General features: G+C 33.7%; 1 protein-coding gene, 4 long non-coding RNA genes and 1 pseudogene across 7 annotated transcripts in view; 5 read left to right on the top strand and 1 right to left on the bottom strand.

Annotated features, from left to right (window-relative positions):
- Positions 1 to 3,654, bottom strand: part of LOC133788445 (uncharacterized) — a 4,149-nt gene extending 495 nt beyond the window's left edge. Inside the window, exons 1-3 of one of the 2 annotated variants that reach the window (XR_009873223.1) lie at positions 2,969 to 3,654; positions 926 to 2,847; positions 1 to 838 (exon numbers count right to left, since the gene is read on the bottom strand). The exon at positions 1 to 838 is cut by the window's left edge and continues 495 nt beyond it. This is a non-coding gene — a long non-coding RNA (uncharacterized LOC133788445). The remainder of the gene's footprint in view (positions 839 to 925; positions 2,848 to 2,968) is intronic. The other variant, XR_009873224.1, reaches the window with a different exon arrangement.
- A 30,340-nt stretch (positions 3,655 to 33,994) lies between these two features.
- LOC133791962 (receptor protein kinase-like protein ZAR1) lies at positions 33,995 to 36,986 on the top strand (annotated as a pseudogene).
- A 53-nt stretch (positions 36,987 to 37,039) lies between these two features.
- LOC133789773 (uncharacterized) lies at positions 37,040 to 38,490 on the top strand. The gene is made up of 3 exons (XR_009873696.1): positions 37,040 to 37,204; positions 37,338 to 37,388; positions 38,082 to 38,490. It is a non-coding gene; the product is annotated as an uncharacterized LOC133789773 (long non-coding RNA).
- A 10,942-nt stretch (positions 38,491 to 49,432) lies between these two features.
- LOC133791961 (uncharacterized) lies at positions 49,433 to 49,849 on the top strand. Its single transcript, XM_062229871.1, has one exon. The coding sequence runs from the start codon at positions 49,433 to 49,435 to the stop codon at positions 49,847 to 49,849; it is 417 nt and encodes a 138-aa protein (XP_062085855.1).
- A 10,987-nt stretch (positions 49,850 to 60,836) lies between these two features.
- On the top strand, positions 60,837 to 61,355 carry LOC133789772 (uncharacterized). Of its 2 annotated transcripts, none has more exons than XR_009873695.1 (3): positions 60,837 to 60,927; positions 61,097 to 61,162; positions 61,268 to 61,355. It is a non-coding gene; the product is annotated as an uncharacterized LOC133789772 (long non-coding RNA). The 2 variants fall into 2 exon arrangements; XR_009873694.1 differs by having other exon boundaries at positions 61,245 to 61,321.
- A 1,728-nt stretch (positions 61,356 to 63,083) lies between these two features.
- Positions 63,084 to 70,317, top strand: LOC133789771 (uncharacterized). Its single transcript, XR_009873693.1, has 3 exons — positions 63,084 to 63,133; positions 69,938 to 70,032; positions 70,118 to 70,317. It is a non-coding gene; the product is annotated as an uncharacterized LOC133789771 (long non-coding RNA).
- The last annotated feature ends 1,772 nt before the right edge of the window (positions 70,318 to 72,089 follow it).

The raw sequence follows: 72,089 nt of genomic DNA, 5'->3' as shown, positions 1-72,089 counted from the left end.
TTTTTGATATTTCGCAGAGCCTTGTACATATATTTTTCCATATCCACCTCAACAATACAGATAAATTTACGCTCTGTGATCTCTCGATATTTAATATGCTGCTTAAGCGTCTCCACCTTAATATAGACAATCTCCTTCAATACAATAACATTATATTAAAACAACACTCCCAGGACGTGACGGTAACAACACATTAGAAGGCGTGATATTTAAGCTTACAACACACATCACAATCTTCACTAATTACCTTTATTAACTCTTCCACGCATCATTCGCTTTGCAACAGCTTCTCTTCGGTACTACCAAGGCTCGTGTGAAGGTTCTCAGCTTCCTTGTTACTGCAATCTAACGCCATCTCTGCTTCCAGCTTCTGTTTATGTGAGTTTTCCAAATCAAACTTTAGCTTCCCTACCTCCTTCTCCATCACATTTCTTGCTTTCTCTGCCTCATTCTTCTCCATCTCAAGAAAAACAACTTCGTCATTCTGGTCTTTAATCTCCTTTAGCAATTTCTACACCTGCTCTACATGCTTTTCATAGAGATGTTGTTTTTCCATCCAATTGTTGATCATGGCTAGCAAATCCCTTTTCAAATTGTCCTGCAACTCTAGTTTCACAGACGATGCTAATTTAGCATCAATGGCGACAACTTTTGCTTTTGCCTCTGCTAATTCCTTTTCTAACTTATTTATCGTCTCTGATAAAGCAACACACCTCTCATTCATAATTTTCTATTCCCTTTTTTCCCTCTCCAACACCACAATATGTTCGGCCAGTGTCACATTATTTTCCACTGCTATAACATACTCTTGTCTGGCTGCAAATGCACACAAGTAGCTCTGTAACAAACATTATACAATATCATTATAAAGTCAATACCAACACAGTACTGACAATATAGCAAAGACACTAAGAGTTATACTCACCATCCAAATATGGTCTGATGCTTGTTGCAACAAATCTCCCTAAGTACTCAACGCACCAAATGCCTCTACAAGCAAATGAGGTTGACTGATACGTAGCATTTCTTCCAATAACTTCACTGATGATGCTTCCCCGGCTTCAAATGTCTCTATCATGTCTGACATACTCATGTGTAGTGGTGACACTTTGCTACCTACTATTGCATCCATGCCACTAATCCTTACCACAAATGCAACGAAGGCGGACATTACTGGCATTTCAGGCACTGATGAGGCAACAATTGCACTATCAATCACCATTGCAGCAAGCCTCAAATTGGGTAAGTGTGGAATGGAAGGGCGAAAAGTGGGTAATTCATCTCTATCTTCACCAAGATCACTTGAAATGAAAGAAGGCGCCTTGATGGCCGAGGACCCAAGCTTGTCAGAAAAATGTATTCGGGGAGACATATCCAGAAATGAACAACATAATCAATGGGTCAGGTTGCAACAGAGGCTTCTGCAATAGGGGCACACCCCCTCTGATCCCCCCCAGTTTGGCTTATGGGGGCAGCACAAGAGCATTATCTACAATAGGACATCAAATTTGAATTTGGGATACCTCTACTTGGTTATCTCGACGTTGGGAAGATTTGGAGGAAGAAACCAGTCTAGACTCAACAACCGAAGTTTGAGTAGGATTTGTGCTTCGAGGCTCATTACTTTTTGTCACGCCAAAGCCTCCAGAGTTAAAGTCATGGAGTACAGTGGCAATGGCCTGGCTTTTGTTAATTAAGATAGGAGCATAACTCATTGTGGTTTCATCATCACCGAAGGCATCATCCAAAAGACGCCTCTTATGTGAAGTAGAAGCATAGTGCTTCCCGGTAGAACCTATTGAAGTGACCTGAGGCGTACTTGCATTTTTTGCCGCATAGGGAGCAAAACATATTGTCTCAACAGAACTTTGAGGCACCGCCTCTGAAGTTTTAATACTCTGAGGTATCTCGTCTGATGTTTTGACACTAAGGACACCCCCTCTAATTTTTTAGCATTCAAGGGAAAGGCCTTTAATGCCTTGGCACTCAAAGACATGGCCTCTGATGTCACAACACTTTGGGGACAAGCTTCTGACAACTTCCCTACATTGGAAGTTACTTTTTACAAAGGCTTCTAAGAAGTTTATGATGAAGAAGACTTTTTTTTTTTAAATTAGAAGACGATTGTCTCGTCGAAGTAGCATGAGATTTTACTAACTTGCCAGGTGATTCCTTTGAAAGCATCGAGGCAGAAAATTTTGATAGTAACTTTGAAAACTCGAAAACAAAATCCTTAGACATTTTGAACTTGACGACCAGTGTTTTTCCCATCATCTGAATCATAATCAGGAGAATCCTCGAGATGCTTTCGCTTCCTCTGACCCTCCTCAGGCAATGGCACATGTTGAAGAGGCTACACAGCTAGAGGCTCGACAAACGATGATGACCCCTTCTTCAAGCGAGTCGACCTACGCGCAAAAGAAAAAGATGACTTCTTAGGAGAGGCATTTCAAGTGTACGATGGCTCAAAACTTCCTTTAGTTCTGAGCTAAGGAGTGGGTTGGTGCCTAGCACATGCTTTGTAACTATCAGAGCACGCCCTGTCGAATTCTGCCTCGGTTAGTTCGAGTGCACAAGAGGCAGGAGGCTGCTTGGAAAAATCTCTCAAGGACCTCACACGCAGCGCTAGAAGTTTGGGTTCAGGCCTGTCACCCCAGAGGGATTGAATGAGAAGAACAGTTATGTCAACCTTGTTAGCAAAACAAAGACGAGCCATCACTTGCATGTAGTAAGGATTAAGGATGGCTCTGATACTAATAGTAGAGTCTTTGGATTCATGGAGAAGCCCCTTATCCACCAGGTAGGATTGCCTCTCGAGGCTCATGCCGGCGTTGGACCACACAAAGTCTGCAAGAAAGGAAGCAATCAGTACACATAGAGTCACTAATCAAGTTAATTAGGGATTTTCACAGCACCGCGATAGAGAAAGCTTAACAGCTACCTAAAAAAAAGTGAGGAAACTACGAACCTTTGATGAAAGTCCTTGCAGGAGGAAATATATCCTTGGTCAAAAACCTCGGGTACCATTCTCCCCCAATAGAAAAAAAAATATTGTTCCCAATTTTTTTTGGAACTATCAAATTCTGTAAAAAAAGGTTCTATCTTTCTTCGGAGAAAGATAGAATGTTTTCCATGGCTTATTCTCTGTGATTCTATTGTTGGACTTTGTAAAAAAGGTGTAAATATCCTATGAAAAAATATCAACGTTATGCAAGGCACTGAGCATTTGAGCCTCAACAATGGCTTGCACAACGTTTGGAAGAAATTGCAAAAGGTGAGCTCTTGATGAAGAAACAATTTAAACTATGATGGTTGGAACTGGAAAATGAATCCACTCGTTGTGCTTCGAGCTGAGTACAATTTCTCTAGGCCTCACCACAACTTCAAATCTCCAATCCCTAATCTCTGCATCAGATAGCATACAAATCGAAACGTCATTAGGAATGTCACAAGACGATTGAATGCGGAGTGATAGCCTTTTCTGTCCACCAAAGATGAAGACACTTATGAAGACATTTTTGAACTTGGCAAGAATGATTCCAATAGCAATCTCTCGAATGCTTTCAGTTTTTTTCTCTCGAGAAACTCTTAGAACAGATGAAAAAGTGAAGTGAAATGCATCTGAGATGGTTATTTCCGCTCAAATAATATGGATCGTTATGAGTAAGTGCGGCAAAAATTTACAAGGTAATTAAATTCTAGGTGACATGTGTCAAACCATCGAATGGTTACTGTGTAATTTAATTGAATTCAAATTTTTAAATTTGGGCAAAATTTATGGTTAATCGAAAAGTTGTCCCAAGACTCAACTAATCCTCTTTAGTTTTAAAAACGCAAGTCCTGGGCTGAGGGGCAATTGTTAGGCCCAAAATATTCAACTCAAAAACATTTCCTTTTGCAGATTAGTCAAACGGTATGTTTCATTTTGTAAAATGCGAAAAACATGTAGAGGCCATGGAACAGAGGCGGATCCTCTGATTTACCTTTGCAGAAGGAATCTGTGAGAAGGCCTTTTAGGCGAGAAATTATGTTGTGCAACGATCAATCAGTGAGTCTTTCTCATATTGACTTATCTTAATTTTTCCTATAAATAACGTGAGTGGAGATTCATTAGGACCCAATTTGACTTAAACATCATATTATCTTTCTTCTAGGAAACCCCAAGCGACTCGGCGATCATCGGAGATCCAAAACTTGGTCGAAGAAGATTTGTGAGTTGATGGACTGAGAGGGTGTTGAGATTAGTTAAATATAATGGTTAAAATGTTTACACGTTGAGCTACAAAACACTTTTTACTTAAAGAGAAGTGAAAACATGAGATTGGGTAGAAGGCTTTTAAATGTGACTTTTATGGGTCTAAAGTGATACAATGAGGTATCCAAACATTCCCAAAACGTTTGGTAGCATTTGGAGCAATTTTAGGACCATGAGAGTGGTCCAAAAACAGAGGGGGTGGCAATGTGTCGTCCCCTAAGTTTTATAGCATTGCCAAAATGTGAAGGGCTTCAAAAGCCCTAGCAGGCGATGCATCGCCTGCTAGTAGGCGATGTATCTCCTGTCAACCTGATAAGTGATACATCACATGGGCAGTCTTTTAGGGTCGTACAGTTTACATAAAATGCTCCAAATGATGTGTTTTAAATGCTCTAATGCTATTGTTTATGCTAATGATGATTCCTACACTATATATATGGGCTATTAGAGTTGAAAAGCCTTGATCACACTTTCCAACTATCTCTCTCTAGCTTTCTAAGACCAAAGTTTTCTCCAAGAAACTCATCAAGCTTTGCTTGACTTGCATGAATTTTAAGGCTTGTTCAATCCCAAATCTCATTCTACTTAGTTGGATCTTGATTAACACTAGGGTTTGGAATATTGTATCATTTCTATTATTAATTTTTTACTTGCAAAGTGTAAAGCTATATATTCCCAACATTCAAAATCTCTATTGCAATTACTTTCATTTTTTTTGTTTTCATAATCAACAATGAGGGAAATTGGTTCATCTTCTACAACCTTAAAATCCTTTTTTCAAGATTTTGGTTTATGTTGAGCACATAACCATGAAAGATCAAAGAAAGTTCTATTTGGATATGTTGTACATGAATGTGGATATGGATTCAAAGTCTCTATCAACAAAGGATGAGACAACTCAATGGGATTACATGCTTAAGGAGATTGGTATTATCAAATCCCTTATTTAAAAATGTGTTGATTTAAAGAATTTGAATAAAATGTGTTTGTTGCCATATTTTTGTGAGTTTGAGATTATTGGTAATATTAATAGTACAATGGTGAATATTAATAAACAATTAAAGGGTTAGTGTTATACTTGCTTTGTTTGTAAAGTTATTGATCATCATATGAGATGCGGTTATTGTAAAATTAACCATAATGAAATTACGGTTAAGGCAATTGATGTTCAGATCATTACACTTCTAAATAACTTTAATTTGGTAACTCTAATTGATGATGAGATCTTTGTGACTTTGATTATACTTAATGCATTTAATGAGAAATGCATTGCAACCCTAATTCAGAATTATGCATTCAATAAGGAATGTATGATAACCCTAAAGAGAATTGACATAGTCCATACATGTGGTGATGAGACTAATGCAACCTTAAGAGAAGGTGAACATGTCAATGCAATTGATGATGAGATCATTGCAAAAGAAAGTGGAGATACTAAGGTCAATGTATTTGATGATGAGATCATTGCAAACCTAAGTAATGATACCAAGGCCAATGCATTTGATGTTTAGATCATTGAAATCTTGAGTGAAGTTAATGCAACCCAAGGAAAGGTGAAAGGAAGGTGGTATGATACTTGTGTCACCATTCATGCAACATATGATAAAACTCTTTTCAAAACCTTTGAAAATCAAAGGTGGGACTTGAAGTCCAAATGGGAAATGAAAAGAGATCCAAGATACTTGGAAAAATTGTTGCATTGACGTGTTCTTCACTAATGGAAAGAAAGTGACCCTAATTAATGGTTTCTATGTTCCTGATATGACTAGAAACATTATGAGTGGAAGTCTATTGAGTAAATCAGGTATCAAAATGGAGTTTGAATTTGGTAAACTCACTTTGACTAAATTGGCCACTTTTATGGGAAAGGATTATACATGTGATGGAATGATCAAACTTTGTACTCTTGATAATAACAATAATGATATGGCATCTAAATCTTGAAATGTTGTTAATTCCAATTCTATTACTTTGTGGCATAATTGACTTTCTTATATAGGTTATAGCACAATTAAAAGAGTTGTTTAATGTGGATCGATTAATTATGATGTGAATGAGCATGATAAATGTGAATTATATGTTAAATCTAAAATGGTAAAGAAATATTTTCCAAGTTTTGATAGATGTTCAAACTTGCTAGATTTAATACATAGTGATTTATGTGAATTGAATGACATGTTGACTAGAGGAGGAAATAGATACTTCATGGCTTTTATAGATGACTGCTCTAGATATACTTTTGTGTATTTTCTTAAGAGTAAGGATGAAGCATTTAATGCATTTAAAATCTATAAAGTTTAATTAGAAAATCAATTGGAAAGGAAACTAAAGACTCTTAGAAGTGATAGAGGTGGTGAATACTTTTCAAATGATTTTAATGTGTTTTGTGAACAACATGGCATTAAACATGAATGCACTGCACCATAAACTCCACAACAAAATAGAATAGCTGAAAGAAATAATATGACTTATCTTGTGATGATTAACTCTATTCATAAATGGAGATCTGGATGAGGAGAAAATGGAACAACTAAATGATTTTTGATCTAAGAGAAAATCAACACAAAGTGTGTAGGCATGTTAAATGGCTTAGAACAACCACCGAAAAAATGGCATGTGAAATTTGATAAAGCCATAATTTCGGATGGGTTTAGACATAATAATGCAGACAACTACTTATTCTCTACGACTTGTGATGATTATGTCATTTTGGTGTGTCTATATGTTGATGATATTTTGATTTTGAGTTATGAGATGAAAGGCATAATAGAAATGAAGAGGTTTATATCTTTCATTTTCAAGATGAAATACCTTGGAGAAGTTGACACCACTTGGGTAGAAATAGTGAGGGTTATGCTTAAGTCAAGAACACTATGTTGAGAAAGTGCTTGATAAGTTTAGTCATCTCAAAATCAAAGAGGCAAATACATCATTTGATTCAAGCATAAAACTTGAAAAGAATAATGGTAGAGCGGTGGCTCAACTTGAGTATGCAAGTGCATTAGGAAGTATAATGTACGTCGCTCATTGTACAAGAGTGGATACATATGCGGTTAGTAAACTAAGTAGGTTTACTTGCAATTCAAGTATGGAACATTCAAAAGTGATTGAGAGAGTTCTAGGGTACCTTAAAAGGACAAAGCAACTAGGCCTCCAATATTCAAAGTTCCCAAAGATACTTGAAAGATATTCTGATGCGAGTTGGATATCAAGTGTTGGAGATAATCTCTCCACAAGTGGTTGGGTGTTTATACTCAAAGGAGGAGCGATTTCTTGGGTTCTAAGAAACAAACATGTGTTTCACACTCAACCATGGAGACAGAGTTTATAACATATATTTCACCTATGTAAACTTAGAGGTGGTCATGGGAGTTGGAGTTTCTCCTCGAAAGTTCATAAAATGGATGAGCACATGGCCATATGAGTGCTAAGCAAGAAAAGTGAGAAAATAAATGGTCAAGTTGATGTATGTGAGGTGTTACATGTTTTATCATTAAGATGTACTTGGTTCAATCTTTAAGACACCAATAACTTAGATAAGGCTTTGTAATACTTTAACTAAAGGTAAATTTAAAATCGAAAGATACTTTATTTTATGCACCAAAATTGTTAAGCTAAGAAGATGATTATATTTAACCAAGCGAGGGAATGCTGAGATTGGTTAAATATAATGGTTAATATGTTTACACGTTGAGGTGCAAAACACTTAAAAGTTTTTACTTAAAGAGAAGTGAAAACATGAGATTGTGTATAAGGCATCTAAAACTGATTTTTATTGGTCTAAAGGGATACAATGAGGTATCCAAACACTCCCAAAAAGTTTGGTAGCATTTGGAGAAATTTTAGGACCATTGGAGGGGTCCAAAGTTAGAGGGGATGGCAATGCGTCGCCCCCTAAGTGGTGTAGTATTGCCAAAATGCGAATGGCTTCAAAAGCCCTAGCAGGCGATGCATCACATACTAGGAGGTGACGTATCACCTGTCTGGGCGGTCTTTTAGGTTCGTACAGTTTATGTAAAATGATCCAAATTATGTGTTTTAAATGGTCTAATCCTATTGGTTAGACTAATGGTGATGACTACACTATATATGAGTTATTAGAATTTAAAAGCCTTGATCACATTTTCCAACTCTCATACTAACCTCTTTCTCTCTCTAGCTTTCTAAAACAAAAGTTTTCTCCAAAATACTCATCAAGCTTTGCTTGACTTGCATGATTTTTAAGGCTTGTTCAATCCCAAATCTCATTCTACTTAGTTGAAGCTTCATGCAATAAGGGAAGGCTTGGAATAGATATTTTGGACAACAATATTCTTATTGCGTATAAGCCTTTGAATTTCCCCAAGTTTGAAGTTTCAAGTTGCTCAATACAAAGGTTGTATCTCTCTAACCCTAATCTTGTATTTTGTCATTCTATTATGTTTTCATTTTTAGTATTGATGATTAAATTTATCTAAGTTCATCTTATCATCATTTAATCATTTAGTTTCTTATATTCAAGATTAACATTCTTATCATGAACATGTTTTTTTGTTAGAAAATTTATACAGGATCTTTATTTATTTTCATGTAGATCTAAGATTAAACAAATTAATAGGAGATAACCTAGAACATGTTTCTAAAATTGAATTCAAAGAGAAGCAACGATAAGAATACTTACAGTATACGCAGCGGAATGAATGACTCTTTCCTTCATTTTCTCTAACCCTTGTATCATTTCTGTCGCAGAGTATTATCAAGAAACTGAACTGATCTTCTATTTTCTTCATAGTCTTCCAAAGCTTCCATATAATCACCTAGACAAGAGTGGGAAATTCTCAACACGTGAGATAGATACAGAGAAAAAAAAAATAACAAAGAGGCTTAGAAAATGACTTGTGTTTAGAGAGAATCTAAAACTATCAGAAAACCAGTGATTAAACTTATCTGTCGTCTACCTTGACTTCTCTCTAAGCACTCCTTTTATAGACTCAATTAGGTCATTTAATTTATTTTAAAAAATCAATAAAATAAGAGCCAATTTGAAGCCCTAGGTCGAAATTATCATGGGCTTTAGGCCCGTGAAATTTCCCATTTGATTATAAGCCCATTGGACTTAAAATCAAGGCCTGTATTATTTTCTATTGATTTAATTATTTAAATCCTTTATCAAATTAATTATTTATAATTTGAACCTTGATTTAAACTTATTTATTAATTTAGATACCAATTTATCTTAATAATAAATCTGCCATAATTTCTCTTTTCTTCTCAAAATTACACTACTCTGTGAAACTATCCAAAATTGACCTGGTCAACTTTGATAATTCTAATTGATAATTAAATCAATTAATTGAGACTATCTAGATGATTTTATCCAAGGTACAATGGGGACCATGGGCCTATGAAATCAAGCTCCAATAAGTTATCATAAATCTAACAAATAAATTTACTAACTTATTAATTCCTCGTGACTCCACTATAGACTCGGAATTGCACTCTTGAATTCATAGACCACTCTATAACAAATATAGATACTCTATTAATTATCCATTGTTACAACCATAATTGTCATTCAATCCTCTATAGACAGTCTACAATGAGATAGGACTAAAATACCATTTTACCCCTCATTGTATTTTATCCTTAAAACACTTAGTTCCTTGTAAATGATATTTCAGTAAACTAATTTAATTACTAAGATGAGATCTCTATCATTTAACACCTTGAACCAAACTAAAAGGAAACCATCGTTTCACTTCTTCATCAGAAGCTGTAGATGTTCATATCTATGATTAACACTCCTACTCAATTATACTACCGAGTTCCCAAGATGTAAGTATGGGCTAGTCCGTAGGGTAAGCTGGTAATGAACAAGTCAAAGAACTCAAATAATACAATCAGTTAGAATGCTAACCACTCATAATTGACCTATGGTCAACTATATGATATGACTAGAATAGATAATAACAGTATGTTTACTTATCTAATCAACTGTCAATATCAGTCCAATCTGATGTATCAAATACATCCGATCTTATCTACTTTGCTAATGTTCTAGAAAGAACATAACACTGTAATGTGTAAGTAGACCATATCATAGATTGGCAAGTCAGTGTAAATCTTGTGCACTGACTAATCTTAGGACTAACTTATTTTGAACATATAATCATATTTATATTCCACTGTGATTATGTCACTATAAATAAGATTATCTATATGCTCGGGATTTAATAGAAGTTTATATTAAACAAATAATCATGAAAATAAAACATGTGAGAAAAGTGATTGACCAAGTCAAAAAATGATTTCTATTCTTTTATTTGTAATAAAATGAGATTACAAAGAATTTGGGTTTTAATTAGGGCATAAAACCCCAACATCTTTGATTATCAAGAATGCCCTACATACATTGAATTTGGATTTTGATTAACATCTAGGGTTTGGATTATTGTATCATTTCTATTATTAATTGTTTATTTGCAAAGAGTAAAGCCATATATTCCCAACAGAAGGAACAATTCAAGGAATAGTAAGAGCAAATTTGTGTCATCAACACATAGGTTGGTATCATGGTATATTAAAAACTACTAAACATCAATCTTCACAATTTCATATTCCTCATCATTTACTTAATATAGAAAATGTTGATTCTGCAAATGAGCTAATAGAAAAGGAATCTAAGGGTATGTTTGAAAATAATCATTTTTTTCATTTAATTTTTTACTTAAAGTAATGTTGTTTAATTTATACCTCATCTTTTTCTTTCAGTGCCAAAGAAGAAAAAGAAAAACATAGTGTCATGTCATCAATATTATTGTTATAAATTACAAATTAGATGTATTAATAAATCAATTTTGTTATATTCTGATCATCTTCTTCAACAATATATTGTTGATATGTATCTCAAATTTTAAACACAATGATTAGATTATATTAGAAATAAGTAAGATGAGATTCGTGTTGATTTATATCAAGGGATTATTGATAGTGTTGAAGGTGGAGAAAATAGAGGATGAAAAATAGGAAAAAGAATTGTTTTACCTACTAAATTTATTTGCAGTTCTAGAGATGTTCGTAAATGATATATGGATGCAATAACTTTAGTATCACAATTTGGAAAACCCGGTATTTTTTTTTAACTATTATATGTAATTCAAGTTGGTACGAAATTAAGCAAGAATTTTAAACACATGAAGATATTCAAAATAGACCTGATTTAATTTATCATATATTTAAAGCTAAATTGGAAGAGTTAAAAGATTAGATACTTAAAAAGTTTGGTAATGTTGTGGGATATGTATATGTTATTGAATTTCAAAAAAGAGGTCTTACTCATGCTCATTTTTTAATTATATGGAAATATGATTCAAAGATTATTAGTAGATCGTTTTTATAGATTTGTTATAGTTGAATTACCTGATTTAGATAAAAATAGCTATTTACATTCTATTATTGTGAAGCATATGATGCATGGCCCTTGTGGTGATTTGAATTTACGAAATATTTTCATAAAAAAAATGGTGTATGAAAAAATCATTATCCTAAATCATATTCTTCTAAAACATATCTCGAAAATAATGAATATCACAAATATAGAAGGAGAAACAATAATGAAGTAATAAAGGTAAGAGGTTATATTCTTCTAAAACATATCTTGGAAATTATGAATATCCCAAATATAGAAGGAGAAACAATAATGAAGTAATAAAGGTAAGAGGTCATATAACAATCAAATTTTTCCAGTAAATAAGGGTTATAAGGTACAACCCATCATATTCTTCTAAAACATATCTCGAAATAATGAATATCACAAATATAGAATGAGAAACAATAATGAAGTACTAAAGGTAAGAGGTCATTATTTAAATAATCAATGGGATGTACCTTATAACCCATTATTGTTTCTCATTTATTATTTGTGATATTCACTATTGTTTCTCCATCTTATTACTTCATTATTGTCTCTCTTTTATTATTTGTGATATTCATTATTGTTTCTCCTTCTTATTACTTCATTATTATTTCTTTTTCTAAATTTGTGATATTCATTATTTTCTAGATATGTTTTAGAAGAATATGATGCATTATACCTTATAACCTTTATTTGCTGGAAAATTTGATTGTCATATGAATGTAGAGATATGTTTTGCTGTTAAAGTTGTCAAATATTTATATAAATATATATAATGGACATGATCGAGTTTCATTTCATATAAGTTCAGAAGACTACACAAATAATATAGCTGAAATAAAAAAAATAAGTTGGCAAGATGGATATCTCCAACTGAGGCAACTTGCAGAATTTATAGTTTCTTCTTAAATTAAATTTATCCTCATGTAATTACATTATAGTTACATTTACAAGATAAACAACTTATAACATTTAGGAAATCAAATAATTTAAGAAAATAGTAAATAATGATTACATTTCAAGATCTATGTAACATAATATTTTTGTATGAATAAAATAAATGAAAAGGCAAAACCTCTCTTATATAAACAATTTTCTGAGTATTTTGTTTGGAGTAGTACAGACAAAATAAGGTTACCAAGAAAGAAATGTAATGTTACAGGAAGAATTGTTATTGTTAATCCAACAAAAGGAGAAAGATATTATCTTTGTCTACTATTAAATCATATTAAAGGTGCAACATCATTTGAAAGTTTATGTAATATCCACTTGCTCAGGATAGTTTTTTTAATTTTATTTTGCATATTATGAGTTTAAATATATATGAAGTTTTAATGACAATTAAAAATTTTGATTTCATGAGCATGAGTATATTGCCATGATAATCAAATCTCGGCATGAGCATATTACCTAGTAAATAATTAATTTTTGGGTTAATTTTAATTATTTATTTTTGTGAATATTATTATTGTTATGAATATAATAAAAATTAATAATGTGGTATGGATTTTGTTGACGCGGTTTTTTGCCAACAATGTATTATGAAATAAAAAAGGTAGATTAGTGCTTAGTATAAATCGTAATGAGAAATGAAATGAATTCACAAGAACACGAATTTTGTATGTGGTTCAGTGGTTAAAATCCAACTAGTCCACGAGTCTATATTATTGCTATTTCACTCTCTATTTTTTGTAGAGTTTCAATATTACAGAATAATCGGTCCCTTTCCCTGTCCAATATTCCCAGCATTTATAGAGAAATTCATTGGACAAGTTTGGGTAACCGCGTGATTCAATCACGCATTTATAGATTCATTACATTTAATACGACCAATTCCCATTTATATTGGGATATGAATTGATAATAGAATAAATAGATCCCTATTATCTCGGACAATAAATACGGCAGCCTGGTCATAAATAACTGTGTAATGGGATCCGAGTCTTTGGGGATCTGCGAGTATGCAATATGTCAGAATTATCACGAGCTGGATATCTCTCCAAGCTTGTACTTCGACAGCTGTTTGAATTTTCTGAGGATGCGCTTCATAACCTCCGTATCCCTAGCTCGTATGTCCACGATGCTAGTCGAGTTATCCACGTGGATAACAAACAGATATTACCCCTTGGTCTTTTCTCCGTGTTTTAATTTGCCAGCTATACCCGAGCTGAGTGAAGGAACTTGTGCTGAAATCAGGGTACAACAATTTCCCCCCAAGTCCCTACTCGTGTTTCATGTCATCACTTTCTGCCCTACACAGTAGGGACTTTTAGACTTCTGTTGCATAAAACCACGCCTATCCACTACTTGAGTACAGGACACTTGGCCTACCGCAATTGGCGTCTGTTTGGGTTTCAAGGACTGCAATAATTGTCTTATCACCTTTTTGCTGCTGTTTTGTCTATTTAACCTTGGCCCTTGGATTTTGAACTAACCCACACAGATGGCCCAGATTATTTTACATAATTTACGTATAAAAGGAATGGACAAGTTTCAAAACTCACCACCTTTCATTTAAAAAAAATTTCCTCTTCTGTGCTTCGGAACCTCTTCTTTTCCAGAAATCCCCAAAAATTGTTCGCCACACCCAGTTGCTCAGAAGTTTTTCAGGAACTTCCCTTTGCAAAGTCTTTATATTATCCTCAAAGAATACATTGTAAATATCTTGCTCTTCGAATTTAAGAGTTTTCTTTTTTGTTTTAGACTTTTATTCTTCACCATGTTCATCTGTAATATTCATTGTAGTCACTGTTAGGCTATTTCTAAATGTTTTTAGCAAATAGATCTCGACTTAGGTTCAACGGGTGAGTCCAAAAATATCTTTAGAAATAGGACATTCATAAAACTGGGAAATTTCTAGGTAAATCTAGGTAATTTCAATGGTGAATTAATTTAAAGAGCACCCATTCGGGATAAAGGAGAAGAAGGGTTTTTAGGGTTCAAACCAGGTTGCTTAGGGGTCACGCTTCATGGGTTGTTTTGCACTAAACCACCTCCCAAGGAAAGTAGTAGTCTGGCAGTCTAACACACGGATCCCTAAAATATCAAGGGTCTATTAGGAAATCGAGGCGCGTAACTTAGGGTATCGCGTGGCATCACGCGATGGGGCTGAGGCTAACCTCAACTCGTATAACAAAAGTAAACCTTCCCCCCTTCGTACTTTTGCATCAGTCTTTAAACCCTCTTTGGTCGCCTACTAGCTAGGTCGTTCTGCTCGTTAGGCGATCTAATGGCTCCTCTAAGAAAATTGCACCCAAGAAGAATGCATCTAGCTCACCTGCCCAACAAAAGAATAAGGGGAAGCAAATCACCCCAGAGTCTCCTATCCCCCACTTTGGTCCAGTGGTGGAGAATGAGGTGGTGGTTCACCCCAACGCCTACTTTGAGGCTGAACGCATCGTATCCAAGATTACGACCCAGGGGAGGGTGAATAAGAGCATGCTGAGCCACAATGTTGAGGTCGGGATTGAAACTCTCTTTGCCCGACCTGCATTTGAAGGGGAACAGAGCTACTCCCCTCTCCAAGATGACTTCGCAGCTTAGAGCGACGAGCACTTGAAGGCGGGGACCTTTCTTCCCCTGGATCAATATTTTGCTGACTTCTTGAACTACGTGAAGTTATCTCCATTTGAGCTCCCTCAAAATTCTTATAGGCTTTTGGCGAGGCTAAAATACTTGTTTTTGAAGCATGAGTGGGAGGTCCCCACTCCAACAGATATATTATATTTCTTTTACCTTAAATCTAGCCCAGAACAGAGGGGGCGAGGTGACAGGTTCTACCATCTAACAAGCTTTCCCAACTCTGCTCCCGTCATCGAGCTTCCTAGTCATCCCAACGACTACAAAGACATGTTATTTATGTCGAATGGGCTCTGGAATTACGAGCACAGATACTTTAATTGTCTTCGTAAGTGTCTTACTTTTGAAACCTCAGCTCGTGACATTTTTATTCCTTTCAAGGTGTTTCTTTTGTATATGTCTTAACTGAATTTATTTCTCGTGCAGCCATATTTGCGAGGACGGAGAAGTGTGTGACCCTCAGGGGTCAATACGAGAAATTTTCTGGGCTTCCACCCAACGCGAAGGACTACTTCCAGGTCATGAATGACGTCACAATGATGGCATGTAAGTTGATTGGCGAAGGTCAAACGTTGGCCTTAAGGACTAGGGCTACCCTTCTGGTGATCCAGGAGCTTCCATCCTCTGAAGAGGAGGCCTTGCCAGCCACCAAAGGCAAGGAGGAAGAAGAGGATGAGGTGCCTCTTGTGAGGAAAAGGCGGGCTCCCGAGGCTACCTGGGAACCTGACTTAGAATGAGTTGCGTCAGGGGCCGCAGCCGGCCCCTCTGGCCAAGGTAACCCATACCCCTATAGGGAATTAGATAGGGTTGTTGCCAATTTTAGGTTAGTTCGACTTAACCCAAATGAGCTCGTCCATCGCCATCCTCATAACCTAGATCATAATATAACCCTGCTCCAATGCGTAGACCACCTAGTGGTACACCATGAAAATAGTTACCCTAAGGGCATAGTAGTTGTTGACAACACTTCAAACTTTAGATCTTCCATTCTTAGGAGTATGGAACCAACCATAGGACCTAGTCTTCTCTACTCCAGGGTTCATTTTCCCCTGGATTTAGGCATTTCTAACAATGACCTAATTTTATCAGGATTCGCTTCTGTCCCCCTCATATTGACTATGAATCCCAGAAATTTTCCCGACGCTACTCTGAAAGTACACTTCAGGGGGTTCAACCTCATGTCGTACTTCCTTAAAATTTCAAAACATTCTTTCAGATTAAATACATGGTTATCGACGGTCTTGGATTTGACAAGCATATCATCGACATACACTTCCATATTTCTCTCGATCTAATTAGCGAACATTTTGTTAACTAACCGCTAATATGTAGCTCCGAAATTCTTCAGCACAAAGGGCATGACTTTATAATAATATACATTAGTTGGGGTCATGAAGCTATTATGTTTCTGGTCTGCAGGATTCATCGCGATCTGGTTATACCTAGAATACACATCCATGAAGGACATGAGCTCGTGACCTGCCGTGGCATCTACCAACTGATCAATCCTTTGTAATGGAAAGCTATCCTTGGGGCAAGCTTTGTTCAGGTTAGAGAAATCGATGTAGGTCCTCCATTTTCTGTTTGGCTTTGGGACCGACATGGGATTGGCAACCCAGATCGGGTATTTTGCTTCATGAATGAATCCGCATTTTAACAGTCGAGCTACTTCTTCCTCAAGATCTTCAGCTCAAACTATTCCCAAACGTCTCAGTTTTCAAGATTTAGCAGGCACGTTCTTATCCAATTTAAAGTGTGCATGATCACACTCGGGCTTATTCCCACCATGTCTTCATGTGACCAGGGGAAAATGTCCAAATTCTCTTGTAAGAAATTGATCAGCTCCTTCTACCTTTTATCATCAAGATTTTTTTCAATCTTAACGACTCTTGAAGCTTCTTTGGGAAATTTTTTTATTTCCTCGAGCTCCTCAATAGCTTGGAGTTTTGACCTGTCTTCGCCCATCCGTGGGTCAATGTCTTCTCGTGGGGTGACGTCACTATCCTCTGCTTGCTGAGGTTCTTCTGTCCCATAAGTACCTTCTACTCCCTGGGACTCTTCACCTCCATCACTTATGACCATAGCTTGTTGCCCGGGTTATGACTTTCCCTTCATAGAAATGTTATAGCATTCTCTGCCAGCGAGCTGATCACCTCTGACGGTGCATATTCCCACAACTGAGGGGAATTTTATTGCTAGGTGGCGGATAGAAGTTATGGCTTCAAATGCCATCAGCGCATGTCGGTCCAAAATTGCATTGTATGCGGCTGGACACCGATCACCACGAACTCAAGTAACTTGGAGACAATTCGTGAGTCTTCTCCCAATGTTACCACTAATTCGATCGTCCCGATTGCTGCTGACCCTTTGCCAGAAAATTCATACAAAGTCATTGAGGTCTCCTTCAGTTCTGTGACAGACAACCCTATTTTTTCCAAGGTGGACCTAAAAATTAGATTCACAGAACTCTCATTATCTGCTAGAGTCCTCTGTACCCTCCGGTTGGCGAGCTAAACAGTTATGACCAAGGGATCGTTATGTGGGAATTGGACGTGGCTAGCATCCACTTCTATAAAAGTGATTGGTTGTTTTTCCAATCACTGTTGGTTCGATAACTGCTGCTCTGGGATGAACTCCACTCCATTGTGGGATTTTAGTTTGTTAATATACCTCTTCTAGGCCCCTCTACTCGTGCTTGCCAGATGAGGTCCTCCCGAAATGGTGGTTATATCTCCTCCTATTATCGGAGGAGGATCATCCTGATTCAGTTGAGCTTAGGTTTGATTAACTGGAGCTTCGGGAGCTGAGAAAGGGTTTTGCCCATCGGGATGATTAGGGATCACCCGATTTCGGGTGTACTGGGCCAAAGGACCTGCTCTAATAAGAGTTTCAATCTCATCCTTCAACTATTGATAGTCATAAATGTTATGACCAATATCATTATGAAATCAGCAAAACTTTGAAGGATCTCTCTTCGCTCTTTGATATATCAACAGTTCTAGCTTTTTCCATAGGAGGTGAGTAGAATTTGCTAGGAAAATGCGCTCCCCAGTATCCATGAGGTCGGTATAAGTGGCGTAAACAGGCATGAATTTCTCCCCAGATTTATTTTTCTTTGTTCCAATATGGTCGCCCTCACCATTTCCCTTCCTTTTGTTACTCCCCCCTTGGTTATTCTGGGTAACGGTTTGAGCAATAGCTGCAACGTCCGTTACCGCTCCAAAGGGTTGAGAACGGATCTGGCTGGTTCCTGCAATGGAAGCTTGCGCCTCTTTCGGGTTAATCCATCTTTGAGCTCATACCAAGAGCTCGTCCACACTATTAACTCCTTTTCTCTATAATTCTTTCCATAGGTCGCCTCCAACAAGGATTCCCATCCTCATTGCCATGAGCTTGGAGCTGTCATCGACATCTCTAGCTCGTGCAGAGACATTGGCAAACCTACTTAAATATGCCTTCAATGTTTCGCTAGGTTGCTGCTTTACATTGGCTAATGAATCAGCCTTAACCTGAGCTGTCTAGGAAGCCCGGAATGCTTTCTTGAAGTCAGAAGAAAACTTCTTCCATGAGCTTATAGAATGTCTCTTGTATTGTTTAAACCACTGCCTAGCTGTCCTAATTAGAGTTAAAGGGAATAAAATTCACCTTAGATCGAGTCCGACATTGTGGGCCATCATCATGGTGTAAACATTCCGAGGTGATCTTATGGATCTCCATCTCCATCAAACTTTGACAAGTGTGCCATTCTGAAGCCCATCGGATGTGTTGCCGCCGCAATATTTGGAGCGAAAGGCTCGAGCTCATCCTTTGAGTCACAATCATCTTTATATTTCCATATAAAAGCTTCTTCATTTTCTCTTCCATCTGAGCTAGCCTATCGAGAGTTTGGTCTCTAGCACCTAGGTTATCTGAGGGTTGTTCAACAGCTCCCATCCTATCGTACGTGTTTAATGGGTTATTGTCCCTCCAAGCTTGAGCTTGGTTTGGTGGGGAATTCCCATTATCATGTACTATGGAAGGACCTCCCTCTCGACGAGTAAAACTAACATCCTCATCCCGAGCTGAATTTCTTCTCTCTGAATTCAGACGATCACGTAGCTCAGGCTGTGAATCGTATCTTGTGGGATTTGGGTTGAACTCGGGTGGTTTCTCAAATCGCCTTCGACCTACCACTTCAACGACTTTCATTCCAATAACTTCCATTTGTGAAGCTTACAGCTCGTGGTTGAGGCCGAGGATCTGGATTTTTGACATGTGTCTGTGGGACATAGGTATGGGCAAACGGAGGAGGATTTCTCCTGATGTCTCCATAAGCAGGAATGTCCCATCTAGGATGAGGTGGCGTCAAATTTCTTATGGGTGACGGGGGATACCTAATTGGCGAGGCAATCCTTGTCCCATCAGGGCGAACTAAATTAGCCTACCTTTATTCTGTCCAATTATTCCTAGCTCTCTGCGCCTGACGATCCAATCGTGACGTAGGAGGGTTTCCTGGAACATTCTATCTCTGTGAGCCTGTCCCAGCCCCTCCTCGTGGGTTGCCACAACCGTTTATAGGTGCTTGTGAAGGAGGCACCGAACTTGAGGTTGTGGTTCTAACTAATCAAATGATATGCTGATGACCCCTATGAGGGCCACTAGGTTGAGCATTTTGATGATCTCGCCCTGTAGGCACAGAATTTGGGGTGGCAGTTCTGACCGACCGACTTGGTTTGGATCGGTTATTCCTGTGGGACTTATGAGACCCACTTTGCTTCTTTCCGACATCAACGTCGGTTGCAAGAGAGGGTAACCGAGCCAAAACTTCCTCAATTTTCCTATTTACCTTAGCAAGATGGCTTCTTAACTGCATATTTTCCATCTCCATAGTAGTTCAATAATCTGGGTTTGGATTCGCTGGTAAAGACGCCGAACTCCCAGTGTCACCATGATCCGCCGGTTGTTTTCCCGGACGCTGCTTGACTTCAGGCCCATGCTCGTTCGAAACAGTGATATGATGGGCCTCCTGCCCACCAGGCTGTTCAATCTCATTGCCGTGCAATGAGCAAGTGAGCACCATGATGAGATTTGACTGGGATTTTTATGAAGCACTAATTTCCCTCTCAATGAAAGCACCAAACTGCTGACGCAGTTTTTCGCCAACAGTGTATTGTAAAATAAAAAGGTAGATAAGTTCTTAGCATAAACCATAATGAGAAATGAAATGAATTCACAAGAACACGAATCTTTTATGGTTCAGTGGTTAAAATCCACCTAGTCCATGAGTTTATATTATTGTTGTTTCACACTCTATTTTTTGCAGAGTTTTAGTATTACAGAAAAATCGGTCTCTTTCCCTGTCCAATCTTCCCAGCATTTATAGAGAAATTCCTTGGACAGGTTTCGGTAACTGCATGAGTCAATCATACATTTACAGATTCATTACATTTAATACGAGCAATTTCCATTTATATTGGGATATGAATTGATAATAGAATAAACAAATCCCTATTATCTCGGACAATAAATATTGCTGCCTGGTCATAAATAACCCTATAATTGGATCTGAGTCTTTGGGGATTCGCGGGTATGCGATATGTCAGAATTATCACGAGCTGGATATCTCTCAAAGCCCGTACTTCGACAGCTGTTTGAATGTTCTGAGGACACACCTCATAACCTCTGTATCCCTAGCTCGTACGTCCACGAATCAAGTTGAGTTGTCCACGTGGATAACAAACAGATATTTCCCCTTGGTCTTTTCTCCGTGTATTAATTTGTCAGCTGTACCCGAGCTGAGTGAAGGAACTCGTTCTGAAATCAGGGTACAACAAATTTTAATTCTATTTGATTTATCACATTATTATTATTATTAAAAAGAATTTAATAATAATAATATATGTGGAATTATGAAAAGACGATAATGACCCAAGAATTTAATTTTTCTTGAGGACAATTAACAAAATGTTGAGTTTGAAATTCTAAAATATCAATTCAAATTCATCGTCAAATCATAAAATAACAATTTAAATTCAAATTCAATTTAAATTTAAATTTAAATGAATAACCACTAACATATCTTTTTATATTTAAGGAAAATAGCGTATCACAATCAACTTCTTCTTTATCTCTTCTTAGATTTTGAATTTAGGTTGTTTAGAAGTGAGAAAAATAGTAGGAAATGAGAGAGAAAACGTGAGGGTCGGGTTAAGGTTTGTTCAAGAAAGGCCCTAGAGAGAGATTGTGAGATTTCGGGTTTAAGAGGCTTGGAAAATTTCTAGGTTATTTTGGGCATACTAGGAGTTATTATTAGGGTCTAAGGAAGTGTTTGGACGTGGTAAAAGTTGACAAGAACCCCAAAACCCAAAACAACTATTTTTGAGCTTCAAGGTTAAGGTTCTTGAGTGATTTTCTGATCTAAGGTGCTTGGATGAAATCTGTATTTAAAAAGCTTGTTGGTTGAGTTTGAGCTTGAGGGACTCATAGAAGAGTTTTGGACGTGAGAAAATGAAGCCAAGAGGGGTTGAACGGGAAAACACGATTTGAGCACCATTAAAACCTGTACACCTGAATTGGGGAAGAAGACCATGAAACAGCGACTGTGGTGTGTTTCTTTGGTAAGTTTTGGATGTGGTGAGGTGCTAGAGGACTTATTAAGGTTCTCCACTCAACAAAAGCATCCAAGAACATCAAAAAAGGCAATTTACAATCCACCGGTGCTGGAGACGACTAGGTTTCCAGCGAGGCGCCGGCGAAACCCAATCTGGGCACTTGCAAAGGTTGTTTTTTCATTTTTTTTTCATTTTTTTTTCTGTTTTAGATTCTATATGATTTTTAGGGCTGTTTGGTGAAGTTTCAGATTTTTTTGAAATTTTATTAAATTATTGTTAATTATTTGATGTTTTTCAAAGAATAATTATGAAAATTACTTGGACTATTGCAAAATGCTTGAAATAATTTTTGGTGGGTTACAGTGTTTTAGGAAATAGTTTTGAATGGTTGGTTTGAGATTTTGATTGTTTGTGTATTTATTTGTAATTATTTGATTTAATGCTTAGATTAATTATGAAAATTACTTAGAATATGTTTTAGTCACTGTTTGTATTTTTGTGATGTAAATAATTTATTGATTACAGAGTAACTTGGAACTGAGTTTGAACCTTAGATGATACATTTAGGAATTTTTAGAATTTAATTATTGATAATTGTGAAATAAATGGGTTTAAATTAAAATAAATGTTATAAATTATTGTTCTCTGTTTGGGTATTGTTTATATCATTTAGGTATAATGTTAAACTATTTTAAACAGATTTAGAAATACCATTATGTTATTTATGATTTATGGATAATTATTTGGTGTTTTATGTATTTAAAAAGTGTGATTTTATGTGTAAATAACTATAATAGTTGGTGCATGTTTCTAAAATAAATAGTTATATTTTATAATATGTATAAGTAATTTAGAAACATGCTAGACATTGATTGGGTTAATTTTATAGAATATTTATTTATTTTTTGAATTATTTGTAGTCAAAGTGTTAATTATTGGAAATAAATAATTAAAATAAATGTTGAGCGCTAATGTGAGTTTATAAGGATAAAATAAACTTAGGGGCTGTTTAGATTTATCATTGTCACATGCATAAATTTATTTGATTTAAAATCAATTATTTACATATTAGAATATGTCAAGAAGGTTGCATATTAATGTGTTTATGTAAAGTTGGTGATTTTGTATAATTTTGGGTACTTAGAGTGAGTATTTAAAATAAAGTTTTATGTCCAATATATATTTGTATGATTGAGTTTGTATGCATGATAGTGGGTGTTAGGTTGGGATATTTGTGTGAATATGTTAGGATTAATGCTCTAAAAGCATGTAAAGACATTTTTATTGAATTAAATAAAAAGAACAATTTTATTATATTTAAATATTATAATTATAATTTGAATTAATTATATGATAATATCAAGAAAATTTCTTATTCATTCATAAGAATATGATATTGTATTAGTATGATAGAATTAAGATCATATATAATGAATAAAATTGTAACGCCCTAATTTCTCATAATATTATCGAGGACACAGTGTTTGATTATAAACATAAATATTGCTCATTTATTTAAGAAAAATCATAATAAGCAAAGGGATCCCAAGTCTTTACAAAAATAAAATAATAGTCTTTAACAAAATAAAATGAGAAACATTAGAAATACAAGAAAAACTAAAAAGAAAATGTTTTGCAAATAAAATGATAGGCCCATTGATCATTCCTCAACTATAGGTCCCCACGAATACATCGCTAAGCTTTTAGGTCTCACTCGCCACCGGCCTTTCTATCCTCAATTGTCTGCAGACCAACTTAATAAGGAATGAGCTTCTAAGCCTTGTAAGGAAAATACAAACAAAAGTCTTATAACAAGTATTCATAACAGACATGTCATAAATCATACAAAAGTTCATAACAACGCTAATTTAGACTAATCATACAAGATCATAATATATTCTAGGTCATAACATAGATCATAATCATAGGTCAAAATAGGTCATAATAACAAGACATGTATAAGAAAAAGATAAGTGCTTATACATGGGTGGCAATTAAGTCCCGAACATAAGTCTGTCATACAATATTGGCAACCGAGCCTACCGGACATCAACTTAGGTCTGTCATACATTTCTGAACACCTTAGGTCCAGCCACACTTATCTTCTTATTGTACCTGAAATGTCAGGGTCATACATATCAAAAACTAGGTCATAAACTAACTACCTATTTTATCTTACCTTGAGTGTGAAAATAAGAGAAGAAAAGAGAGATTGCTTTTGCTATAGATAATCGTTCAAACCTTATATATAACATAAAATATTTAAGACTATAGACTTAGAGTAATAACTAAACTTCTGAAAATTCTAAACCTTATAAAAGTCATACCTTTAACCTAGAACTAAAAGATCCATACTTCCAAAATCCTGAGCCTCCACCAAAAATTTCTATCCTCAACAACAATGCTAAGGGCTTGATACTTGGTAATTTCGGCTATACAGTGGTTTATAATGGCTATAGTGTTTGAGGTTTTATAGAAAAAAATAGAAGAAAAAGAATTCTCGAGAACTATAAAGGCTATATTGGATCAACTATATGGTGTGTTTATGGAGCAAAAAGATGGAAACTTTTGGGAGATGTAGACTTCAAAAAATGGAGAACGCATGAAGCCTTTGATTTGTGTGAAAATGGTGATGGGAATAGCTCTATTTATATGCTTCAAAATCCAAATCCTTTCCTTGATTTTCTCCTCCACCATTCAACTAGTGTTTAAATTTCAAAACTCCCTCCCTAATAGTAGTTTCGGCCAGCCCAGTTTTACCCATTCTAAGGTGCTACAAACCCTCTCAATATGACATATATACTAACAAGTAACCAAAGTAGTCAAAAGTTTCCACTATCTTATCCAAACTTATGCTCACGCCTACACCTATGCATTCTTAAGTTCAAATATTTTCAAATGATTCAACTTGGTAACTTGATTCAAGCTTAGTGTGAAACCTATCTTTAAAATTCAAAATGAGTCAAAAACCCTTCCTACTTATGTGTTACACGCCTATGACTAAGTAAGACTACACTTGGTTCTTCAAATTAAACTTTGTTACTTAATAAATAAATTCACAAAATTTCCACCTAATAATACTATATGGAAATTCAGCCATATACTTATATTTAAATAATTGGGACTAAATTTAGTGTCACATGTATACTTCTTAGACCACCAGATAATATGTGAGCATTATTCTTTAATAAAACTATATTCTAATTTAATCATGTACTAAAATCTCATAAATTACTAGCCATAATAATTATAATTATCTATATTATAATAATTTCTAAGCATAAGATCATCATACAATAAAATAGATAATTTAAACTTAAAGCAATATTTTTATTTCCACCACTCAAACTAAACTATAAACTATAATAAAAACTAACATATAGTCATAATTAAGGAGAAAATAATTACATTGGTTTTTTACAATCTTCTTTCCTTAAAGAAATTTTGTCCTCGAAATTTTACTTACCAAATACCTCGGGATACTGTTCCCTCGTATCATTGTCCAATTCTCATGTTGCCTCTCTTTCAGTGATATTACTCCACAAGATTTTAACTGTAGGGATACTTTTAGACCTTAACTCCTTAGTTCCCCGCTCTAGAACGTGTACTGGCTGTTCTTCATAACTGAAATATTGTTTCAACTCTAGAGCCTTGTAATCGAGAACATGGGATGAATCTGATACATACTTTCTCAACGTAGATATATGGAAAACATTATGTGTTTCTACTAATGATAGCGGTAAGGCCAACCAATATGCATTATGCGAGTCTCTGATGTTTGGCCTTAACTTGTTGACATGTAAGGCATTTTTTTTAAAATTTCGCTATGTCCTTCTTCATTCTCGGCCACAAGTACGTTGTCTTGAAATCGTTGTACATTTTATTCAATCTCGGGTGAACTGAATATGGAGTGGTGTACGTATCTTTCATAATACAATTTCTTAATTCACATTTTTCTGGCACACACACTCAGTTTCTATATTGTAGCATGCCATCCTTTCTTAATAAAAAATCAGCATTTTTCGAGCTTTGTAGTGGTGCACTCTTCTTAAGAAGAAACTCGTCCTCTTGCTGTTTCTCCTTAATTTCCTCCATCAGCGTTGACTTAATTGTGAGGTCAGCTAGTTGTCCAGGTATAACACTCAATTTCAGACTTCTTAATATCATCTTGTAAGTGTTGCGCTACCCCCTTAAGTGTTGATATTCCTCCAAAACTTCGTCTACTAAATGCATCTACCACGACATTATCCTTTCCCGGATGATACAAAATCTCACAATCATAGTCCTTTACTAGCTCCATCCACCTTTGTTGCCTCATATTGAGTTCCTTTTGCGTAAAGAAGTACTTTAAACTCTTGTTGTTCGTATAGATTTTACGCTTTTCTCCATACAGATAGTGCCTCCAAATCTTTAGAGTGAAAACCACCGCTGCTAATTTCAAGTCATGGATCAGGTACCACTGCTCATACTCCTTTAGCTATCTCGAGGCATAAGTGACCACTTTAATGTCTTCCATCAAAATGCATCCAAGTCCCTGCTTCGACGCGTCACAATATACTACAAACTTGCCCTTATCATTTGGGACGCATAGAACTGGGGCTGATATGAGCTTGTCCTTTAATGTTTGAAAGCTTTCTTCACACTTCTCCGTCCATGTGAACTTCTGCTGCTTCCTTGTTAAATTTGTTAAGGGTGTAGCTATTTTGGAGAACCCTTCAACAAATATTCTATAGTTATCCTGCCAAGCCCAGAAAACTACTCACCTTAGTGGCACTCTTGGGTTTGGACCAGTCCTTCACTACTTCTATCTTGGCTACATCTACTTCTTTGCCATTTTAGACACAATGTGTTCAGGAAATGCCACATTCTCTAGGAAAAATTTGCATTTCTTAAACATGGAGTATAGTTGATGATTTTTGAGTTGTTCCAATGTCATTCTCAGGTGCTCTTCATGCTCGGCTTTCGTCTTTGAGTAGATCAAAATGTCGTCTATGAACACCACAAGGAATTTATCCAAGTAATCCTTAAATACTCGGTTCATAAGATCCACGAACGCGACTGGTGAGTTCGTTAATCCAAAATACATTACTAGAAACTCATAGTTTCCATATCTAGTCTGAAAAGTAATTTTTGGGATATCTTCTTCTCGTACTCTTAGCTGGTGATACCCTTACCGCAAATCTAACTTCAAGTACACTGTATATCCTTGTAGTTGATAAAATAGATCATCTATTCGGGGCAAAGGGTATTTGTTCTTTATCTTCACTTTATTTAGTTATCGATAGTCGATGCACGTCTTCATGCTCCCTTCCTTCTTCTTCACAAAAAGCGCTAGTTCAATCCAAAGCGAATAGCTCAATCTGATGAAACCCTTGTCTAATAGCTCTTACAGTTGTATCTTTAACTCCTTTAACTCGATAGGCACCATTCTATAAGGATCTTTCGAGATTGGTGCCATCTCTAGTGTCAATTCTATATCGAACTCAATTGCCCTACTCGGAGGTACTCCTCGTAATGTAATGACTCGACTATTTCTAAGACTTCAGACCATTAAAATCTACTAAGACATAGCTACTAATTTGAATACATACATATGAAATAACATATCTTTATTTAAAACCCAAAATATTGTGCAAAATACAAAGTATGAAATATAAAATACGATATGGGTACCCATTGTTTAGTACATAAAGAAAACATCATAAATTTAATCAAACATTTAAAAAACTAAGTGCAGAAATACATAAAGGCATAAAACAAAAGACTTCATCCTTGATCTTCCAGCAGTCCACTCGGTCCATTCATTCTCAACACACATGCCAAGCTGCCACGAATCCTTCCCGCCTTCCATATTCATTTTCCTACATCATTCTTAAAAGGAAGGAATGAGCCTAATGCCTAGCAAGGAAAATCTACTAACAACATATATCATAAGACTATATCATAAACATATACTATAAAACATATGACTATAAAAACATATATCATATAGGACTACAATATTAATGGCCATTAACTCATTAACATGGTATGTGATAAAACCATCTAGGTCCTCTGTCTACTAATCGAGGTAGGTTAGTTCACAACTATAGTATATGATAACCCATCTAGGTCCTCTGTCTACTAATCGAGGTAGGGTAAATCATAACTCTTAACCATGAAAATGATAAAAATTCTTGGGGTTTGCTATCTAAGCAACTATAAGCCACAAGTGACTACAAAACATATTTATACATATATACATAGCACATATCATAGCATAAAACATATCAAGATATATAAACACAGATAATCTATCCTATTTTCCTTACCAAAAACTGAGATATGGAGACAAGAATGGGATTTTGGAACACTCCTAAAACCAACAGTAAGAATCGTGAGCTTCTAAAGAAAAGAGATGAAAAAGAGAACTAAACCATCCAAGTAGAAACTTACCAAAAACCTTAATGTTCAAGGAACTTATACACCTAACCAAGAATCATAAATAAGAGTTAGGATCTGAAAGAAAATAAAAGAAAACTAAAGAACTATGAAAAACTGAACTTAACGATAGGAATACCTTGAATGATCTTATGACTTGATCTATACCTCGATACTAAAATAACTCTATATCTTAATTCCCATGTTTTTAGAAAAGCTTAGATTGGAAAAGCTTTTATCACAAAACCCAAGTGTTTCTCTCTATAGTAAACTTAGCAGCTTGGAGGCTCTGAACAATGCTTGAATGATGAATGAAATGGCTAAGTAGTAGGTCCTATTTATGGAGTTCAAGGAGTGAAACTAACCCCTTTTTGAATGAATAAATAACTGAATATAAAATGAAAAAGATTTGAATTTTCGTTCAACAGATGCCCAGAACTCGGTCAAAATCGTTCAAGGGCAGGTCCAAGTGGTTAAGGTTGTTTTTAAATTTAAAAACCTCAAGCTTCCAAAAATACATGCCAGTGGTGATATATCGCCTACCCTGGGCGATATATCGCCTAGACCTATATCCCGAGCCTCGTTCGTTCATTCGTGCGAAGTCGACGTGTTTTCCGTATCTCCCATAGGCGATATATCGGCCACTATAGATGCGGCATACGTTGATATATCAAACACGTATTTGTACTTTTTCAGCATATTTTGAATTGATTAAACAGCTTTGACTAAGTCAAAACGTGATCCTAACAATTGCTTGAAGGTTCTAGAGCTTCTAGATCTTTCTTTTATTTAAATTATTCATCAAAAATACTTAAATCCTTAATAAACATGATTATGACAAGTGTCACATTCTTAATAATTCTATCTAAACCTTAGGTTATAATAAATAATATTTCTAAGACCTGCAATATTAATCAAAATTTATGTTATAATTAATATTTCTATACTATAGGTTAAACTTATAAAATCCATAACTGTTGCTATGAGTTTCCAACCAATTCCCAGCTTGAACCAAAATGCATGGAAAATAACATACTAAAACTAATACTAACTACTACTACTACCTAACATGTCCCCCTCTAACTCCCACAATACCTCCCGTTCATAACTATTACTCCATAGAACCTTGACTATCAAACTACTCTTAGACCGTAATTCTTTCATCCCTCTATCTAGGATACTAACTGGTCGTTTCTCGTAACTCAAGTCTTTCTGGAGTGCTATCGTATCATACTTGAGGACATGAGATGGGTCTAACACATATCAACGCAGCATCAAGATGTGAAACACATTGTGGCTATCTGCTAGAGCTGGCGGTAGGGCTAATCTATATGCAACTTTTCCCACATTTTCCAATATCTCAAAAGGACGTATAAATCGGGGACTAAGCTTGTCTTTCTTCCCAAACCGCTTCACACCTTTCATAGGAGATATCTTTAAGAAGACTTAATTTCCGACTTTGAATTCCACATCACGCCGCTTGGCATCCGCATAACTTTTCTTTCGGCTCTGAGCAACAAGCATACACTTTCTAATCAACGCTATTGAATCCTGAGCCTCTCTAACAGCTTCAAGTCCAAGAAGTTGTCTTTCAGTAGTGCACCAAAAATAATTTAGTTATTGAAATCTTTGTGTTTTATTTTATTTAATTGTTAAGTGTTGTGAATTTTTTTATTTAAATGTTTTTTTATCTTATTTAATTATTTAATTATTGTTTGTTTAAATTAATTGTTAGAATTGTTTGGTAGAATTTTTGTGAAATTATTTGTTAAATGATATTTATTAATTTATTTTAAAAATGTGATTATTTGAGTTATGGTTGAATGCACTAAGGTGCATGGTAGGTAGTGATGCACCCTAGTGATTTAGTGTGTGCAATTGCATCGTAGCATGGTGCACATGTGTAGAATTTTCTACACAGTTTGAAGTTTCCTTTTATTGGATTTATTGAATTAATTATAAAAATAAATAAAAAGAAAAGGGGAAATAGGTCTTGGACGTGTAGCATAGTGGGAAATGAAGGGGATTTATTTCATTTTTTTTAAGAAAATAAATTAAAAGTGGAAGACATGGGGTATTTTGGGTAAGGATGTGATCTTTTATTTTCTACCAATTATAATAAAAACAAATAAATAAAAATTAAGACAAAATAAATGAAAATATGGAGGAAATAGGAAACTTACATTTTCTTTTTATTGGACCATTATGAGAGGATTATGATAAAGGGGAAAGGAATTGGAGAAGAGAGCATATGCTCTTGGGCTGCCGTATGCTAAAGAGAGGAAGAGAGAGAGAGAGTGGTGTGATAGAGAGAGAATGAGACAGAAAAGAAGGAGGAGAAGAAGAAGAAGAAGAAGAGAAGGAAGGGTTCAATCCTAGAGTATGTATCTTCTTGTATTTGTGGTTTTTCAATCCTTTCTTCTTTTTCTTTCATGAATATTGATGGGTTATTGTTGTGGTTTGTTGGTGTTCTTTTTCTCTTGGAGGATTTTGAATGGCCCTAGGCTTGATCAAGTCGTGGCTATAATTTTTGGGTTGGTCACTTTTGTGTTCTTGATTTTTACAATCAAGTGAGGTAATGAGATTTCTAACCCTTTTGTTGTTATGATTTTGGGTTGTATTGGTTGATTGATATTTTGGTTTTGATACATGAAGGGTTGACCTAGGCGTGTGGCTCTATGATTTCATGTGGTTTTGGTGTTAGGCATCATATTATTATTTGTCATGGGAAAATTGTGTTATGGTTAAACTATGAAAAAGATTTGTTTCTATTTGTATAAGATGAGATTGGGTGAAAGATAAGGGTTAGAAGTTTTACTATTTTATGTGTATTGGTTTCAGTTATGGGTATGTTTAGGTTTATGGTTGTTTGTGATTTTGAATATGGATTTATATTGGCTATGAAACTATGTTGATCTCTTGTTATATGAATTGTTTGATCTTAGGATCTTGAGTATGATGATATTGGTGTTATGATATCTATGTGAAAGCATGCAAGGATTTGGTTTTGATCCACTAAATATGATGATCTTGTTATTTTATGAATGAGAGTTTCGGCCTATGCATGTCTATGGGTTCCCTATGTTTTATTATTTTATGTTGTCAATATGTTAGATCCATGTTCTAGGACCTATGAGATTTTGGTTTAATAAATAAGTAGACTCTTGTCATTGAATCCATGAAACTTGGCAAATATGTTTATATGAGTATGTATCAATAAGTCACTTTATGCATGTAAGATGATAGCAACATGCTAGGATGCATGTGGAGGTAAATGAGAATTTGGTTTGATATTTAATTCTTGAAGGTTTTGGTTAAAAGGGTATAATGCATGATGAAGTTGTTGATTTTGTGTTGCCCATGCATATTAGGAACATGCTAGGGTTTGTGAATTAATTTAATAAGATTTAAACATGAATGGTAATTATGTAAATTTTGTGAAATATAATGAAAGGAATGGATTTCATGATTTAATGTGCTTGCTGATTTTTGTACAAAAATGATGTTGTATATAATGAGAATAATGTTTTGAGTGCTTAAATAAATTTTGCAAGTCTTTTGATGTTTTAAGAAATTAAATGGGAAATTAAAGATGCCTTGAAAGGATATTTTGTGTAAATAATTACCTACACATTTTTTTTATATATTTTTGAGAAAATATGAGTTTTTAAAAATAAGAATGGTGATTTTCAGGTTAAAAATAGCTGCTAGAATTTTAATAAAAAGTGAAGTTGTGTTTTTAAATAAAAGGGAATTTTGTATATATATTGAAATAATTAACACCCTAACCCATGAAACAATTAATAATGGTATTTTTATTAGGACTATGATTGTTGATATTAATAGTTATGATTTTCTTTGTTTTTAATTAAGAAAATGGTGAAATTATTTTACTTGTGATTTTTAAGTAAAATAAAACATGGCTGAAAGTTTAGTTAAATATTTATAAAAATAATCATTGGATTTTTACATATGAATTTGTTCCACTTAAAATTAAGTCTTAAAAATAATATAATTGAAAGAATATTTTTCCACATCTAAATTAGATTTTTCTCACATTAAATTTATAAATTTGATAATTGAATTGTAATGTTATTTTCTAAGTAAACATGTTAAGTTATAAGTATTTTTCGTAATTGTTGGTCTTGGTTATTTTATGCAAATTAAAAGTTATTAATTGAATAATTATATATATTTTTTAAATGGTTGATTAAATTATTTTTATGAAATAAAAATAATGCTTTTGTAAGATTAATCAACTTGAAATTTTTTAAAGAGATAAATAATGGTAATCAAAGCATGCTACAATTTTATTATTTTGAAAATGATAGAAGTAAGACGCGTAGAATTATCGTTTTAAACGCCACTTTTACCCAACGTTCCCACGTATGCATGTCACATGCAATTCCCCTTTTACGTTCAAAAATGTGTCTTTTATGCAGCCATGTAGCTTTTATAGCAAGATTATGCATGCAATATAGGTAGAATGTCCATTATTCTTTTATGACCTTATGTGCAATTATGCATTGTTTAGATGTTGTGAGTAACTCTCACCATGTGTGCATGGCCCATGCACACATGAGTTATATGAGTGGGCAAAATAGAGTTTATGTGATTATAAGGAATGTTATTTTGATTATGGTATAGGCTCGTTGAGAAGTTGTCGTTTTACTTAGCTTGGACCTAAGGTAAGGAAGTTAGATAGAATTCTATTTGTTTATGCTATGAATGGTAAGATTGGCTTGTTTAAGGATAAATGATATTTATGAAAATGTAACATGTGATATGATGTTGTTACGATCAGATGATGAATGTAAGGAATCATGTGTTTTTCCTTGGCTTTTATATGACATGATTGTATGTATTTCTGTATGTTGTATGATATGTAATGGTTGATAGCGTGTTGAACGCGACACAACAAAGGGGTTACTAAGGATCTAAGACGTAACCTGAGTTATATGTAATGGTTGTTAGCGTGTTGAACGCGACACAACAAAGGGGTTTCTAAGGATATAAAGACGTAACTCATAGGGCGGACGCGTTGAAGTTATTCAAAGACCAGAGATCCTGTTTACCTCAAGATGTGACATGGACAAAATAGCGGGCCATGTTCACAAATATATGATGATGCTAATGTTTATGATGATGATGTTATGATGATATTGTTTATGACAATGGTGTTTATGTTGATAACGTTTATGATGATAATGTTTATAATAATGATGTTTATGATGATGATGTATGATGATGAAGTTAAGTATGATATGCAACGATGTATGAATGTGAATATGTTTTTTTATGTTTACCTATGTGTTATTTGTACTTCCTTACTGGGCTTTTAGCTCACCCCCTTACTTTCCCTTCCAAGTAGCAAATAGGATTTCTCTGTGGCACGCATGGTGATGTGGGAGGTTCTGACGTCAGAGTGTGTATGGCGTGGGGGCATCCTATGGACGAGAAATGATCAGTTTAAAATGCCAATCACTACACCAAATACCCCTTTCCATAACACATGAATATAATACTAATAAAAAAGTATTATGAAAAAGTATTATATGGGGCAAATTAATGAAAAAAGGGCGATAATTTTTTTAGTATTTTATTACAATGCCCGCCACTTAGCATTTTTTTTTCAGACTATCTTCAGCATTTCAGACACAAAGAGACCCATTTTCTTCTTCGACTACGTACGGTCTCCGAACTCAATCCCTGCTTCGGTCTCCTTCATCCCTCAAATCTCCTCCATCCCTTAAATCTATGGCTTCTATCACTAGCTTCTCGCATCCTTTGGTAGACTTTTTGCCACTTTCCCTTTTTTACTTTCATAAATCCCAAACGCAGAAACCCTCAAACCCAAACGCAGAAACCCCCAAACCCAAACCCAAATGCCGAAACCCCCAAACCCACTCACATTTCTCCATCCCTCAGTTAGCACAACGTATATTCTCCCTCCCTCAACTCTTGATTTTAATTTTTTTTCTCAGTTTTTTTCGACTCTTCCGATTTCCCTCTTCCGATTTCTCTGTTCTTGGGCTGATTTCCTGTGTTTGTTTATGATTGGTAGTGTTCTTTAATGGGTGCAAAAGCATTTTTCGTATATGGATTTTGTCGATAAAGATAGTGAACTGAATTAGGTGATGCATGGAGTGATATCTTTTGGCTTCAAAGAGATTTTGGCATTTAAATCTGCAATATGTTTGGCACCGGCCAAGTATTGTACTATAAAAATTACTGGTATTTTGAGTTAATTTAAGAAAGAAAAAAATAGTGTCTTTGGTTTTGTTTGTTCTTTTGATGTTGTGCAACTCGCATGGAATAGTGAGTTCATTGAACGGTGAAGGGAATGCCCTTTTGTCGTTTAAGCAAGCCATTACACAAGACCCAGAAGGGTCTTTGAGTAACTGGAACTCTTCTGATGAGAACCCTTGTGTGTGGAATGGGGTCACATGCAAGGAGCTTAGAGTTGTTTCACTCAGTATTCCAAAGAAGAAACTTGCTGGGTTTCTTCCTTCTACTCTTGGGTCCATCTCTGGGCTTCGTCATTTGAATTTAAGGAACAATAAATTGAATGGAAGCTTGTCGTTTGAGCTTTTCGAAGCTCAGGGGCTACAAAGTTTGGTCCTTTATGGAAATTCCTTATCTGGGTCTGTGTCAAATGAGGTTGGGAAGCTCAAGTATCTTCAAACTTTAGATTTGTCTCAAAATTTTCTTAATGGGTCTATTCCTGCATCAATTCTTCAGTGCAAGAGACTTAGAGCCCTTGATATTAGTCAGAACAATTTCACTGGTTCTCTGCCAGATGGGTTTGGAAATGCATTTGTTTCCTTCAACAAGTTCAATGGCTCAATTCCTGGTGATATTGGAAATTTGTCTACCTTACAGGGCACAATTGATTTGTCTCATAATCTTTTTTCTGGTTCCATACCAGCTAGTCCTGGAAACCTTCCTGAGAAGGTCTATATTGATCTCACTAATAACAATTTAAGCGGTCCAATACCCCAAACTGGTGCTCTAATGAACAGAGGCCCAACTACTTTTATTGGGAATCCTGGACTCTGTGGCCCCCCTTTGAAGAACCCATGCTCTTCAGAAACTCCTGGTGCAAGTTCACCTTCCTTATTTCCATACCTGCCAGATAATTCTCCACCTCAGGATTCTGATTCTGGAAAGAGTGAAAAAGCCAAAGGTTTAAGTAAGGGTGTTGTGATTGCTATAATAGTCTGTGATATAATTGGTATATGCCTTGTTGGGCTGCTTTTCTCTTATTGTTACAGGACGATTTGTTCTTGTAGAGGTCGAAAGGATGAACATGGTCATGGTTTTGGTAAGGGAGGGAAGGGAACAAAAGAGTGCTTGTGCTTCAGGAAATATGAGTCTGAGACTCTATCAGAAAATGTAGAGCAGTATGATCTTGTGGCATTGGATACCCGGGTGGCTTTTGATCTGGATGAGCTTCTAAAGGCCTCTGCTTTTGCTCTTGGAAAGAGTGGAATTGGGATTGTTTATAAAGTTGTTCTTGAAGAGGGACAAACATTAGTCGTGAGAAGACTAGGGGAAGGAGGTTCCCAAAGGTTTAAGGAGTTTCAGACAAAAGTAGAAGCAATTAGGAAGCTAAGGCATCCTAACGTTGTAACTTTGAAAGCTTACTACTGGTCTGTAGATGAGAAGCTGCTCATATATGATTACATTTCCAATGGAAATCTTTCCACTGCACTTCATGGTAAGTTTCAACATATCCCATTATCTGACTTGTGCTCATGAATTATTTAGATTATGGTTTTGGAGTGTGATTGATCACAGGTCTTGTGGTATTCATATTTTGATCAATTTGATTTCTTTTCATGTAATCTGGGAGGTCTGGAACAGAGTAATTCACACCCATATCATGGTCGGTTCGGCTAAAAATCATGAAAGGAATTACTAAAGTTTTGATCTATCTCCATGAGTTCAGCCCCAAGAAATATGTTCATGGTGATTTGAAGCCTAATAACATTCTTCTTGGACAAAACATGGAACCCTAAATTTCTGATTTTGGACTCGGTCGTCCTGCTAATATTGCTGGAGGTTCTCCCACCTTGCAATCTAGTCGAATGGCCACCGATAAGTCACAAGACAGGCCACAAAAGAGTGCACCTTCTGATGCCACTACTGTTGCTTCGTCTACTACCACTACTACTAACTTGGGATCTTGTTATATTGCCCCGGAAGAACTGAAAGTGGTGAAACCATCCCAGAAGTGGGATGTTTATTCGTATGGTGTTATCCTGCTAGAAATGATTAATGGCAGATTGCCCATAGTCCAAGTAGGTTCCTCTGAAATTGGTTTGGTTCATTGGATTCAACTCTGCATTGAAGAGAAGAAGCCTATCTCAGATGTTTTAGACCCTTATTTAGTCCAAGATACCGAAAAGGACGACGAGATTATTGGAGTTATTAAGATTGCAATGGCTTGCATTCAAACTAGTCCTGAGAAGAGACCAACAATGAGGCATGTAGGTGAAGCTTTGGACAGGCTGATCATATCTGATTCTTGAGAAACCTAACAAGCTAGTGAGAATCCTTTTCTTCATGTTTTAGCCTTTAAGTGATCATATGAAACCATGAAAGAAACCTTTTACAATTGTAATTTGACATAGATCTGCATGACTTCAAATTCATTGTAAGTTTCTCAATTTCTTTTAGCTATTATTGCATTGGACTGGCTCAAGTTAGGTCTGCAACAAGAGCATGCATTCAAGTGTTATTTGAAATTGAGTTTGTTTTTAGTATATGTGAGCTGTGCTGTTACTCTTCTAAATTTTGAAACGCCTCCACCTACTAATTATTTAAACATTTATCTGCTATTATTTCATTATTGAATTGTTTTTCTCTTTTTTCTTTGCCTCAAGCCTCAAGGGTACTGAAATTGGAGAGAAATAGTCTGGAGTATCTTCTACACCACTTTTGTGGAGTAACTGCTAATAAAGAGTTGGTTTTTTTTTTCCCTTACTGATATTCATTTCTTTAAAATTTTATCAGTTTGCCACTTTTGCCGCATTCTCCTTTCTTGTATTATTTATGTCCTCAATATTTGCATGGTTTCTTTGTCAACTCTTTGCAGGTACCAAAATGCAGATTGGAGATTGCGGCCACTTCCTAAGGAGATGCTTAGGTAGAACTGTAAATTCTTTATATGCTTAAGTAGTTATAGCCCCGTTAGTAATGCTATTTGACATGGAGCGAGTACTTGTTGTTATAGAAAACATTTACCCTCGGTCACTGTTTTGTTTCCCCATTTGTTGGTATAAATGAATTGAATGGCATTTAATATCTCTAATGTCTGTATTTTAGGAACTTTTTTTTAAATAAAAAAAATAAGTAATTGGTTTTTTTTGTTTGGTAATATTTTTGCTAGTTTTTAATTATTATTTTTTTTAAAAAAAAATCTATTTTGGGAACAATTGGAATAATTTAATTGGTTTTAAAAAATAATCTTTGCAAAAGAATTTAATTGGTAAATTTGGTATGCAAAAAGGTTTTTGCATCCTGATATCGTAGCAGCTTATGAATATATTTTTATATGGGATGAAGATCTGGGAGTAGAGCACTTTAATGGAAACAAGTAAGTTTATGTTTGACCACTTTAATGGTGGCATTAGGAAAAATTAACATTGTTGGTTCTGTGACCTCTTGTTATGTAGCTACAGGTGATCCAGTAATAGTCGCTAAACATTAATAAAATTTGACACATATATTATGTATTGGTAAAATTATTAATAGTTGGTACAGCAATTAACTAATACACAATGATTACCAAATATTATAGGTTTCTTCAAGTTTAATTTGGTTTCTTTATGTTTGTAAGGAAAAAGTGTTTCTTCATAGCCTTGTGGACTAAGTTGAGGAGAAGAAGGAACCACCAAGAACCGGCCACAGTAAGAGGTACAAATTCATATATTTCCTTAGTAGTTTACGGTTTCGATTTTTCGTTTTCATTTCTTAGGATGGCTATGAATTTGTGGGGCATTTTATATAGTTTTAATCTGTGTTTAGGGACTATAAACTTTCATTAAGGGGTTGTGAATGGTTTAATATGATAAGGCTTGAATTATGGGCTTGAATCTGTCTTTTGCTTTCATTGGGTAATTATTTGTTTTATTGTGATGGCTAAGGTATTTTTATATGAATGATGATGATTTATTTACCCATATATGTTGTGTTTGAATAGGAATGACAGGGAATAGTTGTTTTTCTTTTTGGGTTTACAGCATCTGATGTTTTTCATGAAACACAAGTTGAAATTAATGTCTTCTAATCTAGTGAATAATTCAATATTCCCTTTAATCTTTTTAGTAGCTTGTACTTTGTATTGTGTTTAGTTATTAGTAATGACTGCTGAGATTAGATTCTTTGGTTAGATTAAACAGCTTTAGAAAATTCTAAGGATTTCCTTTCAATGAAACACTTATATTACTATGTTCTGTACCTTTAGAGGATTTTGAGGATGAAGTCTCTCTTTTAATTGCTGGAGACTCATGGTTCTTTGTTTTGACAATGGATAATGATGTAGGATTTTTGAAATCTGATCACAACATAAAACTAAGAACCCACTTCTGAATTATCTTAAGTTGTTTGATCTCACCAAGGAATTATCTTTTGCTACTGGTTTTAATGAAGTTTGAAGTTGTTTGGTGCTATTATCAGTAATCCTTCCATAACTTTCAATTTCAGCCAAATGTACTGAACTATTGTTGTGGTTGGAAAGCATCAATTATATGTTTGTTTTGTTTTTAGACAGAGCAAAGGGAATTATTGGCTTTTTATTTTCTTGTTATTTTTTCACTTATTGTTTATGTTCTTGATTTTATAATTATCATTTTTCTTGCTCTCATTGGTTGTCCTAAGAATGAAGATAGAAAAGTTGGGTTTCATTTCTTTGTTGTTTGTATTTTTTGTAAGAAATCAACATTCAGAGGCTGGGGTGATGTCTTTTATTTTATTTTTTGAGATGCAGAGGTGATGCTTTAAAAGTATTAATTATTATCAAATGAGTTGAGGTATTTTTTGAGCCAAATATTGGTTTGGTTTTGTGATTGGATAATAGTGGAGTGTATGTATGTTGATGATCATATATTGCTATATCGTATAGAGAGAAAATGAACTATAGTCTTTGTGTCTGGAGTGTAGAGAGATTTATTATTCTTCTTTGTTTATGATAGACATACAAAAATTCAAATAAAGAAGACTATAACTTAACTATCCCAAAATTGAGAATAGTTTCTAGTATCCACCAATGTTATTCTAGTACTGACTTGCAAACTGTTTTCTCTCTTGGAAAGTGAAAGCAACTTTGACTATTCCAATTTGATGTAGATTCCTTAACTTTTCAATACAACTCTAATCATAATACTAAATATTTATTTTTTTAAGGCAAGGAGTAGTAACATGTCTTCAAAATATTACCATAAAAATCTTCATCTACAACTTACTTTCTTTTTAAAATAATAATCAAATAGTAACTAAAAAAAAACCATTTTTAGCCCATTTTTTATTCTTTGATAATTAAATAATTGTACATGCAAATAAAAAAAGAATAGTGACACCTCCAATCAAAATGCTTTGTTCTTTTTGTTTGACAATCTCTTTTAAAGTGAAAGTGACTGTTTCTTTGTTTTGGTGACTCTACTGAGCAGTTTGCCCAAGTCAGCCAGCCAGCATCACTACTCTCAGACCTAAAAACTACAGAGGGAGTGAAAGAAAGCATTGGTCATTTTAGTATTCAAAAAATGTTATTAAGAGAGGGGGAGAACATAAACAACATCATAGAACAGCTCACCAAATCCAAAAAATAAAAAGGAAAATAGAACTAGGACTTCATGAATGAATGGATTATATTTTTGACCGTTTTAGACCTCTCCCTGAAATCTCACTTTGTCATTCAAAATCTGAATTAGGATTCAGAGACAGTGAGAGTTGCAAAATGCTGTCCTTACTCAGATAAGGTAACAAATAATAGGTTAGTATGGTATCCTCGATTTTTTATTGAAAACAAATGAGAGAAACAAAATAGTAAGGAAAGTATTATGGAAACTGGAAAGGCTTCTCAGATTAGCTGGGAGCTGATGCCATTGTCTTACATATGAATGGTCTAGAATCTGTGAAACTGAGACACTAAAACACAGCTAACAAAGAATAGCACCACATTAACTGAACCATTTATTACTCATGTAGAATAAATCCCAATCTTGAGTTTTGAACAGTGGAGTGTATGTATGTTTATGTTTCTTTGTTTTTGTATTGGAGATATGATGTTTTAGTTTGACGCAACTATCATAGGAGTACAAAACTATTATTTTATGTTAAACTTATTTATCTTATGATTATGATTATATAAAAAATTTCACAGCCATAAATGGCTACTATAATATTTGGCTATATTGTTTTTATTAAATGATCTCCATATAAGTTGGCTCACCATTTTGCAAGAGCCTCATGTTTCCAATCATATCGTGTTCTCAAAAGTGTTGATGTCTTTGATAGATGATTATTATGATTAACAAAGAGAAGTTTTGTTTACTAAAAAAAATGATAATGATATAGCTTTGAGGAGATAAGTTTTATGTACATAATGTGATTAGTTTTTTTTTGGCATCAGCTGCTATAATTTGACCTGTGTATAGAAAAAATTCAAAATCAGCTTCAGAAATTTCACATGGGTGTTAGCAATATCATCACATTTTCTTGGGTCTTTGTAATAATATGGCTAAGACCCATAATTGGAAATTTTTAATCCATGTGAAAATTTTCTTATGGGATATTTTCTTAGGTTGAGTTTAAGTATTTATGTTGCTAGAATAATTGATTGTTGGATTAAAAATTTCATTTGCTTGATTATATTCATTGTAGGATAATGGTTCATTTAACTGTCAGTGAGAGACAAATTTTGAGAAAGAAGAAGATCATGGCTCTTTATTTGCATTGGATGAATGTGATGCCTATTTACTTGAAATAGAAAAATTAATATGAAAAACTCAATGTAAAGTTAAAAAGGAGTTAAGGTTCAACCAATCATTTTGTTTACAAGAGAGCATAAACATTTATTTTTGTCATGGGTTTTGTGGATTAAGTTGGGATCAGATTGTATACTAGTTTTTTTTGTAATGAATCCACTTATGCTTGTTCGTTTTTATTGAATAGCCGTTACCACTAGTTTTCTGGGGCCATAATTTTATAAATTCAAGGGTGAAAAGTGGAAGCTTTCCAATGAGATAACAATATATGTATATATTGTTAGACAATGTAATATTACATGATTAGTTTTCTGTTTCTGGTTTGTTAGTTTTGTTAGCTTCAGTTGTATTCAGTTAGACTGTTACAACTTCCATCTATTTCTATGTTGTGTATTGCTACTGTTGTAAAGTTCTATATATAAATAAGATTTGCCTGAGTCTCAAAATCTTCTTTAGAGCTACTTTTTCTCCATTTACATTCTTCAATTAACTGCTATCACCCTATGCTAATTTTCCTGGTTTGCTTTGCTTTTATCTTATCCACCCATGGGCATTTTGAGTTTTTGAGTTTTTTCAACTTTTTTTTATCGAAAAAAGGAGTATATTAAAAACACATAAACAAATTACAACTGCCAGATTTGAAACACCACTAAACTTACAACAAACTCAAAATAGAGACTAAAATACAAGCCAAATCATAAACTCCTAACCAACTGAGCAATTGATCTATTCTTAGCCACTGTTGACTCAAACAGCCAAAAAATCTAGCTTTCAAACTCAAACTTATCATTTTAACTAAACTTATCATTGCACCAGATGCCATAAAAGGTCACCCTCCAATCAAATAAGAAGTGTTTTTTTAGGTTCCCCATATAAACATATACATATATTATATACATATTTGAACCAAAAGATTTAAGATTTGAGGCAAACAGGTGACTAGAAACATAGGGGGGAATGGGATGTAGTTTAATTTCACATAGTTTAATTTTACTATATAAGTTCTTAGCAGACAAGACCTACTTATATATGTATATTAAAAAAATAATATATATTATTGTTTTGGCTTTATCACATGTCGTGGTGGGTGTTGGACTCAACTAAGATTATTGGTAACAATTCACACTTTACTAAAAAGCAGTAATACACCCCCTATATTCATATCCCTTGAAGATGAACTCAAGGAAAATAAAACATTTAAATAATCAAATAATGAAATAGTTTAATTTGGCAATAAGTTTCAAGACAATTATTTTATTTGATTGCTATTTTGGCTTGTATCCATTCATTTATTGGAGAATTGAACTGTGTCTTTTATTTTATTAGATAAAATAGAAGCGAATAGAATATCTGAGTAGTATCTGCTCAAGCTTTTATTTATTAGGCTAACAATTTATGTACTAAGGAAGGCTTATGTAGAAAATTTTATTTATTAGATTCAACATGCCTATTTACTTGAAATAGAAAAATTAATATGAAAAACTCAATGTAAAGTTAAAAAAGAGTTGAGGTTCAGCCAATCGTTTTTTTTACAAGATAGCATAAACATTTTATTTTTGGGGGCAAAAAAATGAGTAATTTTAATTGTTGGTATAAATGAAATGAATGAAATAAGAGTGGTACTGATCATAAATGTGTGTATATATTTTATCCCCAAATTTTAAGATCGAATTAGATAAATTTTGGATTTCAAAGGCTGTTTTAATATCTATTGACAAATTTTAATTTTGTATTAATATTTTGGGTATTGATTATATTCTTTAGGTTGTGGATCGAATTGGAAAGGGGCATTGCAAAGTTAATTTGCAAGAGGTACGGAATTTGTTCTTTTAACTCTTATTATTAATATCTTAAAAATGTTAGAGTTTGAATATCTTAAATATTCATTCATAGAGAAGTAAGTTCTGAGATTAAAATTGTGTGCTGCGGTGATAACGGAAGGTTGAAAACTTGTGTGTATTAGAGAAGTAGGTTCTGGAAAATTTGTTTGTGTGCTGCGGTGATATAAGGAAGAAAACTTATTGTGTATTGTTTGAATTTTTTGGCTTGGTATTGATAGATGGTTAGGTAAGCTTTTATATGTATATATTAGATTTTTCATTATATGTATAGATTAGATTTTCCATTTAGTCATATTGTTTTCATTATTTCCATATGTATAGATTAGATTTAATTTCCATAACAAAATTGCCATAACCCAAGCTAAAATCTTGTCTTTGATCCAAACCCAATTAGTTAGTGGCTACCATTTTAGAATCTGATTTTTAAATTAAAAACAACACTAGAATCTCTTGAACTAGAGACTATTAAATGGATAGAAAATAAACCAGCTGAATTAACAAAAAAATGGTGGTCAAAGCACAACATAGACCAGTGCCAAGTTACTTGTAGGGCTGGAAAACTAAGATCTAATAATTTTGCATGTAAATATGGTTGTTGCTCACATGCAGTCTATCATAAAAAAACAATGAAATTCAGCCAAAATTTGAAACTGTATGGTTCGTACATAGATAACTCAGACAGAACTTTCCTGTTCAGCTGAATGTTTTCTTTCATAAGCCCATGCATGAAGTTTCCATAATTAACCTGAAACAAAACATCAAGATTTTGTAATATGTTGCTAAGAAATGAGTTTGAGCAAATATTCAGTAGAATGCGAAGACAAATGGCAGGTGCTCATGTTGTCCAGCTAATTTTGCATAGCCAACACAAGTTCAGAAAAACATTAACTAGATAAGCATTTAGATAAGCGTCCAATAAGAAAGACTTGTGTTAGAAGTTGTATGGGCTGTTAGGTTGGGAAGATATTGTAGATAGAGAGTGAGATTTACTTAGAGAAGAATTTGGCAATCTTTGGGAAAGGGGAGCCTCCCAGTCTAACTCAACCTTGTAATGTTTAGGGTTTTGGTCTATAATTAATTAATATATTATATTAAGGGAGACTTATCATTTTCATTTGCCAAATTACAAGAACAATTTTGGTTTGATGTAGTTTGAATTGCTATATTTTCTTATAAGAGAAATTTGTTACCCTTCCATGTTCTGACCTTTAATTTATCAGTCAGCTTCATATCATTTTAGCTTCTTAGATAAAACTAAAAATCAACCGAGTTGGAAAAATATATTAGAATTCAACAAAAACAAAATTGGACAACCATAATCTTGCAATTAATGGTTTATAATTAAAATTCTCAAATTGAAAACTTTTTCACACATGTAATTTGAAGTCTGACTCTGAATGTCTTCAACTTTTTCACACAGAAATTCAAAGCCAATCACTTCCAAGTTTCCAACATTAATTCCAAGATGAGAAAATGGTTTAAATCATGAGTATCCAAGGAATGTATGATTACAAATTTTCATAGCAACCGTTTTTCCTATTTTCATGAAGTTTTGATCCAAGAGTATTATCTTTCAGTCACTAAACAGTGTAACAAGGCTAACAAATACCATAAGCACCAAAATGAGCAAAGATATGTGCAAAAGTTTCCTTAGTTTTCTCCACTTTACAAATATATATATGTATGTATATACATTTGGTGAAATTACAGAATCAATCACATTGATTAGGAGTCCACTAGCTACATTTGTATAATCAATCCATCAACGAAATATAAATAACAACATTTGGTTGACACCACAATTGGTCTTCTCTTGAAAAATAAATAATTAATTATTATAACGGTGCTAGTTTTCTTCAATTATTATAATCTAACTCAACCTGGTAAGAATATGATGATATGGTGGAATAAAATTACAATTAAAAAGTATAATTTCTTCAATTAATTATAACCAAAATCTAAAAGTATTTAGCCATATGGTGGTATGGTGTATTCTGATTATCTATATAGCCTATAAGTAGGTCCAAAAAAAGTGAGTACAATAGATTGAATTTATAATGTATACTAATAGAAAATGGTCACACTAACAAACATATGGCTATGTATGCTTCTTAAATTGGCCTTGAATTGTGAGATATATGACACTTGTTTTGTTAAAAATGATGATAAAATGCATGCTCATTCCATAAGAAACAAGGGTTGATATGATTAGTCTAACAGAAAATAGAAAGCCATAATTTAATAGAAAACCAAGAAATGAAATGCTTTTATTTATTCAAGAGAGTAATTAGCTCGTAGAGGGAAAACTGCCAAGACTAGAGGGAAAAAAACTGGTAAGAATATGATGGTATGGTGGAATAAAATTACAATTAAAAAGTGTAATTTCTTCAATTAATTATAACCCAAATTTGAAAGTACTTAGCCATATGATGGTATGGTGTATTCTGATTATCTATATAGCCTATAAGTAGGTCCAAACAAAGTGAGTACAATAGATTGAATTTATAATGTATACTAATAGAAAATGGTCACACTAACAAACAGATGGCTATGTATGCTTCTTAAATTGGCCCTGAATTGTGAGATATGTGACACTTGTTTTGTTAAAAATGATGTTTAAATACATGCTCATTTGGTAATGTTTTGTTAAAAACAATATATCTTTGAAATTTTTTGTATTTAAAAGCAGTCCAATATTTGGTAATGTTTAGGGTAAGGGAACGTTTATCTTTTTCTAAAGATTACTTCTTATTCATTGAAAGGAAAATAATTTCAACAACAAGTTTCTGGGTCAGCCATTTCTTTTTATTTGAAACAAGTAAATAATAATATGCTAAAATTAGTACATATGTAAGAAAATAGGTTCACCATAATCCAAGTAAAACTTTACCCACCATTTATATTCTTGCTCATAAAAATAAAAAATAGGAAGAGAAATCAGAGATCATAGATGCCTTGACAAAATTGTTTGGTAACCCAAAATCTGGTCGTTTAATCGGACAAGGAAGAGGCGTAACAAGGTCAAAGCTAACTGTTGTTAATATGTGTAATAGCAAGATCTCCAAGTAGGAAGAAGAGCAACATAATATGAAGCTCAAAATGACTGAAATGATGAATCTACTTAAAGAACACTTGGTGGTATTTCTATCTTGCACTTATAAACCTTAGTTTTCTTTTCTTCTAATGAAACTTATCTTGGTTTTATATTTAGGTTGGTGGTAAAGTGAGACCAAGCGAAGGACAGTCTCGCAATGTACCCCAGTCAAACAATATTCAGTCCCCTAAGGTAAATTATAAAAGTTGTTATTGTTTTAAGTTTTCATTTTAGAAGAACAAATACGTAAACTAATATATTGTCTTTAAAATAAATTTGTTAGAGTATTGTACAAGAAAAAAGACATAACTTTACAGAAGGGAAGAATATTTGCTACTTGTTTGATTGGGTAGATGTAATTGTTGCTGAAGGTCGTTGGGATTCTAGTGATCCAAAGATAACTGTACATGGAAAGCCTCTTGGACTAGACTTTATGCAAGTATGGGTTGATGTTGATATTGTACTAGAATCTTACTTATTTTATCCTAATCATGTGATGCTTACAATACAAGAAACAGTTGGTTCCACAGTTGCATGGCCTTCTAAAAAAGTTATTCCAAGAGGTAGATTTTCATACTCAAAAAATAACCAATGTCTTATAATTTAGTGTTTGGTTTCTTTGTTTGCTTTGGTGTAGTTGTGAATCCATTATTTTGTATGTGGTGTCCTTTCTTGGATATAATTTCCATAGCATTTTTCTTGAAGTAATTTGTGATGCTAGATAATAACAATAAAATATTTCTTTGTTAATTTTGCAGATGTGACAAGCGAAGTAGAAAAGGATACTTAAGACTCTTTGAAAGTAGTAACTTTGTTTATTTCTTTTTGTTGAAAGTAGTAACTTTTAGACTCCTTGAATACTTAAAGAACATTTTGTTGTTGATGACAGTGTTGAATGTTTTAAACTAATTTGTGGATTGTTAATACAATGTTGAATGTTCTTACTTTTTGTTATTTGAAAATTAAGTTCATTTGATGATGCTAGTATATATTAGAAAGCTAATTTTAATTATATAAAAAAATTAAAATATAATAGAATAAATTAGTGTTATATAAATAAAATATATAATGAGAATTTAAACATATCTAAATATAACAATAAGACGAAAATTGTGTTATAATATCTATTACAATAACACTTTTTATGCAAAGAATTGTGTTTTGCAAACTTCATTATATAACACAAATAATGTGTTATACTAAAGTGTAGTATAACACAAAAAAAGTGTTATACTAAAGTGTAGTATAACACAAAAAAAGTGTTATACTAAACTGTAGTATAACACAAATTTATAAGTATTGAAATGTGTTATATAATCGACTATAAATAACATAATTAAACACTTATCAATATATTAAAATAACACAGAAAGTGTGTTATCGTTGACAGTATAATAACATATCTGTATAACACTGATAAAGTGTTATGTAAAGTACCCTGATCTACAATAAGATAGTCGGTCTTAACACATAAAAAAGTGTTATGGTATGTTTTGATAACACATTTTCGGTGTTATTAAAAGCATTTTTTCTTGTAGTGAATTTCTAAAGAACAATGTTATGTTATTTTTTAACTTTCAAAACTTATTAGTGGGACTTAAACTTTAATTAATTTTGTTTTATTAACATTGCATGAAAACTAATATTTTCTTTTTAAACTATTGGGCCCAACTTGCATGCATTAGACTAGGGTGTTTTACAAATGGTATCAGAGATGGTCGTCCATGTTTCTGCGGACCCTCCCCATACATGCTAAAGACGAGAAAATCTCACCTCACCCCGTCGTAAGTACTTGCTCTAAATGTTATCTATATTCTTTCCTACTTTAAAATTTTGTAGTTTCGTAATTGCTGTGTAGAAAGTATGCCTCTAGTAATTAGCACTTCTAGAAAGAAACTTCTTGATGAGAGTAGTGGGATCTCAAGGGTTCATATAGATGATGTAAACGATGAAGATGAGTGGATATCAGCTCCCTGAAAGATGTTCGTTATGAATGAACATATTTAATGGATGAGATGCATCATAGGAAATCGCAAGTATGACACTATCAAGTTTCAAGTAAAGCGAAGAATGGAATACGTCGATGATAATATAACTGGATACTATCAAGATCAAAGGACACATAAGCTTTGCGACGCGATTGTTAATATAGACATAGGTTAGGGAGTTTACTCCATGACATTATCTTGCAAGGTGATGTTATTAGCTAGATAGATATGTGCAGTAGCAGAGGAGCAGACAAAGTGGACATGCCACAACATTTAGTAGCAAACACCAACAAAACCTCAATGGAGTAAATGGAGACTAAGGAGGTGGATATGCGAGTAAATACATGATAACATAGTTCAACATAGAGGACAATGACAAGCTACGAACTGACACAACAATGAGGATAAGTAATGAGTTGCGAGATGACAAAATAAGATAAAGGCTACTAGTATAGACTAAGGATTTCCAGGGACAACAAGACAATTAACAATCCTAAAAGTGGATGCTAGAATTTGGTGGGACATGGTTAAGAAGACACAAACTTTAGACACCATGACCTGGGCTGACTTTGTACAAGTTTTCAGCAAAAAGTACTACAATGCTACAGTACTAGCAACTAGAGTTAATGAGTTTGTGACACTGACATAAGGTATTCTTCTAGTCACAGAGTATGCCTAGAGTTTGACAGACTGGCATGGTTTGCATCTGAGATAATCTCAACAAAGGTCATGAGTGTTCAAGGATTCATAAGGAGACTGAAGCCTATGATTGCCAAGGATGTCAAAATGACCATTACAGAGCCAGTTAGCTATGTTGAGATTCTGGACAAAGCTTTAGACACTAAATACATGAAGAGTTGTATATGGAAGGATGGTGGCACAAGTATAGAGGCTAATAAGAGTAAATTCTTTCAAGAGAGTAACAAGAGGAGGCCTAATAGGGCCAAAGCAGTGGCACTGGCAAAAGGCCCAAGGTCGCAGCTCCCAATGAAAATCACAACAATCGCAATAATGATTGAAACTGTGGGAATCACAAAAGCAATAAAGTTGAGCACCCCAGCTGTCCTAAATGCTTGAGATGACATATGGGAGAATGTGAAGACGGCACCAAAAAATGTTACAAGTGTAGTCAGGCAGGACATCTGAGAAAAGATTTCCTACAATGGAAAGCGGGACAGGATAGTAACAACAACCTAGTGCAAGCACGGGTTTTTGCCTTAACTTAGAATGAAGCAGCCAACAGCAACACCGTAGTAACAGGTCAACTCCCTATATCTGGTACGATGTGTAGATTCCTTGTTGATTCTAGAGCGACTCATTCTTATGTTTCTATGAATGTGATTGATAAATTGAGTATGCCTTATAAACTGTTTGAGCATAACTTTGGTACAATGTTGCCATCGGGGGATATGATGTTGCCAAATAAGTGGTTAGCGTCAACGCCTGTAATAGTAGAGGACAGGGAGTGCCCAGCAGACCTTATAGAACTTAGTATACCAAATTATGATGTCATACTTGGCATGGATTGGTTATCCAAACATGGGGCTACAATATATTATCGAAAGAAGACTGTAGGGTTCAGGCCAAAAGAAGAAGAGGTCATTCCTTTAGAGGAGAAGTACCAGTTTTTGGACACCCGTAATATCTACACTGGAAGCACGGAATATGATGCAACATGGTTGTTCGGCGTTCCTGGCTAGTGTAGTGGATAAATCCAAGGAGTCAGAACTAAAGCCATAAAATGTACATATTGTTTGTGAGTTCCCGGAGGTGTTTCCCGAAGAATTTCAAGGATTACCCCCGGACAGAGAAATCGAGTTGTAATTGAGCTTGCACCAAAAACTGTACTAATCTCTAAAGCACCCTATCGAATGGCGTCGGCAGAGTTAAAGGAATTTAAGAACCATCTACAGGAGTTGTTGGACAAAGAGTTCATAAGACCTAGCTATTCACCATGGGGAGCACCAGTCCTATTTGTGAAAAAGAAGGACGGGAGTATGAGGATGTGCATTGATTATCGAGAACTAAATAAGGTCACCATTTAGAATAAATATCCTTTACCTAGGATAGATGACCTTTTTCACCAACTGCAAGGGGCAGCAGTGTTCTCGAAGATTGATCTGCGATCCGGGTACAATCAGTTGAAAGTGAAAGAGGGAGACATTCCGAAAATGGCTTTCAGAACTCGCTACTAGCACTATGAATTTTTAGTGATGTCTTTTGGATTCCCTAACGCCCAGCCAACATTTATCGACATGATGAGCTTGGTATTTAAGGATTTCTTGGACAAGTTTTTGGTAGTGTTTATAGATGATATCCTTATTTACTCGAAGACCAAGGAGGAGCACAAGGAGCATTTGAGGTTGACTCTGAAAAGATTGTGAGAACATAAGCTATACGGTAAGTTCTCTAAATGTGAGTTTTTGCTAGAACAGGTAACTTTCCTAGGGCATATATTGTCCAGGAATGGAATAGCAGTAGACCCATCAAAGATCGAGACCATTAGAGACTGGCCCCAGCCAAAGAATGCCTCAAAAGTTCAAAGCTTCTTATGATTGGCGTGTTACTATAGGAAGTTTGTCGAGGTTTTCTTAAAGATTGCAACACCATTGACTAACTTAACTCGCAAGCATCAGAAATTTTCATGGACCGAGAAATGTGAAGAAAGCTTTAAGACCATGAAGGATAAGTTGATTTCTGCGCCTATCTTTTGTGTTCACATTGAGGGCGGGAAATTTGTGGTGTATTGTTATGCATCAAAGAACGACTTGGGATGCATGTTGATGCAAGATGGGAAGGTGGTAGCTTATGCTTCTAGAAAACTCAAGGATTATGAGCAACGGTATCCCACTCATGACCTTTAATTGGCAGCAGTAGTGTTCGCACTAAAGATATGGAGACAGCACCTATATGGGGACAAGTGTGAGTTATAACTAACCACAAAAATCTGAAATACTTCTTCATGCAAAAGGAACTGAATATGAGGCAGCAAAGGTGGTTGGAATTAGTGAAAGACTACGATTGTGAAATTTTATACCACCCAGGCAAGGCCAATGTGGTTGCAGATGCTTTGAGTAGGCAGGAACATGGGAATGTCTCAACACTGCATACAATAGAGATGCCTCTTCAGAAAGAGATCATAAATTTCGGCATCAAAATTGTGACAGGAAGTTTAGCAAACCTCACATTGCAATCCTCCCTACTAGAACAAATTCGAGAAGGACAGAAAGTGGATGAAGCCTTAGTGAAACATGAGGCTTTGGTACAAGAAGGTGGTAGTAGTGATTTCACGATATCTAATGGTGGATTGCTATGATATAAGGATAGGAATTGTGTGCCAGACAATGCTGAGATTAAGGAAAGTATTATGAAAGAAGCGCACACAACACCTTATTCCTTACACCCAGGGTCCACTAAAATGTACCAAGACCTTAAGGCGTTATATTGGTGGCATGGAATGAAGAGGGATATTGCTGAGTTTGTTGCTAGATGTTTGACATGCCAGCAAGTCAAAGCAGAACACCAAAGGCCAGCGGGGTTGCTTCAACCGCTCTACATTCCTGAATGGAAATGGGAGGATATAACAATAGATTTTGTAGTAGGGTTACCTAGAACCACCAAGTAGCACGACTCTGTGTGGGTAATAGTAGATAGACTCACTAAGTCTGACCATTTTCTGCCAGTCAAGACCACATACACAATGGACCAATATGATGAATTGTACGTAAGTGAGATAGTGAGACTTCATGGGGTGCCAAAGTCAAAAGTTTCTGATCGAGGGTCAGTTTTCACATCAAACTTTTGGAAAGGGCTACAAAGAGCTATGGGATCAAGACTAAAGTTTAGCACTACATTTCATCTTCAAACCGATGGCTAGTCTAAGAGGACTATACACATTTTAGAAGACATGTTGAGGTGTTGTGCTTTGGACTTTTCAGAGTCTTGGAACCGATATTTACCCCTAATGGAGTTCTTATATAATAACAGTTACCAATCTACGATTGGGATGGCTCCCTATGAGATGCTTTATGGGCATAAGTGTAGATCTCCTTTGCACTGGGATGAAGTTGGGGGGAAACAGATTTTAGGCCCTGAGGCAGTTAGGGAAGCCATTGAGGCGATCAAGAAGATTCACCAAAGGATTCTTACAGCGCAAAGTAGGCAAAAGAGCTACACTCACCTTAAGAGAAGGGACATCGAGTTTTCAATGGGCGAGTTTGTTTTCTTGAAAGCCTCACCGATGAAAGGTGTTATACGCTTTGGAAAGAAAGGGAAGTTAAGTCCTAGATATATAGGTCCATTTGACATTTTGGACAGAGTAGGGCAAGTTGCGTACCGTTTGGCACTGCCCCCAGTATTAGCTGAAACACATAACGTCTTTCACATCTCGATGTTGCGTAAGTATGTGTCAGACCCCTCTCATTTTTTGAGTTACGAGCCGTTATAGCTGAATCAGGACCTAAGTTATGATGAATAGCCTGAGCGCATTATTGAAAAGGGAATCAATTGAATTGAGATACAAAAGGATTCCACTAGTTAAGGTCTTGTGGAAGAATAGTACGGAACGAGAAGCAACATGGGAGCTGGAGGAAGACATGAAAGAAAAATACCCTGAATTATTTGGTAAGAAAGAATTTCGGGACGAAATTCCTTTTAAGGAGGGTATATTGTAGTGCACCAAAAAAAAATTAGTTATTAAAATTTTTGTTTTATTTTATTTAATTGTTTAGTGTTGTGAATTATTTTATTTAAATGTTTGTTTATTTTAATTAATTTTTGTTTGTTTAAACTAATTGTTAGAATTGTTTGGTAGAATTTTGTGAAATTATTTGTTGAATGATATTTATTAATTTATTTTAAAAATGTGATTATTTAAGTTATGGTTGAATGCACTAAGGTGCATGGTAGGTAGTGATGCACCCTAGTGATTTAGTATGTGCAAGTGCATGGTAGCATGGTGCACATGTGTAGAATTTTCTACACACTTTGAAGTTTCCTTTTATTGGATTTATTGAATTAATTATAAAAAATAAATAAAAAGAAAAGGGGAAATAGGTCTTGGATGTGTAGCATGGTGGGAAATGAAGGGGATTTATTTCATTTGTTTTTTTAAGAAAATAAATTAACAGTGGAAGACATGGGCTATTTTGGGTAAGGATGTGATCATCTGTTATTTTCTACCAATTATGATAAAAACAAACAAATAAAAATTAAGACAAAATAAATGAAAATATGGAGAAAATAGGAAACTTACCTTTTCTTTTTAATGGACCATTATGAGAGGATTATGATAAAGGGGAAAGGAATTGGAGAAGAGAGCATATGCTCTTGGGCTGCCGTGTGCTAGAGAGAGGAAGAGAGAGAGAGTGGTGTGATATAGAGAGAAGGAGAAAGAAAAGAAGGAGGAGGAGAAGAAGAGAAGGAAGGGTTCAATCCTAGAGTATGTATCTTATTGTATTTGTGGTTTTTCAATCCTCTCTTCTTTCTTGAATATTGATGGGTTACTGTTGTGGTTTGTTGGTGTTCTTTTTTCTTGGTGGATTTAGAAAGGCCCTAGGTTTGATCAAGTGGTGGCTATAATTTTTGGGTTGATCACTTTTATGTTCTTGATTTTACAATCAAGTGAGGTAATGATATTTCTAACCCTTTTGTTGTATTGGTTGATTGATGTTTTGGTTTTGATACAAGAAGGGTTGGCCTAGGTGTGTGGCTCTATGATTTCATGTGGTTTTGGTGTTAGACATCATATTATTATTTGTCATGGGAAAATTGTGTTATGATTAAACTATGAAAAAGTTTTGTTTCTATTTGTATAAGATGAGATTGGGTGAAAGATAATGGTTAGCAGTTTTACTATTTTATGTGTATTAGTTTTGGTTATGGGTAGGTTTATGGTTGTTTGTGATTTTGAATATGGATTTATATTGGCTATGAAACTATGTTGATCTCTTGTTATATGAATTGTTTGATCTTAGGATCTTGAGTATGATGATATTGGTGTTATGATATATATGTGAAAGCATGGAAGGGTTTGGTTTTGATCCACTAAATATGATGATCTTGGTATTTTATGAATGAGGGTTTCGACCTATGCATGTCTATGGGTTCCCTATGTTTTATTATTTTATGTTGTCAATATGTTAGATCCATGTTCTAGGACCTATGAGATTTTGGTTTAATAAATAAGTAGACTCTTGTCATTGAATCCATGAAACTTGGCAAATATGTTTATATGAGTATGTATCAATAAGTCACTTTATGCATGTAAGATGATAGCAACATGCTAGGATGCATGTGGAGGTAAATGAGAATTTGGTTTGATATTTAATTCTTGAAGGTTTTGGTTAAAAGAGTATATGCATGATGAAGTTGTTGATTTTGTGTTGCCCATGCATATTAGGAACATGCTAGGGTTTGTGAATTAATTTAATAAGATTTAAACATGAATGGTAATGATGTAAATATTGTGAAATATAATGAAAGGAATGGATTTCATGATTTAATGTGCTTGCTGATTTTTGTACAAAAATTATGTTGTATATGAATAGAATAATGTTTTGAGTGCTTAAATAAATTTTGCAAGTGTTTTGATGTTTTAAGAAATTAAATGGGAAATTAAAGATGCCTTGAAAGGATATTTTGTGTAAATTATTACCTACCGATTTTTTTTATATATATATTTTTGAGCAAATATGAGTTTTTAAAAATAAGAATGGTGATTTTCAGGTTAAAAATAATTGCTGGAATTTTAATAAAAAGTGAAGTTGTGTTTTTAAATAAAAGGGAATTTTGTATATATGTTGAAATAATTAACACCCTAACCCATGAAAATATTAATAATGATATTCTTATTATGACTATGAGTGTTGATATTAATAGTTATGATTTTATTTGTTTTTAATTAAGAAAAATGGTGAAATTATTTTACTTGTGATTTTTAAATAAAATAAAACATGGCTGAATTTTTAGTTAAATATTTATAAAAATAATCATTGGATTTTTACATATGAATTTGTTCCACTTAAAATTAAATCTTAAAAATAATATAATTAAAAGAATATTTTCCACATCTAAATTAGATTTTTCTCACATTAAATTTATAAAATTGATAATTGAATTATAATATTATTTTATAAGTAAACATGTTAAGTAATAAGTATTTTTCGTAATTGTTGGCCTTGGTTATTTTATGCAGATTAAAAGTGATTAATGGAATAATTATATATATTTTTTAAATGGTTGATTAAATTATTTTTATGAAATAAAAATAATGCTTTTGTAAGATTAATCAACTTGAAATTTTTTAAAGAGATAAATAATGGTAATCAAACCATGCTACAATTTCATTATTTTGAAAACGATAGAAGTAAGACGCGTAGAATTATCGTTTTAAACGCCACTTTTACACAACGTTCCCACGTATGCATGTCACATGCAATTCCACTTTTACGTTCATAAATGTGTCTTTTATGCAACCATGTAGTTTTTATAGCAAGATCATGCATGCAATATAGGTAGAATGTGTTTTATTCTTTTATGACCTTATGTGTAATTATGCATTGTTTAGATGTTGTGAATAACTCTCACCTTGTGTGCATGACCCATGCACACATGAGTTATATGAGTGGGCAAAATAGAGTTTATGTGATTCTAAGGAATGTTATTTTGATTATGGTATAGGCTCGTTGAGAAGTTGTCGTTTTACTTAGCTTGAACCTGATGTAAGGAAGTTAGATAGAATTCTATTTGTTTATGCTATGAATGGTAAGATTGGCTTGTTTAAGGATAAATGATATTTATGAAAATGTACCATGTGATATGATGTTGTTACGATCTGATGATGATTGTAAGGAATCATGTATTTTTCCTTGGCTTTTATATGACTTGATTGTATGTATTTCTGTATATTGTATGATATGTAAAGGTTTTTAGCGTGTTAACGCGACACAACAAAGGAGTTACTAAGGATCTAAGACGTAACCTGAGTTATATGTAATGGTTGTTAGCATGTTGAACGCAACACAACAAACGGGTTACTAAGGATATAAAGACATAACCCGAGTTACTAAGGATATATAGATGTAACGCATAGGGCAGATGCGTCGAGGTTATTCAAAGATCAGAGATCTTGTTTACCTCAAGATGTGACATGGACAAGATAGCGGGCCATGTTCACAAAGATATGATGATGATAATGTTTATGATGATGATGTTGATGTTATGATGATAATGTTTGTGAGGATGATGTTTATATTGATAATGTTTATGATGATAATCACTACACCAAACACCCATTACCATAACACATCATTATAATACTATTTAAAAAGAGTTATGGTATATTATCAAAATTTCGGCGGCAACTTAAATAAAAAAGCGCCATCTTCCGTGTACAGTAACTCCCTTTCCCGTGTACCCATTTCCCCTCTACCCATTTCCAATCTCATTTTCTTCAATTTTTCTCCTCTTGGTATACTCTCCCGTGTCTCATTTTTCCTGGTATACCCATTTCCCTTTGACCCATTTCCCATTTCCCTTTGACCCATTTCCGGCGATATAGGAGGCACATCTCCTCTCTCTCGGATCTCTTTCTCCCACCAAACCTCTCTCCTTCCCTCTTTCTCTCTCACCTGTCTTTATGGAGCCCGACCTTCCTTATCATCAGCAAACGGCGCAAATGACAGGGGCTCGTGGGTCTTGTGAAAACGATGGGCTCAGGGTCGTGGGTGGCTCGGTCTCACGGAGGGGGTGGGTGGCTCGGTCTTGCAGAGGGGTCCGAGGGGGTGGGTGGCTCGGTCTAGCAGAAGGGCTGGGTGGCTCGGTCTTGCAGAGGGGTCCGAGCCCCCTCTTCTTTCTTCTTGAAATTTTGGTAAAATGTGAATCTCTTTAATTAAATTATTTATTTATTATATCTTCTTGAGGTGCAATTCTTCTCCTAACATACATTTCTTGTGTTGGTTGATTCAGACTAGCTTCTATATGAAGCTGTTTAATGTGAGCCTTTTATTTTGTAGTGTCATGGGATACAGTTTACCATATATTTCACAATCCAACATGTGAAGGAAGCTAAAATAAACTTAATCATCTGATGTGTTATCATGTTGAAACTGAATGATGATTATATCTCTCTTTCTTTTGTTGATTTTTTTTAATCACTCTTTCTTTAGTTGATTTTTTTTAATCCCTATTTCTTTAGTTGATTTATGACTTCTTAATTGTGCTCTTTTTGTTTCTCTACTTTGGTAGGATTGTATTTGGATACGATGAGGGAGCCATCATGGTTAAAATTGGTCGAGAAGAACCAGTTGCCAGCATGGACAATGGGGGGAAAATAATTTGGGCGAAGCATAATGAAGTTCAAATTGTGAATATCAAAAGTGTTGGGAATACAGAGGTTTGATCATCCTACTTGCTCAAAATTCTATCTGAAACTGAGCCTAGTCTCATGTTCTTTGTATATTTATTTTGTATGAAAATAATAAATCAACTTTTTGTTTGATTTGACTTAACATTTTTTAGAACTAATTCTTGTATTCCACTACTCAGATCGCAGATGGAGAACGATTGCCATTGGCCGTCAAGGAATTGGGAACATGTGATCTTTATCCTCAAGTAAGTTAAAATATTTAATGCAGCCTATGCAGGTAAAAATGATGCTGCTTTGGTTTAGTGCAGTTTATTACCTCTTGTTGTTGGTTCTATGTGCTTACATTATACATAGTTTAGACTAGTGGAAGGTATACAATTCATTATCCTCATCAGTAATGGGCAAGCCTTACACATTTTTGTATCATAGATTATTATTTTCATGTTAGAAAGATTACGTACTTCCCTTAAATTTTTAGTGTCTACCCTAAGGTGGTGTTTTGTTTGGATGGAATGGAAAGAAAAAAAAAAGTCCCTTTGTTTGGTTACTTAAATGCATGGGCGCAACTATTCTATTGTAATGAATATTCCTACAACTAATGGAGGTGTCATTCCTAAATAAAATGGATGGAGTGACCATTTCATTTTTACAGTTTTTTTCCCCAAATTGTTTATATGAAATCAGTCTTAACACTACCTATTTGACTTTTTTTCCTCCTCTCTCTTTTGATTGTTTTTCTTTCCTTTGTTTTTTTCTCCATGCCTTAAACTAGTTATATTGGCTCAAATATTAATGATTTTTCTTGTAAAATTATTAGAGAAACCATTCCACTATAAAATTAATAGAAAATTCCAACCAAACAATCGAATAAATTCTTACTGCATTCCCTTTCTGCGGAAATATTGATGAATTTAAGATATTAGTTTTGTAATCCTTATTAGTTAATATTCTCCTTATTACAATTATTCAATCCTACATAGGTTTCTATTAAAGTCAACTCAAGAATAAGTGAATAAGAGGGATAGAGTTTGCTCTTTATCCCACTATGTCTTGAGTTTTTACCATCGTTAGTATTGGCCCAGGTGGTTAGTAGGTGTTTGGTTGTTGATGATCAATTATTATAACAATGGATTGACATGATTGTTCATTCATACCAATGTATTTGCTGTCTTAACTACAATACCTCTAGATATTTAGTTATTGGTCTACTACGTCCTAAAGTCTTTGACTGCCTGGTCAACATAAAATGAGATGACTACTTTTATAGCTGTATCTGGTCTAAAAATATTCCAATGGTCTGTAAGATGTAATTGTTTAGCTTGTGACAATGTAAAGTCAGTTTCTAGCTTCACTTATTTTTCATTTAAACCAAATATGAAGGTGTTTTACTTTGTTTTTGTGCAGCTTCCTAGTTTATCCTAAGTTAGAAACTAGAAACTCCATTCAGTTGCCATCTTATTGCCCAATGCAGGTATATATATTCTCCAGCACTAGCTCAACCAGTTAATGTTGCTATGTTGTGACTGTTACTTATAAGATCTTTCTAAGCAAAAAGATGAAAGTGTCCTAATATTTTGATTGAACTTCAATTTCAAAGATCATTTGTTTCAGAATTTACATTTTGAAATATAGTATTTTTTGCTTATGTGCTACATGTCTCTTTTGGTACTAGTAGCTTATTTGAGTCTAATTATAGCTCTGGTCCTTTGAACAACAGAGATCGAAATTCTGTGGTGGCACAAAATTCAAATAATTAGAAGGTTCGATAACATGCCATGATTATCAGGAAATCAAAATTCAAGAAAGTACACATGTATTAGGGGTCGGGGCTATTCCTCGTTCAATACCCGTCATTCTAAAAGATGATCTTGTTGATGTTGTTAAAGCAGGAGGTACCACATTCTTGTGATTTCAGATTTTCAGTTTTCTTGAATTTACTTCCTATTATCACTGATTTCTCGTGTCCTTTTGGGAAACTTCATCTTAGATTACTTCTATTTTCATTGTTTGAAACATCACTATGAATTATTCGGACACTTTTTCTTGCTTTACAGTTATTTGTTCATACAAATTAAAGTATAACTTATTCAGCAGATATCGTAGAACCTCCTTAGCTCTCTTAATATCTTCCTGAACTTTAATTCATATCATAAATGATCTTTCAACTTTCTTTTACTATGTTTGATCCAGGTTTTAGAAAATGACAATAATGTGGATGGAAAGCACGCCACCTTTCCTTCCCAAATATTGGAAGATTTCTAACTTCCAGACCAATAACAGTATAATAATTGATTAATGAGTTTAGGGACTTGTGATAATACAATTTAAACTTCAAGTAAAATTTAATTTTAGAAGTAATTTGTGTCTACCAGTTTGATATATAAGAGTATGAAATTCTGTTTATTCAAATCCAAGGTAGAACTTTTTCTTAGCTGGATAAAGAGCAGTCCAAATTTATATTACCAGTTTCTACAATAAATCAATAAAAATTTATTAGACATGCTGTATAATTTGATGTTCTCAAAAGTATGTTTGACATTGTAAGTGTTTCCCTATATTGAATCTATCAACTAATTATATTTATATTTTAGGTGAAGTTTCTCAAATATGCTTGATATTTTCCTATTTAATTCTGCATCAGATTTTGCTTTATTATTTATCCTTTTTAATTCTATTGTGTTCATAATGGTGGTAATGATATGTTGCTTTACAGATGACGTTATATTCACTGGTGTCTTAACTGCAAGGTGGTTGCCTGACTTAAAAGTTGTTCGCTGCGACCTTGATCCTGTGTTGATTGCTAATCATGTGAGGTAAATGTAACAGCTCTGTTGGAAAGTAGAAACATTTTTCATTGTTGAGATGGTTGTTGTTCCATTGGAGTCATACATGGTACTAAAGAGAGGTAGTTCTTTTAATTTCATAAACTCTGCTTAGCCTTGGTGAACCTTGATCCCATCTTTCTTATGATGCATGGGATTTCACTTATGCAGCTAGTTGATGTTTCGAAGGGATAGAAAATGATTTGGTGGTAACTCTTTTAAGGGATGCTAAAGTAGTATCAGATAGATTGAAATAACAACCGATACTGAAAAGAGGCTCAAAACTTGTTACAAACATACAAATATATCTCTTCATTAAAATAATTAGAATAGGTTTTTGGAAAAAACCATAAAGTAGAAAACAGTTTTGTATTTCAACTTATCTAAGTATCAAAATTGGTTAAAAATATTTCTCTTTCTTTCTTTCTTTCTTTTGGAGTGAAGCTTTGGTTACTATATGCACTTGACATACTTTTTATACACAAATTTAAGAGAAAAAATGAGCTGAAATCGGATATTACTATTCCTCATGATGTCATTATGAAATTCAATCAATTTTGGAACGAGTTTAAGGATACCCCTTTGAAAGGTAAGGCATCGTTGATTAATATATATCATTTTATAAATGAGTGTTCTTTTATCAATTCTTCAGCATCAATCAATTAGAGATCTTCATTAAAAAAGAAAATATTGGAAACTAGGCCCCCTTATATGTAAGACTGTTATGACTTCAATTTTTTTTAATGAAAATTATTCAGGGAGAAATGCAATATTACAAGGTGTTTGTCCACAAATTTTTGGACTCTTCACTGTAAAGCTTGCAGGTACATAGCTTTCTCATATAAATTGATGATTTGTTCATCTTAAGTTAAAGATTTTGAATGACTAGTAAACATTCACTACCAGCACCTTCTCTTTTTTCAACTTAGTTGCATTAACACTTATTGGAGGTGTGCAACATGTTGATGCTTCTGGAACCAAGGTATGAGGAGAGTCTCATTTACTTTTGGTTGGAGACCCAAGTACCTTTTCGATTTTCATTGCATACTTATAGGGTTCATTACTTAAATAAAATTCTATCAATTCAAGACTACTGCATTTATGCTATGCTTAAGTTGAAGAAGCTTTCTTTTCTTCAAAATTCTGATAGAAAATTAACAATCACTTAAATCTAGAAAAATTAGAACACCATTGTATTTTTTCTAACTGATTCATGATATTTTATGAGTGTCTAAAGCATGTAACCTATGAATTTTCCTGTATAATACAATTAGGGTTATTACAAACAAGTTATCCATAGTATTGTATTGAGTGGTCCTTTAATGCAAATAATAGGTAGGGTAACTAATGTAAATAGTCTAAGGGTGGGAAAATATATATTTTAGAGAGAAATTTTGAGAGCAAGAAAGTATAGAAGAAAGCTCATGGACTGGACTTAAATAGTTCAAAACTTCAGGGTTTTATTTTCTCAATAGAAGACATTTCTTTGCTGGTTGGATCCATGGACAAATGCAATATTTGCCAAACCATGTTAAATATTGGTATTGATGCTTTTGATATGTTCTTGTGCTCTTGATGTGTTTGTTGGGTGTTATTCTAAAGGTTATTAGTATAAGAGGTATTTTCTCCCTTATAACAAATGAGATATGGATTGCATGCCATTTTATAACTTGTCTTTTCGGGTAACACATGCATTAGCTACATTAATTATAACTACAGAAAATTAGAATTACTGAAATTTTCCTTGAAAAATAGAAAACTGCCCAACCATTATTAATTTTTCCAATAAAAATAGTTTTTCAAAGCTGAAATTCTTCTCTAGTCCTTGTTAATTTATTCTTGTTTGGCTTGAGTAATGTAGCTCAGTTTAATTGTTTGTTGTTTTACCCTTCCCTTGGGGTTTCTAGTCCTTTTATTTTGCTCATTATATAGGTGGGAGTTATCTTATTATTTCAATATACCCAAATATATATATTTATATTACTATCATTGGTGAACAACTGCTAATGAGTTCAGATTCTTTTTTTGAATATGTATGTAATCATTAAAGCATTATACGGAAAAAGTTACATGTATATGTATATATGTAGTAAAAAAATTTAAGGCTTTTCTCAGGTACCGGGAAATCTCAATTCTTGAAATTTGCTGCAAAGTTAAGTAACAGATCTGTTGTCACTATTGGCTTAGGAAGCACTAGTGCTGGACTCACTGTCACTGCAGTCAAGGATGGAGGTATGTTTCTCATTTCTCCATCCTAAACTTGTATCCATGGAGTAAGGAATCTGACAGAAGTTGTGATTAGTTTGCGTTAACTTTTTGCATGGTTTGCCACCACCTTGCACATCCTAGTCCTGTTCCCCATCTCATTGTCTTTGCTCTTACTTTTCTCTCTGTATCTCCCTTTTTGCTCACACTTCAAGTCAGTAACTCTCTCAATGACTGAGAACATCTTTGTTATGATAACCAAATCTTTCATCATAAAACTCCAATTCTTGCTTCCATGGGGCTAAATAATCTGATCAGATGGTTGTGATATGAAAGTAGTGATTTTCTGTCTTCATCTTTAAACCCATCCACTGAACAGTTAAGCCTTATTCTGATTGGTCATATTCCAACTTTTATTTTTGGTTGTTTGAGCTTGCTTGCCATGTTGTTTAGTTTGTTAGTTTATCATACATGCTTGTTTAATATCTATTGACAAATTTTAATTTTGTATTAATCTTTTAAGTATTGATTATATTCTTTAGGTTGGGGATCAAATTGGCAAGGAGCATTGCAAAGGTAATTTGCAAGAGGTATGAAATTTTTTCTTTTAACTCTTATTATTAATATCTTTAAAATGTTAGAGGAGTTTGAATATCTTAAATATTCATCCATAGAGAAGTAGGTTCTGAGATTAAAATTGTGTGTTGCGGTGATAACGGATGGTTGAAAACTTGTGTGTATTAGAGAAATAAGTTCTGGAAAATTTGTTTGTGTGCTGCGGTGATATAAGGAAGAAAACTTATTGTGTGTTGTTTGAATTTTTTGACTTGGTATTGATAGATAGTTAGGTAAGCTTTTATATGTATAGATTAGATTTTTCATTATATGTATAGATTAAAATTTTCATTTAGTCATATTGTTTTCATTATTTCCATATGTATAGATTAGATTTAATTGCCACAACCCAAGCTAAAATCTTGTCTTTGATCCAAACCCAATTAGTTAGCGGCTACCATTTTAGAATCTGATTTTTAAATTAAAAACAACACTAGAATCTCTTGAACTAGCCTTTTATGCACACTTAACAAAAGTAAGTTAAGAAAACAGAAGTAACAAGACCTTTTATTTGGTAATTGATTTCAACAAGCTTCCTTCAAAGTGTTCAATTCTAATGATCTTGCACAAATAGTTCCACTCTTAGAGTCTCAGTATACATAAAGCCTATCAAAACAAAGTGAGCCACATTAACCATAAATAATAAACCATACACATTAACACCATTTTGCAAAAGAAAAAAATTGGGCTGAGTTCAATTTATAATTTATCATGTGTAATTATTTTAAGAATTTTGTTACTCCTTCTACAACTAATACATCAACGACTCATAGCTGGTAAATTATCTCTATTAATTTTTTAAAGCTTAACACTAAATCCATTAAACCAGATTACTTATTTCAGTTATTTTAGGTTAATTTATAAAGTACAAACTCTTACATTATAGAATGCTTAAAATCACTTCTTTCATGTTGTGGAAATTATGTGTGTAAATACATAAGAATTTACAAAAAATACTCTCATTGATACAAATAATGTAGGCTTATAATTTCGCAAACATACTTAGATATACATAATACAGTCTGCCAAAACAAAGTGAGCAATGAATAAGAATATCAACCATAACAAACCATAGACAGTAAAAAAACATTATAATTATGTTAAGAGGTGATAATTATCTGATTGAGATAATATTGCTCAAATTGAAAGACAAACTATACATATACCAAAACCCTTTTCCTTAAAAAAGTAAAATGTCTACATGTGTTGAAGCTTTAATGAAAAAATCACACCTACTTTTGAAAATATAGGCACTCTAAAAGTTGGGGTATTGGACCTTTTTTAAATTTTCTCTTAAATAAAACAGTGAGTTACTAAAATATTACCCCTTTAATATCTAATTAATCTTAATAATCATTTGGTGTGCTAAAGTAAATTTTACCATTACCAATATAAATTATTAGCTTTCTTAGTTAAATACTTAGAAAAGTCCTCATATGTTTCTCTAAGTATAAACTTTATAAGTCCTAAGTTATAAGTGGATTAGTTTGAAAATTATAATTGGAAAACTACATCTCCAAAAATTCTCAAACTTCACAGAATTAACCTTGGCTATATCACGAAGTTTCTTGTAAAATTTTACACAAAAATAATTATTTTTACTTAGTGACATTTATTTTAAAAAATCTTACTTTAAGGCTGTCTAGGAATAGGTCAATCTTTTTAACAAATTTTGAGACTTTATAAAATCTATTTGGTTTATTAATTTGGTCCAAAAAATTTTAGGACCATAATAGGCTGTGTAAAAAACACTCACACCAAAAATAAAATCATTTTAGGCATTTTTACTTGGTAAAACGGATACTCAAAGTTGGCTATCCAGAAACTATGGTAAATTCTCATTAATTTTTTTTCAAATTTTGAAAATTCATAACTCACAGCTCTTTTAAAATTCTCCTTTGAAATTTGGCCATTTGATTCTTAAATATTAAAATAATGTATTCTCCAAAAATCATCCAAAAATGCAATGATTTTTCCACCGAAATAATTGTCCAAAATCAGCCATTTACCTCATTTTTTAAATGCTTATCCCAGACTACACACAAATATTGCAAAGGCTATCGCTTGGTCAATTCAAAACCTTCTTGCACATTTTTACACATTATGGACATCTATACATCCTAAAATGAAAGATAAAATACAAGAAAATTCATAATTTGTTTGACCCATAACTCGTTTAACCCACTAGAAGTCAGCTCCTAACCATTTTCTTACAAAATCAAGATTTTTACATATGGAATGTTGGATTCCATTATTAACAATCATGTAAATTCTTATGCATGTACAATCAGCCATTAATTTAACATCAACACGGTTCCAATGATCAATTAAAGCACAACTAATAATCAAAACATGGCAGCTTGAACAAGAATGCAATTAGCATATTAAGCTTCAATCTTGCTATTGAAGAGTTATCCCTTCCAATTTGGGTGGCTAGACGTTGAACTTATGATCCTATGACCATTAAAATCCAAGAATTTTATAAAAATAAAAATTTGATCGTTTTGTTTTACAGCTCAGTAAGTCATAATATTCTCAGAAACAGACTTAATGAATCAATAAACAGAACAAACTAAGAGCACCATAAGGCATTTAAACGAGCTCAAAAGATGGTAAACTTGCTTAAAATTTCTTAGGGGTAATCAGGGAATCCGCATCTTAATAACTTCAGTATATTTTCCCTTCTTATATATATTTCCTTTTATTCTAGGTTGTATTTATCAAGAGAGGCTGCCTTATCAATAATCAAAACATAGCAAATGTAACTCTCTTATTTGGACAGGTTTCAAAGTTAGACTGAAACCAAATAAATTTAGGATGTTTATAACTAAGTTAGAGTTAACAAATAAAACCACTAACTAGATGAATCAATAGTACTAAGAAGAAACAGAAGAAAGGTTAGTCATAATATACCACAGATAGTACCTAGTCTCAATAGCACCATAAACCAGCAACCTGTCTTTCCAGACTTGTACAAGAATCCTAAAACACAACACTTAGCACAAACACTCAACATTTTGCTACTTTTCCCAGGTCCCCATCCAAAGAACTAATAAAATAAAGAGGATAACTCCAAAAAAATTATAATTTTAATCTCATATAATGGCATGGAAGCCAGCTACTAATATATTCAAGAAAAATTATTTATTTTTAGGCTTTAAATGATTTTCCTATATATATTGACAATAATAAATAAATGAGGAGCACTTGTTAATTTAAAACTCATTATAGCAACAGTGTATTCCATCTAGTATTACAATTTATTACTGACAAGTCTAAAAAGAGAACTGTTTCAATTTTTTCTATCACTACTAATATAGTAAAAACTAAAAATTTGTTGGAGTACGAAAAAATAAAATGAAAGTTTAGTAATGTTAAACTATTCCAAAATTTTCATTTATCGAAACCCAGCCAGATTTCAAAATTCAAATACAATGGCAACTACCATACTTTTGCTTTTCAATTACTTTTTACAACTAAGTATATGGTACAATAGTAACATTACCACCTTTCATATGCTGCACAAACTAACGAGCCAGTCATATATTGGAAAATTATCCATGAACTTAATTGTTGTCTTCTAGAAAGCATGATCTGATAAATGTTTAACCAATATGATCTAAATATTTTAAGCAATTCATTCCTCTCCGGCCTTAGAACGATTCTTCTTCAGTCGCCTCCTCCCCATGTTGCTTGCCCTGATTAACAGCCAAAGTTTTAATGTTTTATGACCCATGAAACAGTACTTATTAATCATGGCAGAAACATATTTCAGTACTCCTAAATACTCGATGAAAAGAAACAATCAGACTAGTACAAAATGCTATTTCGAACCAGAAGGTATTTTAAACGATTTGAGTAATGAAACCAAGGATTCAAGTAGTTTTATATTGTGCAAGTATGCAAGAGGGAACATGAGCACTTACCAGTACTGATTGTGGAATATCACATCATCAGTTGGTACTTTTTTCCCATCATTATTTCGTTTCCAGTGATAGAATGCGTGGATTCTATTTTTATAATTGCTAGTTTAGTTTATTTTCCTATCTATAAATAGGGCAACAGTGCTTTTGACCAGGGGGGAGCAAGGCCCCACTTAAATTTTTTATTAATAATTTACAAGCAAACTTTAGTTAAAAAATATGTTTTGTGTAAAGAACGCCCTAGACTAGTACTTACAAAACATTCGTACAACATAGCTTATAAAAGAATACCGTCCATTACTAAAGTCTCAGGGGACTTATTTAAAATCATGCAAGTTGGCGCCATAAGTTTAAAATAAAACATAGGTTTTTATGCAAAGTTCAAGAAAACCAAATAATTTAAATAACAGAGTCCCACTGATAATTTTAGGAAAAAGTCTCTTAAAAACAAAACATAATAAAAATGGCTTTCTACGTTGATCGTTTTATCGTCCATAGGATTGCCCCACGCCATACACCCCATGATGAAGAACTCCCCACGTCACCACGCGTGCCATAGAGAAAACCTATTTGCTACCTGGAAGGAAAGTAAGGGGGTGAGCTAAAAGCCCAGTAAGGAAGTACAAGCAAGTAAGCAAGTAAGAAAAACAACAAACAACCAAACACTAACATTCATCTAAAACATCATGGTCTATCATAACATAATCGTAACATTTCATCTTATCATAACATAAATGTGACATATCAACATATCATAGCATAAATGTGACATATCAACATATCATAACATAAATGTGACATATCATCATATCATAACATAAGTATATCAGCATATCATAACATAAATGTGACAAATCATCATATCATAACATAAACGTGACATATCAACATATCATAACATACATGTGACATATCATCATATCACAACATACAGCATACATGATGAGCATGGAACGCTAGTTGTCCATGTCACCCTATGAGGTAAACAGGAGATCACTGGTCCTTGAATAACCTCGGCGCGTCCGCCCTAGGAGTCACGTCTCAATGTCCTTAGTAACTCGGTCGATGTATCTGACATCGAAATCTGTTTGATGTATCTAACATCGTATTCTGTTTGATGTATCTAACATCCATACACATTTCACATTCAATCATATCATCACATTAAGGCATTCATAAGTGCATAACAGTTCATTCATATAACAGCCTTACCATTCATAGCATAGAAACATAAAATCTATCTAACTTCCTTACCTCAGGTCCAAGCTAAGAATTTCACAATCTTTTCAATGAGCCTCTCTTGATTGTAGAATCAAGAACACAAAAGATCAATACCACAAACTCCACACCCTTGTTCAAGCTCTAGGGGGGTTCCTCTTCACTTTCTTCTTCCTTCTTCCTTTCTTTCTTTCTTCCTCTCTCTCTCTCTCTCTCTCTCTAGGTCACGGCAGCCACACACACACACAAGAGCAATGGCTCTTCTCTCCTTTCTTAGTCCCTTTATCACAAATCCTCTCATAAAGTCTCCCAAACAAAATTAAGGTAAGTTTCCATTTCTCTTTTATTTTCCTTGATTTTTCTTTATTTCAAAAAGATACAAGGAATAAAACATGATCAAGCCTATCCCCAAATGATTATAGTCTTCAATTTTTGATCCTTTTTACCATTTTAATGTTATATTGCATTCCCACTAGGTCACACGCCCACTCCTCCTTTCCCTTTTCTTTTATTCTTTTTTTTTTTAAAATAAATAACTCCATTAAATCTAAAATAAGGAAACCTAAAATGTGTAGAAAATCTACACATGTGCACCATGCTACCATGCACTAGCACACACTAAATTACTAGGGTGCATTACTATCTATCATGCACCTTAGTGCATTCCACCATAGCTCACATAAATACCTCATTTGTCACACTTAAATAAAATGTAACACTAATAGTAAGATAACATGTTACACATTAAATCACTTATTAAATTAATTAACCAAAACATTTCTAACAATTAAATAAAATAACAAACCATCAAATAAATCAAATAAACAATTAAATATAATAACAACACTTAAATAAAACAATTCATCACACTTAACATTTAAATCAAATAAAGCACAAAATTTAAATAATCTAAAAAAAAAAAAAAATTGGTGCACTACATTTTGTCCCCATAAAAATTTAATTTTTTCAACAAAATTTTATAATTATGTTTATTCTGCCTATTATAATTTATATTTCCTAGTTTACCCCTACTACAAAGAGGAATTTGCTCTGCCACTGTTTTTGACACTAGTAAGAAATGAATGAATTGTTGAATTCTTCCTCTCTTGATTCTCTTTAAATGTTCACCTTCTCTGTTATTATTCTATTTCTCTCTAAAGTTCTATTTTATTTTCTGTCTTAATTCTCTCTCTAAATCTAAAATAACCCTGTTCTTCTAGAAATGTTTACCACTTATTCTGAACACAACTCACCATACATGGCTATACAATCAAACTGAGAACTAATAATGATCTATAAACCACAAATCTGGAATCACTTATAAATTTATATCCATTAACAATCAGAAAAGGTACGAGACCATAAAGAAATCCCAAACACTCTACAGGGAACTAGAACAAATTTGTAAATTGGAATTTAGTAATTAACTCCACTCTAGAATCTTCAGCAAAAGTGATCATTTAACTCTGAACAAGCAACTCTGCCCCTGAATGAAATTCAATAAAGCTTTAAACTTCAACAACCCAAATATACTGAAATTCAACCAAGTCATGTTTTCTTTTAAAAGCATGTGTGTGAATGACCTTGTCATGACCCTGATAATACAACTGCAAATAATGTGATTGTCTTGTCTAACAGTTGTTAAACCCAGACAAAAAACAAGATTTTAGTAAGAGAACAACATCAAATACAATTTCATTGGAGATGGATAAAAGTTGGATCCATCTTAACAGGTTAGTAACCAAAATCATATAGTTTATTTTGGATATAATTTTAAGTGTTAGTGCTTGATTATTGACGTATGCTCTAAAATTGTAGAGTAACGGTGGAATATGAGCAAAAATCTAGAGAGTTTGCACTTGCTTGACTGGGCAGATGTAATTGTTGATGAAGGTCGTTGGGATTCTAGTGATCCAAATATAACTGTACATGGAAAGCCTCTTGGACCAGACTTTATGCGAGTATGGGTTGATGTTGCTATTGTAGCAGAGTCTTACTTATTTCGTCCTAATCATGCGATGCTTACAATACAAGAAGTAGTTGGTTCCACAGTTGCATGGCCTTCTAAAAAAGTTATTCCAAGAGGTACATTTTCATACTCAAAAAATAACTAATGTCTTATAATTTATTGTTTGGTTTCTTTGTTTGCTTTGGTATAGTTGTGAATCTATTATTTTGTATGTGGTGTCCTTTCTTGGATATAATTTCCATAGCATTTTTCTAGAAGTAATTTGTGATGCTAGATAATAACAATAAAATATTTGTTTGTTTATTTTGCAGATATGACAAGCGAAGTATAAAAGGATACTTAAGACTCCTTGAAAGTAGTAACTTTGTTTATTTCTTTGTGGTGAAAGTAGTAACTTTTAGACTCCTTGAATACTTAAAGAATATTTTGTTGTTGATGACAGTGTTGAATGTTTTAAGCTAAATTGTGGATTGTTAATTCAATATAGAATGTTCTTACTTTTTGTTATTTGAAAATCAAGTTCATTTGATGATGCTAGTATATATTAGAAAGCTAATTTTAATTATATAAAAAAAATTAAAATATAATAGAATAAATTAGTGTAATATAAATAAAATATATAATGAGAATTTAAATATATCTAAATATAACAATAATACGAAAATTGAGTTATAATATATATTACAATAACACTTTTTATGCAAAGAATTATGTTATGCAAACTTCATTATATAACACAAATAATGTGTTATACTAAAGTGTCGTATAACACAAATAATGTGTTATACTAAAGTGTAGTATAACACAAAAAATGTGTTATACTAAAGTGTAGTATAACACAAAAAAAGTGTTCTAGTATCGACTATAAATAACATAATTCAACACTTATCTATATATTAAAAAAACATAGAAATTGTGTTATCGTTGACAGTACAATAACACATCTGTATAACATTGATAAAGTGTTATGTAAAGTACCCTGACCTACGATAACATAGGCTATCTTAACACATCAGAAAGTGTTATCGTAGGTTTTGATAACACATTTTTGGTGTTATTAAAAGCATTTTTTCTTGTAGTGAATGTTTATAATAATGATGTTTATGATGATGAAGTATGATGATGTAGTTAAGTATGATATGCAACGATGTATGATGTGAATATGTTTTGTTGTGTTTACTTGTGTGTTATTTGTACTTCCTTACTAGGCTTTTAGCTCACCCCCTTACTTTCCCTCCAGGTAGCAAATAGGATTTCTCTGTGGCACGCGTGGTGATGTGGGAGGTTCCGACATCAGAGTGTGTATGGCGTGGGGGCATCCTATGGACAAGAAACGATTAGTTTAAAAAGCCAATTTCTAAAGAACAATATGTTATGTTATTTTTTAACTTTCAGAACTTATCAGTGGGACTTGAACTTTTATGAATAATGCAAATTATCCACGTATGCATGTCGCATGCAAATGCACTTTTACGTTTAAAACTAAGTCTAATATTCAACCATATAATTTTTATTTATAAACCATGCATGTAACATAGGTATAATTTGCATTATTCATTTGGTGATGTTATGTGTAATTATGCCTACTTGGAAATTATGAGTAGTTTTTACCATGTGTGCATGGCCCATGCACACATGGGATGTATGAGTTTGGCACAAGAAAGTCTTATGTGATGCTAAAGAATGTTATTTGATTATATTATAGGCTCGTTGTGAAGTTTGTTAGTTTTGCTTTGCTTAGACCTGAGGTAAGGAAGTTAGACAGAATTTTGTTTATTTATGTCGTGAACAGTAAGATTGTTTGTATGATAGAATGCTATG

Source organism: Humulus lupulus, chromosome 7, assembly GCF_963169125.1.
Source record: "Humulus lupulus chromosome 7, drHumLupu1.1, whole genome shotgun sequence".
Taxonomy (NCBI): Eukaryota; Viridiplantae; Streptophyta; class Magnoliopsida; order Rosales; family Cannabaceae; genus Humulus; species Humulus lupulus.
Note: the sequence above shows the minus strand (reverse complement) of the source record. Positions and strands in the feature narration are given on the sequence as shown.

Coding starts and splice junctions, on each gene's coding strand:
- LOC133791961 (XM_062229871.1), top strand. CDS start 49,433: ATGTGTAGATTCCTTGTTGATTCTAGAGCGACTCATTCTTATGTTTCT.